General features: G+C 37.2%; 3 protein-coding genes across 5 annotated transcripts; all 3 read right to left on the reverse strand.

Annotated features, from left to right (window-relative positions):
- Positions 1-11,084: 11,084 nt before the first annotated feature.
- Positions 11,085-14,676, reverse strand: LOC120067254 (F-box protein At5g07670-like). The gene is made up of 2 exons (XM_039018783.2): positions 13,224-14,676; positions 11,085-11,697 (listed from the first exon to the last, which is right to left on the reverse strand). Exons 1-2 carry the CDS (start codon positions 14,291-14,293, stop codon positions 11,439-11,441), a joined length of 1,329 nt encoding a protein of 442 aa, XP_038874711.1. The 5' UTR covers positions 14,294-14,676; the 3' UTR covers positions 11,085-11,438.
- A 729-nt stretch (positions 14,677-15,405) lies between these two features.
- Positions 15,406-18,484, reverse strand: LOC120071667 (F-box protein At5g51380-like). The gene is made up of 2 exons (XM_039024045.2): positions 16,915-18,484; positions 15,406-16,127 (listed from the first exon to the last, which is right to left on the reverse strand). Exons 1-2 carry the CDS (start codon positions 18,171-18,173, stop codon positions 15,806-15,808), a joined length of 1,581 nt encoding a protein of 526 aa, XP_038879973.1. The 5' UTR covers positions 18,174-18,484; the 3' UTR covers positions 15,406-15,805.
- Positions 18,485-23,747: 5,263 nt separating this feature from the next.
- LOC120083235 (structural maintenance of chromosomes protein 6B-like) lies at positions 23,748-58,246 on the reverse strand. Of its 3 annotated transcripts, none has more exons than XR_016530405.1 (29): positions 58,173-58,246; positions 57,879-58,026; positions 57,509-57,614; positions 56,820-56,953; positions 55,881-55,936; positions 55,310-55,396; positions 54,922-55,242; positions 54,578-54,697; positions 53,866-54,000; positions 53,281-53,357; positions 53,125-53,200; positions 32,382-32,456; positions 32,086-32,190; positions 31,463-31,632; positions 31,265-31,367; positions 31,018-31,130; positions 29,310-29,514; positions 27,633-27,764; positions 27,333-27,447; positions 27,119-27,204; positions 26,937-27,032; positions 26,696-26,832; positions 26,508-26,610; positions 25,247-25,326; positions 25,059-25,137; positions 24,837-24,894; positions 24,465-24,562; positions 24,226-24,358; positions 23,748-24,083 (listed from the first exon to the last, which is right to left on the reverse strand). XR_016530405.1 is itself a non-coding variant. In XM_039038913.2 (29 exons), the coding sequence occupies exons 2-29, from the start codon at positions 57,994-57,996 to the stop codon at positions 24,032-24,034; spliced, it is 3,132 nt and encodes a 1,043-aa protein (XP_038894841.1). In that variant the 5' UTR covers positions 57,997-58,026; positions 58,173-58,246; the 3' UTR covers positions 23,748-24,031. The 3 variants fall into 3 exon arrangements, 2 of the variants coding, with proteins under 2 accessions (XP_038894841.1, XP_038894833.1); XM_039038913.2 differs by having other exon boundaries at positions 24,226-24,320; XM_039038905.2 differs by having other exon boundaries at positions 24,226-24,320; positions 57,879-58,222.
- Positions 58,247-72,089: the final 13,843 nt, after the last annotated feature.

Genomic DNA, 72,089 nt, shown 5'->3' on the forward strand with positions numbered 1-72,089 from the left:
AAATTTTCCAAACTCAATTTCCATATTTTTCTTTTTCAATTCTCCATTCCTTCTTCACCATTCCACACTAACTTTCTCATCAACCTACTTATTATACAAATTTCATTACAATTTTACCAATTAAAGCTCAACTTAAATTATTCAAGGAAAATCTACTTAACACTTAGAAATTTCCTTCCCCTTAACTTAGGATTTAACTTTCACTTAGTTAATTCCTTTTATCACTTACTTAAGTAAGGAAAATAGAAATCCGGGTTTCACATATATCTTGTAGTTTGTAAAAATAAATTATATATTTAATAAAATAAGAGGTGTTTTATTAACATCCAGACTGCATTAATTCAATCCAATAAACTAAGATCCAAGGTTATGTGATTTGAACAGTATATGGTAGACAGACAAGTGGTTCATAAGTTATAACCTAAAAGGTTTGCAGTATATAGATAAAGTTGGATGTCTTAACTTGGTAACATTGTGAATACGACCCACTTGGTAATTATTACATGAATTGTAAATGTTACAAACAATATGAGTCATATTGTTCATGTGGAGACATAAGAATGGGTGTTTCTTGTATAAAGAGTTTATACAAGACCGAACTGTAAAATGATTGGTTTCTCTTTATAACACCGTTACTTGAAGAAACCAAAATTTCACTAGGATGACCATAAGTGACTTGATCTTAATCCTGAGTGAGTTATGAACTCTTGTCTATGTTGATCTGCATAGGTAAGAGTGGCCAAGTTACCCAACTCAACAAGCCTACCATTTTGGGATTTTTCCAAGTAGGGAGTTGGGAACACACCTACACCATAAGGAATTTATTTCTTCCCAATTATAGGCAAAGTAGATAAATGGCTCCCTTAACAAGTGATTTTAGGTCTTCAACAATGAGACCCCAACCTCCCACTGGCTCGAGAGGTTTTAGTTTATAATTGGACTATAAATTGTTTGTTCATTGGAGGAATTAGTGGTACTTAAGAAGTTAGATGTAACTACAGGGGTAAAATAGTATTTTGATCCAGCTGTAGTTATGAGTAATTTGTGAAAGATCGACTCGCTATTGATTGGTTATATCTATGGACACAGAAATATATATGCAGTGCGAAGACTGCAGCTATTGGTCTTTAATGGAGTGACCGATAGTTAATGAATTGACCGATAGTTAATGAATATTGATCGATTTAATTAAAGAGTTTAATTAATTAGTCTCATATCATTGGAGCTTCTAATCTGTGGGTCCATAAGGTCCTCATGTTAGCTCCCTAAGGATAGTAATGAGAAATGATTTCGATTATTCAATTTACCTGAAGGAGTTTTATATTAATATAATTAATATATAGTGTATTCGGATACATTATAGAATTTGATTATAGATATGATCTATAATCCAAACTACATAAGAGAGATATATTTGAATGAGATTCAAATATTAAATTTATATGAATTAGATTCATATAGAATTATAGTATTAGAGAGATGTGCTTGAATGAGATTCAAATATTAGATTTATATGAATTAGATTCATAGTATTAGAGAGATGTGCTTGAATGAGATTCAAATATTAGATTTATATGAATTAGATTCATAAAGAAATGTATGCATGTAAATATATATTATTTATATGTTAATCAATTAACCATATATTAATATGATTTATTATATAGTTGTTTAATTTATATGTTAATTGATTAATTGATGGTTAATTAATTAATTAACAAATGATGGAGAATGGAGGCTAGTACAAATATGTGAATTTTGATTAATTGTATATTAAATATTATTTAATATATAGTTATTTAACTTACATGTTAATTGATGAATTAATAATTAATTAATCATTTAACAAATGATGAGAAATGGAAGAAAAAAACTTGGAGAAGGGTTTACCATCTCCTTATAAATATATCATTATAACCCATCCTAGTCAGTATGTTCATGACACCTAAGGTCTTGTTTTGAGCAGTTAGATCGTTGTTTTGAACTCTAGTTTATCCATCATCGTTGAACAGAAGCAATTTTTTTTTCTTTTAGAATTTTCTAAAATCTAGGATTTTAGATTTTATTTGTTTATAATTCGATTATATTAATTCAATATTTTATTAGGGTGCCAAATATCGGTCTACTAATGCCTTTTATATAATTGAGTGTGCAGGAGATGTATGTTTAAATTATATGATTTATATGTTACATATTATATGCTATATAGGTTTTAAATCATAGCTTAAGATAAACATGTTTCATGCATCCTTTTAATATAAATGTTATATTATGGTTGCATGATTAATTAAGCATGTTCATGCATCATACTACGATATAATTGTTATATAGTATGATAGCATGTGAATTGATTTCATTGATGATAATGTCATTGCTGTTTAATGAAAATGAAGATGTATGTTTATTTTAATGGATGATAACTATAGATGTTATTTTATTAGATGAAAATAAACTTTACATTGAGCATGACATTACTTAGATAAATATAATGGTTATATTTGATCGATGTTATTGGATACAAATTATAGGTTTTGATAACTCCATTATTTTATAATGATTATGAGTTTAATGAAATAGATTAAGATCTATAATCAAGGGTTGTATGCAAACATAGGTTCAAATTAATTTTAAATGATTTAGAATTAATTGATCTAAACTTATGTTAAAGGTATTTCTAATATGATTAGAAATAGGTTAATCTTTTAATTTGTTTTAATAGGATTAAAATAAATTCCATAAAAGATAAAATTTATAAAATAATTGGCTATAAGGGACCTCTATCCAAGGAACATTATGTCTAGACTTAGGTATTTAAGCTAACGAAAACAGAAAACCCATACCTCGGAACCGACCTAGGAGGTGAATTAGTCAAATATTTTATAAGCATATAATAGATGATTTTGTTTATTAAAGAGTTTAGTAAAACAAATCACATATTGTTAAAATATTCAATATAAACATTATATTAAGCAAATTAATAAGAACTTAGTTAAATTAAATAGCCGGAATTTTCTGAGTTAATAAACTCAATTTGGAGAAAAAAGATGTATATGATATATTATTTTTCTACTCATGTTCTCCCTAAAAGTTCACAAGGTGAGATTCATGTTCGGTCTCATGGTGCCCTAGGCACACCATACCTTAGGAAGATATTCGCATGGGTCAATATCAAGGTGAATGGAAAAAGTGTTTATAGTAAGTGGGAGAAGAACGTGTGACAACATATCCTGCGATCTCCTTCATTGGTTTGAAATATTTTTTCCATATTCAGCCTTGTGGCGCCTTGGGAATGTCCCCTTTAGGAAGGTGTTTGCATGAGAAAAGGACATAACAAACCTCAGAAATGGATAAGATTGTATAATCAATTGCACCATTTACGTTCTACCCTGAGGCAAACTGGTTGAAGGGGGATTATGGGGTTGAAAATGAAGGGTTACACTGACAAGAAAATATTAAGGTAGTTAATGATTTCTAGACCAAAATAATGATAATTAAATATTATAGGAATAAGAGTTATTCTAGTGTAATATTTGATTGAGAATGTCTCAATTCAGTGAATGAGTAACTGTTTGCCTCAAGGTGGCATTTATTCTAAATTACTAAAGTATCATTACAAAATAGAATGATGTTGGGGTTCATTACTTCTTTTTCTAAACTGATTGGATTAACACAAATTTTTGCATATCTAATATAGATAATTTTATTTTGAATCAAGATCAATAATCAGGACTAGCTTGGTTATTTCTTTGCTTGGCGCCGATAAATTAACCGGGAAAAAGTAACATGGAAAAATATGATTAACACCGTCTTCGTCATCGACGACCTCAAATTTGTCGTAACGAAGGAATGTCCTCCAGTTCCTGGACCCATTGCTTCACGAAATGTTCGTGAAGCCTATGACAAATGGACTAAGGCTAACGATAAGGCCAGGGTCTATATTTGGGCAAGCTTGACTGACATCTTGGCTAAAAAGCATGAGCCCATGATCACCGCATGCGAGCTCATAGAGTCATTGCATGAGATGTTCAGCCAACCAGCAACACATCTCAAGCATGATGCTCTAAAATTCATATTCAACCCTCAAATGAATGGGGGATCATTTGTTAAGGAACATTTCTTTAACATGATGGTCCACTTCAATATCACTGAGATGAACGGGCTGTCACAGACGAGTCTAACCAAGTAAGCTTTATTTTGTAAACTCTTTCGAAGAGTTATCTTCAGTTCCACAACAATGCTATCATGAACAAGATTGAATATAATCTTACCACCCTTTTTAACGAGCTACGGACTTATGAGTCCTTGATAAAAGTCAAAGACAACACGGAAAGGCAAATGTTGCCAGTTCCTCGTAAAATTTCCACAGGAGTTCTACTCTTGGACTAAGTCCGCACCTTCTTCCACTGGCTCTAAGAAATGGAAGAAGAAGAAAGGTGGTAAGGGAAAGAATAAAGTTATCCCACATGTTGCTACCCACAAGGACAAAAAGGTCAAGGCTGCAAAGGGAACCTGTTTTTATTGCGACCAAGATGGGCACTAGAAATGTAACTACCCAAAGTATTTGAAAAAAAAAAAAGAAGGAAAAATAAGGTAAATACGATTTACTGGTTCTAGAAATGTATTTAGTGAAAAATGATAATAATGCTTAGATACTTGATTCAGGAGCCACTAATCATGTTTGTACTTCTTTATAAGAAACTAGTTCCTGGAAGCAGCTAGAGGTTGGAGAGATGACCCTACAAGGTCGGAATAGGGTAGGTCGTCTCAACGGTTGCAGTTGGGAGCTTGAAGTTATTTTTCAATTCAAAGTTTATATTGTTAGACAATTTTTATTATGTTCCTAATTTTAAGAGGAACTTAATTTCAATTTCGTGTTTATTAGAACATTCCTATAATATATCCTTTATTCGTGATCATTTGTCTAAAAAAAATGGTGTTGATATATGTTCTGCAAGAAACAAAAGTAATTTATATGTACTAAGATCGTTGGTATCTAAAATACTCCATAATGTTGAAATGTTCAACACTGCAACCACATAAAACAAAAGAAGAAAGGTTTTTCCAGAAAAAAATGCTTATCTTTGGTATCTAAGACTAGGTCATATTAATCTCAATAGGATTGAGAGGTTGGTTAAGAATGGACTGTTAAACGAGTTAGAAGAAAATTCTTTACCAGCATGTGAATCCTGTCTAGAAGAAAAAATGACAAAACAACCTTTTTCTGGAAAAGGTTATAAAGTCAAAGAATCCTTGAAGCTTATACATTCAGACCTTTGTAGTCCAATGAGTGTTAAAGCAAGAGGAGGATTTGAATACTTCGTCACTTTTACTAGCGGTTATTCTAGATATGGGTATATTTACCTGATGCAACATAAGTTTGATACACTTGAAAAGTTCAAGGAGTATAACGCTGAAGTTGAGAATTTATTAGGCAAAAAGATAAAAAAATAATAAAAAAAACACTTCAATTAGATTGACATGGAGAGTGCATGGATATAGGATTCCAGAACTATCTGATAGAACGTGGAATCACATTTCAATTCTCAGCACCTAGTAGACCTCAACCAAATAGTGTATCAGAAAGGAGAAACATAACCCTGTTGGACATGGTTTGATCTATGATGAGTTATACTTCTTTACCTATCTCATTCTGAGATTATGTAGTGGAGACTGCAGCATACATTTTGAACCATATTCTGTTAAAAAGTGTTTCTAAAGTGCCTTTTGAATTATGGAGAAGTCGTAAAATTAGTTTACGACATCTCAGAATTTGGGGATGTCCAGTACATGTGCTTGTGGAAAACCCGAAGAAATTGGAACCACGTTCAAAATTATGCCTTTTTGTAGCCTACTCCAAAGAAACGAGAGGTGGTCACTTTTATGCTCTAAAAGAGAATAAAATGTTTATATCGACAAATGTGACATTCCTAGAGGAATACCACATTAAAGAACATAGAACAAGAAGTAAAATCGTATTAAATGAACTTACTAAAGAAATTACTGAAACTTCAACAAGAGTTATTGAAAAGGGGGGAACTCCAACTAGGGTTGTTGATATTGCTTCATTCAGCCAAGCACATCTTATTCAAGAGTTGAAGGAGTCTCGACATATATAGAGGATTGTAACGCAACCTACTCGTTGTTTGGGTTTGACAGAAACTCAAGATGTCATACAAGATGATGATGTTGAAGATCCACTGACCTACAAACAGGCAATGGGTGATGTGGACAAGGATGAGTGGATTCAAAGCCATAAATCAAAAAATTGAGTATATACTTCAATTTTATCTGGCAACTTGTAGATAAACCTAATGGGGTTAAACCTATAGGTTGCAAGTGAATCTATAAGAGAAAATGAGGTGTAAATCTTTAAGGCAAGATTAGTAGCAAAGGGTTATACCCAGGTTGAAGGAATGGACTATGATGAAACTTTCTCGCCTGTTGCCACGTTAAAATCTATCTGAATTCTCTTGTCCATTGTCACATATTATGACTATGAGATATGATAAATGGATGTCAAAACTATCTTTCTGAATGGTCATCTTGATGAGATAATCTACGTGTCTCAGTCAGAAGGATTCATTGAACAAGGTCAAGAGCAAAAGGTTTGCAAGCTAAATCAGTCCATTTATAGATTGAAAAAAACATCTCAATCTTGGAATATGAGGTTTGACGTTGTGGTTAAATCCTATGGCTTTGATCAAAATGTTGATGAACCTTGTGTTTACAAGAAGATCATCAACAATTCAGTAGCTTTCTTAGTGTTGTATGTGGATGACATCCTACTCATTGGGAATGATATAGGTTTTCTAACCAAAATTAAGAAATGGCTAGTTGCTCAATTCCAAATGAAAGATTTAGGTGAAGCACAGTTTGTTTTTGGGATCCAAATCATTAGAGATCATAAGAACAAGTCACTAGCACTGTCTCAAGCATTGCAGATTGACAAAATGCTTGTTAGGTATTCGATGCAGAATTCCAGCAAAGGTTTATTATCTTTTAGGCATGGAATTATATTGTCTAAGGAACGATGTTCTAAAACACCTCAAGAAGTTGAGAAAATGAAACAGATTTCCAATGCATCTGCAACAGGTAGCTTTATGTATATCATGCTATGTATAGGCTCGACATTTGCCATGCAATGGGAGTGGTCAGCAGGTATCAATCCAATATCGAATTTCTGATCTTTTGACAACACTAAACCGACATGTGTACAATATCGAATTCCTGTGGCCAACTACTACTACCGGGGATCCTAACTTGAGTTTATATTGGTGACTACCAAATTCATAACTATAACCCTCATCATCCAACTTGCCAATAGAGATGAAATTCATCTTTATCCTAGGCACAAACCTAACATCTTGTAGTACTAATTTTTCTTCAACTACGTCTTCAAATTAATATTCCTAATCTCAACGGTCTTGGAAACTCTACCTTTCTCCATCCTCACTAGACCACGATGTCCTAATGTGAAAGATATGAATAGACTCTTATGTGAAGCGATATGTATAGAAGCTATACTATTGATTGTCCATTTAGATGAGTGGCTACTATTTTGTGTGTTGCTCTTAACATAGGCATAGGCATCACTAATTATTTCTTTGTCAATTTCAACCAGATTTACTGTTTCTTCTTCAGTTTCAACCAAATTTACCTCTTATTTTCTTTTATGATCTTCTTCTAGTTTCCTACACTAAATTTTTAAGTGATCTTTCTTACGACAGTAAAAATACTTTATCTCTTATTCCTATTCTTCAACATTTTCTTACTGTTACTCGACCCATCATTTTCAAAGTCTATCTTGTCTTTATCTTTAATCACTATTAAAGCTGAACCTACAGTAGATTCTTTAATACTGTCTTTCTTATAAATTTCTTCAAATATAGCTAAACCACAAATTCTTAAAAACCTTAAAGTGTTATCCCTAATTAAATTAGACGCTGCAGTTTTCATGGTTTCCCAACTATCAAGTAAAGACATTGATAACTTAATAGCATACATCTCATCGATAAATTCTATTTTAACAGATTTTAACTGATTAATTAAAGTGGTAGCCTCATTATTATAGGAATTAACAGAAGTATCTTCAGTCATTTGCATGTTAAAATATTTCTTAAGGATATAAGCCTTACTATTGACAGATGGCTTCTTATACCTAGTTGTAAGCGCTTCCATCAGCTTCACTATATTAGTCCCATTGGCTATAAGACTAGCAACATTCATTGAAAGACACATCCTAATGATTACAATTGATTTTTCATTCAGGTTCTCTCAATCTTCAACTGACATCCCTTTCGGTCTCTCCTTCAATATTTTATGCAATTTCTTATAAGTAAGAATTCCTTATTTTGCATCTTCCAATATCTAAAATCTTTTCCAACAAATTTCATGATTCTAAAATCTGGCTTTGATGATCCCATGATTTCTAAACCAAAAGCTCTGATACCACTTGTTTGGAATTTATACTTGATATAAATATAAATGGAGAATAAACAATTTATATCTAAACTCCTACTTCACAGGTTAGAGCCAGAAAGATTAACAATCATAAAATAACAAATAAGAAGAAGAAGAAGGAAAAAAAAAAAAAAAAAAAAAAAAAAAAAAAGAGCACGACACCAAAAAAATATATTGATTCGCTCCAAAACTCGAGGCTACCTCCAGTCTTTTGTAACTGCAGGTTCTACTATAATGAAGATTGCACAAGGTTCCAAACTCGTGCTACAAGTGTAATCGGAACATTTTAGATTAAGTTTCTTTTCCAAGGCCTAAGCATAATGATGTTTCTTCTTCTTTAAATTGCAATGGATATACCTTGTTGAGAGGGACAAAATACAATGTTTGTGCAAGTTGTCAACTTATAAATTTCATGTTAGTATGTGATTTTTCCTAACAAATTAAGTGACAATCAATTCAAATGTAGAGATCCTTTGCTTAACGAAGCTTCCATGAGTTAGCCATTTATATAAAAATTCTCTTTGGAGTCCTTGTATAATTAGCTTGTATATGCCTCTGATGCAAAGGGAGAGTTGGTGTCATCTCAATTATGTAGAACTTTTACTCCTCAATTAAAGAGGCTATCAAATTTGATGTATTTGTTCATTCACGAATGCCATGGTAATTAAGCTTCGAGTTCTCTAATTTTTTTAATAGCACTATATCTTAGACTTTTTGTGAGTAGTTATTTTGTTGGGTGCTTAACTCCATTTAATTTAGTTAATTTTGTTTAAGATATACGATGTCCAACTTGAAGGAGTCACTTGAACTCGTTTCAAACTTAAAGACTTGGTGATGAAGTAGTTTGATCAATTTGATTAGTAGTTTATTTTCATTTTCTTAATATTTTGTACAAATATTTTTGTACACATTTGATTATACATTTTGTATAAATATTTTTGTACAAATTTGATTATGCATTTTTGTAAATATTTTTATACAAATATTGGATAATATTTTATTAGTTTACCTTGAAACTTTAATTACTTTATTAATTTTTTTTACTACCATTTTTGTTATCAATGTTAAAAGACAAGGTTTTAGATACTCATGATCAAATTTTAATGTATAGTTTTAAATGGCTGCTAACATCAATAAATAAGTACTTAAATCATAAAAGTGTTAAAGATGTAAGTTTGAACTATTGCAATATATATAGTATTAAGAATTCTTGTAATTGGTAAAAGAAAAATTATACATAGGAATTAATACGTGTTCTAAAATGCTTGATAAAATTGATGCAAAAGATCTTCTAAAAATGTTGCAATTGCTTGCAGCGTTTTTGATATAGTCGCAATATGCAACTTCAACCTTTGTTATAAACCATCCTAAATGTTGCTATAAACCAAAAAAAATATTGTTGCTATAGATTTGGATGTTGCAACGGTTTATAAATATGATTCCAACTATTTCAAAAACTGCTGCAACCACACAACCTTTGCCAGCAGTTATGAGATTGTTGCTATAGATGTTGCAGCGGTTTTCAGCCGTTACAATAGGCCAAAAAAAAAAAACGATACTACTTTCTTGTAGGGTCGTTTGATAATTTTCAAAAACCAAAAATAAAAAATGAAATCTTTACCAAATAATACCTTAATTCTCTATCTTTTGTTTTTTTTCCGAAAATTTTGTTTTTTCTTAGTTTTTTTACCATGGTCTTCATCTTTTTTAGTCCTAACTAAACATTTGAATTCTTAATCAATTTCAAAAAATAAAAATAAATTTTAAAAAAGTGCTCTATTTTAGTTTTTAAGAACTTGACTTGATTTTTAAAAACATTCCTAAAATTTGGATAACAAAATAAAGAAATCATAGATAGTGATAGTCTTTATAAATTTTATTTTAAAAAATCAAACGATTATCGAATACCAAAATGAGGCCCGAAAACCTAAAATAGATGTTTTAAAATTCTAGTAATTATCAGAAGTCTTTTAATGCCTAAAAAACTACTTGATAAATGATATTATTCCAATAAGATGCAATTAACATTTTCCTGGCATCCAATTTATGTACAATAGATAGATATAAGGTGAGCTACTACATTTATATGTCAATTGAATTATATTCACTTCTGCGAATAATGTTCATAATTCTCTAGATATTTCCTATCACTTCCAACGATGCAAACACTAGACATATTGTCAATAAGTTCTTAACAAGTTCTCATTGTTCCAACTATCCCTTAATAATTGACCAAAAATGATAACTTAGAATGAAGTAAATACTTCTTTCCTTTTTAGTTCAACTAACATATGGCATTTGAGAGATTTAAACTTCCAACCTCTTTATCAATAGTTTATGAGCCATGCATAAACGAAATCATTTTAGATATGCTTTGGTTGTATTGATGCACAGTTCTTTTAAAGTAATTCTAAACTCATGTAACAAGATGTACCCAGACCAGACCACCTACATTGGATAGTAGGTAGCAACACAATGAGGTTCATAGTTAATTGTGCAAATCATAGTCTAGAATAAGCAAAACTTCTTTAGTTACTCTTAGCAATTGCTGCATCATAGAACAATTTCCAAGAAATAAAACAAAATGTCAAAGTTTATCTAACACCTACGTAGACCAAGGTCTCTTTTCAAAGGATCGATCATTGAATTTGTGCATTTCCTACTAAAAGAACAATTCTTTACAATTCAACTATTCCCAAGTACAATAATTAGCATATAGCATTGCTAAATCACATAATAATGTAGCTAAACTAAACTACTATTCTCTAGGAAAATTAAAGTTCTAGCAAATAGGTGAACTGGGTCAGGTTAGTTTCTAAGTGATACTGGAAACTAAAATGTGCTTTCTTTTATTGAACATCTACTCTAACCACCTAGCTTCATTATAAACCACTACGCTAAGTATGTTTGAGCTAACAATCGACAGTTGCAACATGGAGATTCTAAGCACACCATGCAGCAGTTCATTCCCGTGTTTGTTAGAAAAACCTCCCACCTTTCTTTCCCATACAAGTCCCGACCAGACTCGATGAGAGAAGCGATTTGGTATCTGGCCTCCATTTCAAATTCTTAAGGACGGAGAAGACTTCAGAAAGAGCAGGAGAGATGCAGCTATCTTTTATATTCTTACATGATACTACTTCGAGGCTTTGAAGCTCCTTCCACTGAAGAACTACTGACTCTAACCCTTCAGTCGTTAACAACGAACATCCTTCAAGGAAAAGCAACTTCACCCTCCTGTGCAAAGAGAATATAATCACAAATCAGGTACTAATCAGATAGCTTTAGTCAAAATGCTCGAGTCCAATTGAACTACCAGAGTCATCATTCATCAGGATATATTTACTTCAAGAAATTTTTAGCACATTCTTGGCATGTTCAACTTTAAGGGTTGTAAATGTGGTCTGATGGGACAAAAGCCACTTTCCAGTTTAATGAAAGAGAAGCCACTCGAGTGGCCAACCAAAACTAGGTCCACCAGGTAATAATTCCCTCCTTGTGGGCATCCGACAATAGGGCTTTGTGTAACTATGATATTAGTTTGATTTTGTTAGATTGGAGTCCCTTTTTTAGTTTGCTAGAGTTTGCCTTTTATTTTGTTGGACTAGTTTTTTTTGCATGCCCGTATACGTTCTTTCATTTCTATCAATGAAAGCTCGATTTCTTACCAAAATAATAATAATAATAATGGATGTTGTCCATTTGCTGAAAACAAATATTTCTGCACAAAACATAAATTTTACTCCCGTGCTGTAACACTTTACCGTGTGTTGGCCTAGTAGTAAATCAATGGCATGAGTTTGGTAAAGGACTAAGAGGGAATGGGTTCAATTCATAGCGGCTATCAACCTCAGATTTAATGTCTTACGAGTTTCCTTGACACCCAAATGTTGTAGAGCCAAGTAGGTTATCCCATGAGATTAGTCGAAGTGAGTGCATACTAGCCCGGACACTCAAAGATATTAAAAAAACACTTTACCATGTTCGTTTGGTGCATGAGATTGTCAGAAATGATGGATAGCCAAGGTCTAAAAGGTTAAGAGGTCATCCAAATTCAGAACCCAGACTATATGTCCATGAAAAAAATTCTATTTCTACTCCCTGGTTACATTTTGGTGACCTCTAAAACGAACAAAAAAGAATATTATTCTCTTCTTATGGACCCAAGAGTTCAGAACTTGACAGAAAAAACACCATGATAAATGAACGACAAAAGAAAGTAGCCATACATTGGAATGAGATAGTCACATAACAACACCCATTCAACAACAAAATTATTGCTCATCATAGTTCATGAAATCTTATGTGATCAGTCTTAGAACCATCTATCTGTAAGAGGCTCCTATGTCCCCTCAAAGCATATCAATTATTGAACTCTCAAATGATTTGGTGCTCTGCTCATTCAGGAATGCACTGAAAATGGCCAAGATGGGCTATGAAAGTATTTAAACTTCAACCAAAGAAACACAAAATAAAATGATAACAAGAAAGCATATCAAGAACAGTACAAAATTAACAGAGCAACAGCTAGCAACCTCTTCTTAGCATGCATCATACACCAATAACAAACAGTTGTACAACCTAGAACAGATGTTGTTCAAGTAAGGTCAGTACACCAATAACAAAATTAAAGGTTCCTATTAGCCTTTCACATCAATTGTACAATGAATGTCATCCCACAATGCAACATCTACTATTTACTTAAATTGGTTAACAGTATTTACAGTTAAACTAAATGCTCAGGGACATAAAGGATCCCTTACCAGCAGTTATTTGCAAAGCTGAAGATGCCATCATCCAGTCCCCAGCAGTCCCGGATCAAAATCTCCCTTGCGGCCCCACATGTCATAAATAAAGCCCTTACACTTACTTTATCCCGCAATTGAGAATTCTGCAAATGCAGCCGTTCAAGAGCGGGACAGGAGCTCAAATATTCATCAGGACCAGGATTTGCATCAATCCTCTTACATGACATTATCTTCAAAGTCTTCAAATTGTCACAATATGAAAGCCCAGCCAGCCAGCCATCATCCATCCTATGATCACAAAGTGTCAATTCCTCCAACATTTGGCAGCACTGTCCAATGGCTTTAATCCCATCAAAACTCCCTTCACACCCACTAAGCTCAAGCTTCACCAATCTTCTACAACCTCGAGCTACAATAGTCAGCCCAATATCTGTCACCAATGAAGTAAAGAACCCATCAACATTCCCAACTAACTTCAGTATTTGAAGATTCTCAAAAGCAGCAATTCCTTGGAGAATGCAGTCACTGCACTTATGCAGTTCAAGTTCTTGTAAAAGCTCACATTCCTTAGCCACATTCAATAACCCCAATTCACTACCACCAACAAGACCCAATTTCCGCAAATTTGGGCAACCACTAGCCAAAACCTTCAACCCTCTATCAATCAACACACTCTCCAGTACAATCTTCTCACCAACATTCGAACAGAGCAAAAACCAAGGATCAATATGCATCGAAAAAACCCCATGACTCAACAAAATACTCGAATTCCTAGACGAAACCCAACACCCAGAAACCAAATCCACTTGATTAAGATTAGGAAACCTTAAAACCAACCTACCCGAAAGAAGAAAGTCGAAATCCGTAACCCTGAGAGACCGTACAAGACGACCCTGTAAGTGAAGCCAACGCTTGCAAACAAGGAAGTTGGAGTTTCGTTGGCAATCAGGCAATTTGGAGAGAACACGAAGAAGAAGCTCGTCTGAAAGCAACAAAGTGAAGTCAATCAAATTAGAAACTGGGGATTTGGGTTTAGAATCAGGGGAAGAAATGGGAGAATCGCTGGACAAAGAATGGAGTCGCATTGAGACAATGACATGCTCAAGGAAGTCTCCTGTTTCTTGAACCAGACCTCCAATATTCCTTCTTCTTCTTGTTGTTGTTGAAGCTAGGGTTTGGTTGTGGCGAAGAATTGAAGAAAGGGAAGAGGATAAAGAAGCAAGAACTTGATTTCTCAGCCTCAAAATGACGGTGGAACAGAACAAGCAGTAATTTTCAGGAATAAAAAAGACATCTTTCTCTATGGGTTTTGGAATTGGATTGTGACATTTTTGGAAATACAAATTTAGGGATTATATTATTAACCAAAATGATAAGATTGAATGATGCCTTTCTTTTGGTGGAAGGGAAAAAATTGGGGTTATAACTTGGAACTAGAAGTGGGTTTAGGGTTTTTTTTTTTTTTTTTAATCTAAATTTGATTTGGTTAAAATTGAATTAGTTAAAAAATGATTGGCATCATCATAATTGAATGTACCATATTTGTTATCACAACTGATCAAATCCACTTAAATCACTGAGTTGATATGAATGAACATTTATAGTTCAACAACTTTTGGGTGAGAAATTAACTTTTTAAATATTAAAAAGAGAATTTTTAAATAATATATTAAATCCATTTTATAATTATGAAAATCACAAGAATAAATAATCAGCCATAATATTTTGTATGTCTTTGTCATTTGTCATATTTAAAGTTAGGAGGCTTATAGTATATCGTAAATAATTTAATATGAATACGTTTTTGTTTTGCTTACTAAAAAATTTTCTTTAGACAATTTCACGAGCATTACAAGTGTTCATTTTACTAGTAAATATAGACGAAAGAAATTGCATAAATTTGAGAATGTATTGTTTTATTTATACATTTATAACTTGAATATACCATTAGTACTTTCCCTGCCTTAACTTTCGGGTAGTGAATCTAAAATAAATGAGTATAAAGAAAGAATTTATTAACAGAAAATAACTTGAGTCATTTTTTCCTTTCTAAAAAAATTAGTATTGTACTGAATGTTGAATTCAAAATACAACATGAAAACAGTCAATTTAAACGTACCTCAAGGCATCAATTATCATTCCGACAATCAATGATTCGATCCCTCAAAGTTTGATGAAAGCATTTATGATCAAAATATAACATTCAGAAACTGTAGTAATCTACAGCGATGCCAGTATTTCTATTAAGCTTAACAATGGAGGAAATGATGGTATTCCTTTACAAAGTGTCCACTTGTACTAAGAATAGCAATTACTTAACCAAACTATACTAGTACAATTCTAATATACACTATTTCCAAGGAGTAGATAACTAAACTTGCTCAATACACATATCAATTTCCAATTAAAATGAGCAAATTCACCAACGCTGAGGTTGATATTCTGCACTAACATCCCTGGCATCTTAATCTTCCCTCTGCAAAGCATAAAGATGAAAATCTAGTTATATGTTGTCAACATGTCAACATCTAGTTATCGACGATCAAGAAGACGATTACAGTACGACAATGTCTTCAGAGCAATTCGTTCGAGGGTTTTCATGTCTGTCGTGCACTTGTGTGGTCATAAACACCGGGTAGAACTTTTATGTCCCATGTCTTTTTGAAAAATCTACCACCCTTCTTTCCCATGTGAGTGCCAATGAGGCTTGAAGGGAGCAGAGATTTGGAATCTGGCCTCCATTTCAAATCCTTGAATGTTGAAAACAAGGAAGAAAGTGCAGGAGAAATGCTGCTCTCTTTTATGTTTTTACACGATACGACTCGAAGACTTTGAAGCTCGTTCCATTGAAGAATTACAGACTCTAAACCCTCTGTTGTTAGCAGTGAACATCCTTCGAGAGAAAGGAACTTCACCCTCCTGTTAGAAAAGTAACCACAAATTAGACACAGATTGAAACAGGATGAACAGATCTTAATTTCTTCAAGTTCGAGTGGGTCAAGTTTTACTTTAATACCGGAACTTTAACCATTGATCTATACAAATGGATCCCTAAGAACAAGGACCGACCTAGAAAGAACCCAACCACGAAAAAATTATTCAAAAGAATTCAATAATCTGTATGTTCTTAATAAGTAATAACCATTTTATATTATATAAATTCGAAAAAAATTTCTCTCTACATCTAATGCCTAATGGTAAAAAACTGCTGGACACGTTGTGACGACCTCACCAAGACTGTAAGTGGTTCTGCAAAAATTCAGGAACCTAGACCAGCAAAAATCTGACACCGTTCTACTTCTAAAAGCCAAAAGGATTAAATAGTTAGCCATGGAGATTTTGATTGTCACATTCCAATCAAAAACCACATGTTTTATGCAAAAGTAAATTTCTTGTGTCTCTAACATTTTTTTTTCCTTTTTTATATTGTAGACTTTGTCCTTTCAATTATCTTCCCAAGCCTAGACCGTAACGACTTCTACAGCCTCCATTGAAGCCTATATCTATTAGTGCACTCAATGTGATGGCCCTTGCGTTGTATTAAAATAATCTACACAGGGTAAGAAATTATCTGGAAATAATATAAACCACCAAAGAGAACTCTGCTTAGCATATCAGTAATTTGAACAGTGAACTCCATTTAAAGCCACAGAATCTTTGGAATAGTTAAGTAAGTTATGATAGTTAAAAAGGAGAAATTATTTACCAGCAGTGACTTGCAAAGCTAAATATGCCATCAACCAATCCCCAGCAATCACTGATGAAGATCTCCCTCGCAGCCCCACAAGTAATAAACAATGCTCTAGCACTCTTTCTATCTCGTAGTTGACAATTCTGCAAATGTAACCGCTCAAGAGCAGGACAGGGACTCAAATATTCATCGGGTCCAGGATTCGGATCAATCTTTCTACATGACATGATTCTCAGAGTCTTTAAATTCTCACAAAACGAAAGCCCGGCCAACCATCCATTGTCCATCCTATGATCACAGAGTGTGAGTTCCTCTAACATTTGACAACACTGTCCGATAGCCTTAATGCCATCAAAACTTCCCTCACAACCATTAAGCTCAAGCTTCACCAATCTTTTACAACCTTGAGCTAATATAGTCAACCCAATATCAGTAACCACTGAGCTATAAAGACCATCAACATTTCCAACTAACTTCAGTATTTGCAAATTCTCACAAGCTGCAATTCCTCTCAACAGATTATCATTACACTTGTGCAATTCAAGTTCTTGCAAAGTAACACATTCCTCAGCCACACTCAATAATCCCAACTCACTCCCACCAATAAATGCTAATTTGCGCAAATTTGGACATCCACTAGCCAATGTCTTCAACCCTCTATCAATCACCATATTATCAAGTATAATTTCCTCACCAACACCGGGAATAGGCAAAAACCAGGAATCAACATGCATTGAAAAAATCCTATTACTCAACAAGATACCAGAATTTCTAGAAGACATCAACGACCCAGATACCAAATCCACACGGTTAAGATTAGGAAACCTCGAAATCAACCTACCCGATAAGAGAAAGTTCAAATCCATGACTCCGAGCGACCGTACAAGACGGCCCTGTAGATTCAGCCACCGTTTGCAGACGAGGAATGTGGAGTTCCGCTGAGAATCCGGTAGCTTCGAGAGGATCCTGAGAAGAAGCTCATCGGAGAGAAGCAGCGTACGATCGATTTTGCAGAAATTAGCGAGCAGGGGTTTGGTCTTGGAGTTGGGGGTAGGAATGTGAGAGTCTTTAGACAAGGATTGAAGTTGCATAGCAACAATAACATGTTCAAGCGACTTGGTATTCTTCAGCCACACATCAGACCAACGCGGTGTCCTCTTCTTCTTCACCGGCGAGCTAGGGTTGGTTTGAGGGCTTGGAACAGAGGAAATGGAGCTTCTTCGTCTTTCAGCTTCAAACAACACCGACTGAGGTCGTTGATTTGCATATCCCATGGTGGTATTACTCTCTTTTCTTTGACGTTATGTTCTTCAAGGTTTAGTCGTGTTCTACCGCATGGATTCACCAATCAGAGCTCGAAATCTGCAGGATTTGAGTTGATGAATTGATTAGACCCTTCACATTCTCATTACAGAACGGATTTTTGGGGTGTTTTGCTTCGAACTTTCTTCTTCTTCACTCTAATTTGAATCGCTCTCTCTTTCACTCTGAGCTTTTTGGTTGTCTCTGTAGCCAACGGGCAAAGGGAGTTTGTAGGGTCCTCCAATTCCAATTTTTGAACATTTTTCTTTATCATTTAAAGTTTGCTTCTTTTTGTTCTTATTTTCCATTTTTGTATTATTTTTTTTTTCCTATTTTACCTTTGGGATTGCGTTGGTAATATCTTACCATTTTAAACACTTCTAATTTATCTATGCTAAGTTGGATTGGATTATTTTTTAGGTATGTACATACATCACTTTTGATTATTTTACCTAAGTAAATGAAAATCAATGGGACGAAATTAATTGAAATGAAATATTATCTTCTCATTTTATTTTCAAAATTTCGTCTAGAATTAAGATCGAAAAAATATGGAGTGTGTTTACTTTTATATCTGTATGTGTTTTCTTTACTTTTTTCTAATTCAACAGCATACGAAATAAAATTATTCAAATTTTTTACTTTTTACAGAGTTTTATGTCTTAATCGGTTGATGTTAGCATATAAGATATTTTCTTAAAAGATCATGTGGCAAAATACAAAAGAGGGGAGACTTAATTAGTCTCTATGATAAATGGTTTCTTTTCAAATATTAAAACAAGCATTGGAGAGTTTATTGGTCTTTTTTATATTATTATTTTTGTACTTGGTCTACTATTAATGTTCGATTTAGATTTTTTTCAAAATATCACAATAAATTATGTGATTTTTTTAGTACAAAAAATGAGAGAAACAAAAGCAACAACTTCAAACACCCACTAAAGGTGGTAACAGAGTCGGGGTGGGGTGGGGATGGGGGGCATCCATGTTCCCGTGGCGATTTTTAATCATGTCCCCACCTCATTCCCTATTTTGGGGAGGTGGGGTCGGGGTTAGGGTCGAGTAATCCCCATTCGGGGATTCGGGTCCTCGCAGAGAAAAATCTCTGTTTTTATTTTGTTATTTTATTATTTTTATTATTTAAAATTAACTAAATTTAATATTTATATTGAAATGGTAAACTATATAGTTATTTAAATTAAACATGGCATGTTTTTCTTATTATAAATTAATAAAAATTAAATTTATTATATTAAATTTTTTAAATTAAAAAAAGAAAAAATAAACTGAAAACATACTGTTTCAGTAATATATTATTATTTTTATTGTTGTTGTTATATATATATATATATTAACAATTAAAAAAATTAGGGGACAGGGATCGGGTTTGGGTTCGGGGACCCAACTTAAATCCCCAGTTTAACCTTCGTCTCCGGTCAAACCGAAGATTCATTGCCTCAATCGAGTCGGGGACCCGCAAGAACCCGATCCACGGGAAATTTTGTCATCCCTAATACCTACCAATATGGGTGTTTCTCAATCTAAACGACAATGGTATTCGCCATCTCACATAATTAGATAAGTTGTTTGCAACTATATTCCAACTTCTATTCTTAAATGTAGAGAATGATATGAACAAAAGTTTGTAATAGAATATTTTTCAAAACAAAAAAGGAGAGGTAAAGTTCTTAATATGAAAAACTGGATCATGACACGTGGAGCATTACAAATGGAGAGCTTATAACAAAATTTACAGAGAGGAGAAAGGAAATAACTATATAATAAAGGCCGAAGAAAATACATTTTATCACTTCTAGGCAATCTAATACAAGTTGTCGTTGATGATAAGTTCCAATTTTATCAACAAATTGGGAGAAGTTTGTTGTTAAATTGGTCTCTTTCCTTTAAAAGTTTCCAAAGGGTCAATGTGTTTCAACTTATAGCGAGTGAAAACCTACCTCGAACATTGTCGTAATTCCAACTAGAAGAGCAACTGCTTCGTTAAGTTTCATCAATTCAAACAATATTTAAACATATTACACTACATTTTACCATCTAAGTTTTGACTATCCTATTAAATTTGGCAACATCTGAACATAGGAATGCGATGAATTAAGTTTAAAGAGTCGCCACATATTCGTGATGTGTGAAAATAAATGGATATTTGAATTAAGTAATAAGAAATTGAGTAAAAAGAGATGAGTTTAGGTCAATACACTTCATTGGCGGGTTTATGATTTGTAAAAATAGGTTTATAGATAAAGATATGGATTTTATAAGTATTGATTTATGTAACTTTTTTGGACACAAATTGGGGTGAAAAGATTTAAACCACATACCTATTTATCATTAATACATGTAAATGCCAATTGAACTAAGTTGATTTGACTTGATTTAAGTAACTTGAATATTAAGTATGAGATAAACAAATTTGTAGTTTGAGATTTACAAATTATTTCAAATATAATAATAATGATAATAATAGTAATAAATTTGCATAAGTGGATCAATTAAGAAGTTTTACTTTAAAAATGGGTAAAGAAAGAATGTGAAACCCCAAAACTAGACAAAGAGAAGTACCTAACATGAAATTAGACCACGAAGTTGGGGTGTTTTAGGGTTGTTTTTAACATTATTTTTCTCATGCATTTTTTTATATATCTATATATACATTTTTTAAACTAGAAAACATTTCATTCTCTCTTATTTTTAAGATAAAATTGAGGTCTCAATTTTATGAAAATGTCAATGAAAATATCGATAAAACGTTGATGCCACTCAATATATATTTCTAGAAAAACATAAAATAAACATATTATGCTTATAATTAAGTAAAAATGATTTTTTTTAAAAAAATATTTATTTTAAATGATAAAACTACTAGAAATGTTTACAAATAATAGCAAAATATCATAGACTATTATCTGTATCTATCTATCACATATAGATTGTGAAATTTTGCTATATTTGTAAATATTTTTGTCCATTTTTCTATATTTAAAAACCGCCCTTTTTTAGTACAACAATTATAAAGTGAATGATTGATCCTCTAACCTTTAGGGACGATGGTCATACCAATACCACTTAATCAAGTCCACTTTAGCAATTAAGTTAAAATTATTATTATTTATATTATATTCATATTAATGACATTTTGTTAATTTATTATATGTTTTAGTGATTTTTCTATGATATAATAGGAATGTCAATTCCAATTCAATGTCGATATTCGATTTATTAACATATAAAAATATCTATGAAAGATGTCCATATGTCAACAAAATTTAGTATCACGTTTCTTTCAAATAAAGAAAAAATTATATCACATTGTAAGGTCATATAGTCAACATAAAAAAAGATGATAGTCTAAGGGCTCGTGAAAGTAGGAATGAAAAATTAAATGATAACTAATAAGTAATAAATAAATAAGTAAATATTACTATTTTTTTTATTTATACCTGAGAACCAAAGTTTAGATCTAGATTCAATTATATATAGTTGAAAATGAAGAAAGATAATTTTAAGCAAAATAATGTCTTTTAAGTTTTGGATCTAATTTTATTTGATGATTAGGTTTCAAAATGTTACAGTTTTATTTAAATTTGAGTTTGATTTCAACTTGGTTTCTATATTTCAAAATTTTACGATTTTACCTTTGAGATTTGAGTTTTGATTCAATTTAGTCATATGTTTCAAAATCCACAATTTTAACTTTAATTTTTCCAATAAATACTCACATTTTAAAATGAATTAAAATTTTAAATTTAGTTTGAATAGTAAAACTTAATTAATTAATATTTATTTTAATTTCCTTAAAATTAATTAATTGTCATGAACACTAAAATTGGAAAAGTGAATATTTTGAAAAACTGAGATTCAAAGTGTAAATTTTAAAATTTATTGACCAAATAAAATAAAAATTAAATTTTAAAAGTAAAATTGTAACATTTGAAGCTTAAGACTATATTAAAAGTTAAAATAAAACTCAAAACGATGTGAGTTTAGGTTTTGTTTTGTAATGAGGAGTAAAGTGTCACATTACCGTTAATTAGCCGTTAAATCCAAATATTATTTTCAACCATTTGGGACCCAAAATTTGAAGTCTTGGATCACATCATTGAGAGTGAAAGGGAACAGAAAGTCAAAATAAATTTCCGTTGACAAGTCATCGAATATCAAATAATGAATTGGTTTGTATTTGTAAATATTAGATTTAAGCAAATAGTTTCTAAAAAAAGAATTCTATGACACTTTTTTTTTTTTTTTTTTAAATCTTTCAAAAGTGAATGAGTTCAAATTGGTGGCCCTAGGAGTGTACATGAATTGGATTGAGGATATTTTTTATCTACATGACTAATAACTAAAATCTCAAAATTCATTTATTAAATTCTAGATATCTCACATCGATGATATTTATTACAAACTTTAAAAAGGACAAACATTATAATAATTTTAAAAAAAGAAATATTAAAAGTTTACAAATTCATTGATCCAAAGTAGTCAAAATTTACATAGAGAAATACGTACGTGTATATATATATATTCATATATATATATATATATATATTATTTTATATGTATGTATAACCAACCCGAGACCCAACCCAACTTGACAAAATTAAAAAAGAAAAAATTAACTCAACCCAATCCAACCCAACCCAAGAACAAAACTAACTCAACCCAATCTTACATTTCAAAAACCAAAGACTAAATAATTACCAAACGAGACATAAGTTTTTTATAAATTCAACACTCATGTTCCAAGAAAAAAAATAAAGTTTGCATAATTTAGACCTCGTTTGGTAACCATTTAGTTTTTTTTATTTTTTTAGTTTTTGAAAATTAAACCTATAAACACCAATTTCAATTCTAAATTTCTTGTTTTATTATCTACCTTCTACCGATATTTTCAAAAACCAAGCCAAGTATTAAAAACTAAAAAAAGTAGTTTTTAAAAACCTTTTTTTCTTTTGGAGTTTGCCTTAGATTCGACTCTTTTACGTAGCATAGATGGAAATCATTGCAAAAATTGAGAGGATATAAGCTTAATTTTCAAAAACAAAAAATGAAAAATCAAATGGTTATCAAAGGAGGCCTCACTGATTGACTCTTGTTTTTCGAAATAAGATTCAGTTATATATATATATATATATATATAATTATTTTTTTTTAAAAAAAAAAAAAAAAAAAAAAAAACTAACCAACAGTGAAATGAGGTGCCATAAGCAGAGCAATTTGTACGAGTTTGCATGTAGCTATTTATACTCCATACCAAAATAATCTCCCTCTCTCTCTCCCTCTCTCCCTCCCTCCCTCAAGATATTATTTACAAGTTTAGTCCCTCATCTTACATATTTGTGTCTAACAAGTTCTTATAAGAACAAGTAAAGAAAACAAATTTGAACATTTTTTAAGTTTAAGGACCAATTAGCAAAAACTTAGAAGTTTAGGAACTAAACTTGCAATTTAACTTTGTTTTTTTCATTCCAAACAAAGATAAACCGTAAAAGAAACAACAAGAACAAATAGAAACATTAATCTCAAAGTTTCCCGAAATAGCTACTTCTATTATAACCATGTTGAGTACATCATACATTAAGCCTATACAAAAAGAGCGTTTCTTTGCCTTTCACCTATTAATTGTCCTTCTCTACTTTCTCATAGATATGACCGTTAATTCTACAATTGGTTTGAATATGGAGAATATACATAAAAGATGGTAAATTATCCAGAAGGATGAATAAGTTGAAAATATATTGGAACAAAAAAAGATGGGAATCATACAGAAATCGTTGAACAGATTGAGCTCTCACCAGCAAGAACATCATGATCAAGGAGCTGCCATTTGCTGCTTCTTGATTCGTTCTCCTTGTTTTACCATGCTGTAGTTAGATCCCCAAACGTAAAGTGTCTCAATACTTATGCATAGTTTTAAGAGAAGTGAGAAATTTGTGCATATGCAGTTAAAGATCACATCATTAACTATACTAAGTGAAACTCAAAAGATTTAATCTCTGTAATTACCCAATATCATGCGGCGTTATAAATATCCATTGGGAGCCTTGTGCCAATGCAAAATCCACAAGAGTGTCCAAGCTAATTTTCCGACTTACAGCGTCCTGTGAACTTATTGGGAAGCTTGTGAAAAGACTCAACTCTTTTATGTTTCAAATATAAGTTTTAGACAACATTCTCTGTGGCCATCCATATCAGAAATATAATTGAAATATAAAAAGGATGACAAGAATGAGACAGTAGCTCACCATAAACACATCAAATTCATCCATTGCTCGAAATGGGGCTTCAGTCATATCGTGTAACGCCAAAGCAAAGCATAGTGTTGAAAATGATCGTTCTCCACCTAATATCGTTCAGTTTCATTATTTCGCAACCATCATCTTTCAATGTAAGCTATATATACATAGATTAATAGACATCTCAAAAAAAATTCCACATTCAACAAAGTTGAGGGAGGCACGTAAACAGGTTAATGCATAAACCATTAGAGGTATTAACAATCTGAAAGTAGAAACCGAAAATCATTAGGCAAAGCATTAAGTAACTATAGCTAAGATGTTCCATACAGAAAAACCAAACCAAATGGATATTATGCTGTCAATTTATGAAAAAGAAACCTGAAAGTCCACGGGTATCACGAACAGAACTGCTGGATGCATCTTGGGGCATCTTCACCTGTTGAGTATTGAAGAAATGCATATTTCAATAACATAAATCAATATGAAGTTTCTAGATTGGAAACCATTAAAGTGGGGGGGAAAAGACCCCAAAAAAAAAATCCACAACAATTGGTGGAAAAGATGTCTTTTCATTCCATGAAATCCATTAAGTGGGCTTACCTCAACTGAGAGGGTCTTTTCCTCGTAATTAACTTTTATATGTCCGCTGATCCCTTTTTTTCTTAAATGGCCATTAAATCTGAACAAATGTATCATAGTCAAGTAAAGTCCAACAAACTTTAACTAATATCATCAAATGTTAAAGACAACAAACTGAAGATCTTTGAGAGTGCAAAAGAAATTCATACTGCCAAGTCAATTGGCGCTTCAAAAGACTAGCATTCCTTTCAAACTTGTTCCACCGTTGCTCAAGAGCTTTCTGGCAAGCCTGTAATTTAATTCAAGAGTAGGTTACAAGTAAGAATACTTTCTTGGAGACTACAGAGTACATAAATAGGGTTTAGGGGCTCATCCTGTCTTAAACAGAATAAAATGCAATTTGACAGTACGCTATTAAATATTAACAGCTAATGCAACTAGTTTCATTTTCTGACATCATTTCATTTAAAACAATAATGATTCCTTAAAAAAAGTTCGCATTTAGATACAACTAGATTTGTGCTATTTGTCAACCCACTATAAGTCCCATTTCATCCGTTAGCTTTGTGATTAAACTGAAAATGAAGTTTTTGTAGTGGTCTTACTAAAACGGATTTTTCTCATAATGGGAGCGGAGCTTACAATTACATATCCTACAGAATGCAATGTAATCAATGACAGAAAAACTTCAACTATAATTCTCTTCTTTTGGATAGTTTAGTGCCTTTTTTCCTTAAAAAAAAAAAACCAAAAACAAAACAAAACAAAATAAAAAAACTGGTATAGTTCTATTTGATTCCGTAGTTTCTCTCTTTCTTATTCATCGTTTCAAGGAGAAAGCTGAAGTTTAATGGTTTGATTTCATTACGAGCATTTTATGGGGTACATGGTCAGAAAGGAATCGCAGATTTTCCTTTTGTAGAAATCGATAGGGACTTCTTCACTTTCGGGGGCAAAGTAGAAAATTGTGTAGATACAAACTCCATTAAATACACTCTACTTGCTTTAAATATTTCATCGAACTCTAATCTAAACCACTTCTGTTCGATAGAACGTATTCAAAGACATTTGCCAGCCTCCTGTGAACCACAAAGAAAACCAAGGAGGAGAGAATCCTCAGGCTCACTCTCACAACAAAACTCAGTCATCAGAACTCAATCATCAACAAGCTGATTGCCACAATATCAACATTTTAGGCAGCCACTAAGCCATTGAAAAAAAAAGGTGGGCATCTAAATGCAAAAAGGTCAGATTTATAGTGTGTGCGCATTTTATTCCTAGTTTTGAAACTAATCGACAATCAAGAGAAGAATGCAAGATTTCTAGAACCACAAAACTTAAGGTAATGCAAAATAGGAATATGTGTGTGCACGAGAACATAAATAAGATGTCAAAGAATAAAGTATAAAATTCATAGGCAGATAGAACATCCATGAAAGTCAAAGGAGAGAAAAAAATCAACTAACTCACATCCAACTTCTCTCTAAAACTTTTATAAGTCTGTTGTTTTCTTATAATTGTACGCTCCTTTTTCTCATACATCATCCTCAGGTCTTCAAGAGATTCAGAACATCTGGGAGGGACTAAAAGGTTAGTATATCTTGATCATAATTGAGGCTTGGCATTTTCAAAATAAAGTAATGAGTTAATGTCAAAACCGTCTGGTCTCGTTATTAAGTCTCTGATTTAGCCTTGTTAATTGTGCACTGAGTTGTTCAGGTGTGCTCCCATCCCAATCACCTAAAGCCTCAATTTCACTCTCAGGACATATTATTGAAGCCTTACTGTAGCTCTCCTGCAATTGTGATGTCATCATGTCATTGCATGAACAAAAAGTTGATCATGCTATGCTGTAGACTAATAGGTAGTGTACATGTCGTAGTATAAGATCATAATTACCTTACGATGGCGCTCAAACTCCTCATATTGTCTCTCTGCCTCTTTAATATCAAAAAGGACCTTGTTAGTCATAATACCTTCATAATGATCCTTCTCCTGTGACATTTTTATATTCTTATACATTAATTAACTAATAATGAGCAGCAAAATTTTCAATGAACTATCCGTAGAGCAGGAATAACCTTTTCTGCAGAATGCAGTTCTCGTTCAATCTGCAACATATCTCTCTCAGCTTCTTCAAATGCATCAATTTCTCCTTTTGCTGACTCTATATATATATATATATATATATATATATATTGGTGGAGAGAGAAGAGGAGCGATCACTTAATAAGAAAAAAAGATAAAGAAAGATACTTATGAAGAATCTGAATGTCAAAATCACTGCCTGCGTACCACAGAGATTCTCAAATGATACTTTAAGATCTTTTGCCTTTGCTTCCGCTTCTTTCATCCTAACTTGAAACTTTTCCAGAAGCAACTTATTCTCTTGTATCTCCTCTTCAATTTTCTGGTAATCATTCCCAAGAATACAATGATATTAAAAGAATTATGCAATTAAGATGATTTTTTTTTCTTGCATCTCCTCGTGAATTATGTAATTAAGAAAAAACATCCACATACTTTGACAGGTGTGATGGTAAATTTGTTTGCACATATGTTACGTAAAACACAAATGCTACAAGCAGATCTTACAGAAATTTCTTGATGAAGCTCATCCACATTTGATGAAGGCAATGAACTAGCCTCAGCAACTTGAGACTTCCGTAAATCTTGCAGCTCCAAATTTTTGGACATAAAAAACCGTTCCGCACTCCGACACTTCCTCTTCAAAAAAAAAAAATAATAACAAAGAATCAGATGATGGCATGATAAAAAAATATTTTGCAAAAAAAAGCTACAGAAACACAAGGACATCTCCTAGTTGGATGTGTTTTTGTTACGAAATTTTGGGGGCTACATTCGTCACTCTTTTGGCTGGACCAAGGCCATACCAAAAGGACCCACAACAGCTACTGTTTAATACACTCAAAATCCATCCCCCTACTAATTTCGTAACAAAGGCCCTTTTGGAGAATTTTATTCATGCTACTTGCTGGATCCTTTGGCAAGGTATTTTCCAAGATAAGGTACAGTGAATTCATTTGCGGTACACCTAATCTAATTCATTGAACATTTGCCAAAATTTAAAAGGATGCAACTACTAAATCCATTAGAAATAATAATTCCAAGACAAGTCCTTAGAACTCAAGGACACAGTTGTACAACCTATAGAACAAATCCTATTCAAGTAAGGTCGTAATTTCAAGACAAATCTCCAAACCACAACCCCGAATAAAAGAAAAGATTAGCTCAAACTATTGATAATTTGCAATTCAAGATCGTAAGGAAATAAACTTCAACCAAATGGATACAAGAAAATAAGAGGATGAAGCATCTCAAAAAGAAGACCGACAATTTCATTATGCTACTGAAATGACCGTCTTCCATCAACAAAGAAAAGAAAGGAAGAAAGAAAATTGTAAGAACTTTGTCGTTCAGAAGATGGAAGAACAAGTAAAACCTTAGGGAATTACTTTCTGTCGAAAATAGCATATTGCCCTAGGGGTTTTTTAGTAATTTCTTATACCCTAGGACTTCCCATTATCTATTTATTTGGCCTGTTCTCTTGTACTTTGTGTATCAAACCAATAATAAAAAATAAGACTCAATCGTGGGTTTTTCACATAAACTGTGTGTTCGTTTTTCGTTTTCTCTTTTCATCACTTTCAATGATGTTCATGAGAATTTCTCACAGAAAAGATCCAAATCCACCATTTACTTGAAACCCAATTTTACTTTCACTAATTAATTTAATTAAGGAATTACTTCCAAGAAAAATCTCCACTACTATTTTCCACTAGAGGATCTGTTTCTTCTGCAAAGACTACCAACACCAAAGCCTTTGTTTACAAATGGGAAAGATACCACCTCTCAAGAAATGATATGCAGCACTCTCATCTGCCTCCAAAGAAAATCTTCCATCAACTTTGCAGTGTAATGACCTACTTTGGAATTTTTAACTGTCTCTAGTCTACAGTAGTGTTGGCTATGGTTTGCCTTATTTTTATCAATAAGTCAACCAAAGCTAACCTTTATCGGTTAAATTCTTTCCTGTAATTGAGAATTTCATGACTTGGATCTGGACACACAGAATCAAGCAACAATAAATGCAATCCATGATGTAGAAAGTGACTGCACTTCGGTTATTCCATCTAAAAAACAAATCACAGTGAACCTCCCATCCAACCAAACAGGAAAAATAGATAACCAAGGACCAAAGTACACAAAATAATGATTACAATAATACATGTCATTGGCAAACCAGAATACCTTCGCATTGCTTAGGTTGTCTTCAAGATCCCGGAGTTGTTCTTCTGAAAGTCTCTTCCTCTTCCTACATTGTTCAGCTTCTTGCTTTACATTCAATGCATCTTTTTCAAGACTTTTAATTTGGTCTTCAAAGGAACTACAAAGTCTGCCACTTCTGGGTCTTCTAACTGGGGGAAGAATTGTCTGAACAGAACCTCGAGAAAACCTATAAAGAAATGATGATGAATTCTTTTAGATCAATAATTACCGCATGACAAACAAAAACACATTTAACAATAATCACTTTTTACATGGATTCATGTAAGTCTGCAGAAATCTCCATCCGCAAAAAGTCAAAATTTAACTAACTACAGTTCCTTGAGACCCAACTCCTTTTCTTGTCCCTAACATTCAGGAAACGATAGGGAAAATTTTGTCCTGATTTCATCTGCTGAAAAAGATTCTTGATTGAGGTCCTTCTTGTAAGGATTCAGCTGTCAGAAGAGATTCTCCTCCTTTTTGGAGCTGGAAGATGATGCATATCGTATAACTCCATACCATAGAGGGAAAAAAATATTCTTAAGCCAAATGCTGTAGGATGACAGTTAAGACTTAAGCCTAACAAATGTATATTCTTATTCTTGCATTTTTGTCTATGACGATCACTTAAAGTTAAGGTTCTTTTTCATTTTTAATACCCATCTCCTCGATGGTTCATTATAAAGGTAAACAAAAAGAAAATGGTATTTTTTTTTATTGGTATTGATATAATTAAATTTACCTTAACCCATCAGCTTAAGCTTTTGGGTTAATCGGTGATTTAACAATGATACCAAAGTAGGAGGTCCTGAAATTAATACTTTTGTTACAATAAAGAGAATTTACTATCCCCAATTTTTTAACCTCCAGTCAATTGCATTAGTAAATGCTTATCTTCATCTTAAACTGGAATTGTACCCCTCATTTGAAAATTAATTATTTGCCGTCTCTTTTCTATGAAGTTTTTAACTGACTTCTTGTCAAGTGTATGGTTTCTAGAAGCAAATTTTGGAATAAACCAATGAGAAAATATCATATATAACAAAAATGAACAATAATCCATTCCTTAAGTCTCAGGGTGTATGTTGAGAATTCCACATTGTAAAAATCAAGGGACCTCACACTCATTATAAGATAGACAGGCTACTCTTCTCATTGTCATTTGGTTTTGAGATGGAACCCCATGTTATCTAATATGGTATCAGAGCCCGTAATGCCCAAACGAGTATTCGGTCCAAGAAAGAAAAATTATGATTCGATCAAGAATGGTGAACCCAAAAGATGCACCATCTTGAGGGGGTGCGGTGAGAATCCCACATGGGAAAAATCAAGGGACCTTGCACTCCTTATAAGATAGATGAGCTACTTCTCTCATTGCCAATTGATTTTGAGATGGAACCCCATGTTATCTAATGGCATGAGAGTTTTTGCAAAACTGAAATATAACTATTAGCTCAAGTTCATAAAGTTCTTCAAATGAAAATCAATTAATTTATGGTAAGAACAAACAAACCTGTGAGTGAACTTCGAACTCTTATAACATTATTATGCTTTATGTAATCACTTTCTAAACACTAGGAATTCATAGTTTTGTATACAAAACACACTATCCATTATCAAACGTGCTCCCAGAAGTGAAAATGATAGAAGAAGCAGGAAAAAATTATTAGAATTTAATATTTCAGCTTACATTTTGTATCCATCTAATGTAAAGACCTCCTTGAGGTTTGAGATACGTTGGTCAAATGCTACTGATTTACCCACATCATAATCTTTAACAAGCACTTGCCTCTCAGCATCACCCTAGGAAGCAAGAGTCATGGTTATAGAATAGAGCAACACATAATTTCTCAATTATCAACAACCTGAGGGGGTGCACAAAAGGAGGTAGCCTAAATGAATAAGCAAAAGAAAAAAACTTAAAACACGAGAATTACCTTATCTATCAAAACATTGATGACAGTATGGTTTTCAGAATGAACGACTGAAAGGGTTGTCGGGTGCTTTGTTTGAGGAAGCATGTGAGCTGGAATATTTAACCTACAAGAAGAAGTGAGAGCATGGGAAAGGATAAACTTAATGGTCAAACCAAAGATCATTAGGGAGCAGGGAAGAAAAAGAATTCCTCCACCTACACTGGTCTTGAAAAGTCATAGATGATAATTGGGAGTTGCCTATAATTAGCTTCATTTGCACATCTTCTCAAAAGAAGAGAATCTTGGTGATCAGTCACAATGAAAGCATTGAGCAACCTCCCAATGGCACTTTCAACAGCAGGAGCCCACATGTCACCATTGACCAAATTCTACAGAAAATAATCAAATCATCAATAAACAGTAGTAAGCTGCTGCCACCAGAAAGAACAATCTCACAGAGATAAAGGACCTCAGTAACACACCAATTCTGAAACGCATATTGATTAGCAAAGAAGCCAATCCATGTGGCCATGACTGAAAGAAATACACATTAATTTGTATCTTTCAGGAGAAAGCCCAACTTCTTCAAACAAGAAAAACGTTTACAATGATATTACAAAGTTTTCAATGACTCCCCTGACTTCATAAATCAATAATCCCACCTCTTTAGTTTGCATTTTCCCTCACAGATGTCATAAGGTAACAAACAAAAAATCCTCCCTGCATGTCATCTAGATGAACATTTCCTCCAAACATTCCTTTCTTTAATAATAAATTAGCTAGGTGATGGCGTAAAGAAACAAAAGATACCAATAATTTAGTTTCTGATTTCTGCTACTAACCAGATGGGAACCAATTGGACCAATGGGAGGTTTCTTGAATCTTTTATGTTGTCTCTCAATTGCACGTAATAATTGAATGACTCTATCACCTCCAAAAGCTGTGACCTGTCCAAAACATAAGTTATGCCGTTATCATCATTGGAGGCAATAGGTTAAAGTAAGAGAGCATCTGCTGCTTATATATGCAAGGAATTTAAGCTACATAAGCAAATAAAGATATGAACATGCATATTCTAAAATTGAAAACCATCCCCAGTTTGACGGGTATCTAAAATCGTAACCCAGTTTTTCCTCACCTTGTTGGTTTGATGCTGCCTTAGCTCTCGAATTGAGTGAGAAAATTCATAATGCTTTTTCTCATAACTTTCAATCTGCAAAAAACCACCATCATTTAAAAGTACATATTAAACAATCGTATTAGAAAAAATGATCCATCATAGTTTAATATGTTCTAACATAGAAAGCAAAGGGACAGCAGAACCATGAAAATATTGTTGAAATACGTCAAATTAGCCCTAAGGGCATTTTTGTCTTTTTACTATATTTGCTAAATTAGGGTTTCACATTATTCTATTTATATCTAAGGTTGGGTCTATTGTAAACAAGACATAAAAATAATAAGTTCTTTTCTACCGTGGTTTTTCTTCCCTGAATTAGGGTGGTTTTCCACGTAAACTCCTTGTGTTGTCTTCTTTCCCTATTTCAATATGGTATCAGAGCAAGGTGATGAAACCCTAGCCCCGGTAGAAGAAACTCAGTCATCAAACTTGATAGGTGAAGGTACGCTGAATAATGAGGCTATGATTCAAGCAGCGGTTGACCGCTATCTCCGAACCATCATCCCAGGTGGCTCAACCGAACAGATCCAGCTGGCGAGCCGAACAGCAGGTGGTGGGATTGCTCCAGCTGGCGCGCCGATTAGCTTCCAGTCTCAGCCGTTCCAACTGAACACCATCGATCGGATCCTTCCAGCCGAACAGCAGGTGGTGGTGGAAGGTCATGCCTTCCAGCCGGCGCACGCGATCGGGTCACAACCAATCGGACCCTCAGCTTCGCACACAACCGTCTCAGCCTCGCACGTTCTCCAGCCGGCGCATGCGATCGATCTACAGCCGGTAGGTATCTCGGCGTCGCACAGAATCGCATCTACACCAGACGGTCATGGGCTTGCTCCAGCTGCCGGGTCGGGTCAGATCGGAGCGATTTCTTCCGCTTCGCAGCAGATTGCCGAGCCGTTCGTCTGTTACCCACCATCACAGCCGTCTGGGAGCAGCGCCGGTCACGGGTTGCAGAACTTTGCCGCTGGTGGACTTCCGGCAGTAGCTTCTTCACAGTATCATGGTGGACAGCCTCTTCCTCATGTATATCCAGTTCAGCCCCAGTTTCGAATGGGTGAGTCCATTGAAGAAAATCCCATGGTATTTAGACAGAAAAATTCCAGATCTGAATCTCATGGGGAACTCCAACAACAATTAGCTAGTCTTCAGCAACAGATGGTCGCCCTGGGAGCCCGATTGAATGGCCATGATTCTTCCCCGATGTATTCAGAAAATCCGGTATCAATGTTTCCTACTCCAACTTCTAATCTTTTATCTGGAACAATTGGAAATTCTGCAAGAATGATCACAGGAGAGAAGTTGAATGGGCAAAATTACTTCTCTTGGTCCCAAACCATTAAAATGGTTCTTGAGGGACGCCATAAGTTTGGATATTTAACTGGAGAGATACCACGACCGAATCTTGGGGATCCTCAAGAACGTGTCTGGAAGGCAGAGGATTCTTTGCTCCGCTCAATGTTAATTAGTAGTATGGAACCACAAATCGGGAAACCCTTACTCTATTCAGCCACTGCCCGAGATATTTGGGATGCAGTCCGAAGGTTATATTCGAGGCGTCAGAACGCATCCCGCCTGTATACTCTACGTAAACAGGTTCACGAATGCAAACAAGGGAGCATGGATGTAACGTCATACTTCAGCAAGATGTCATTGTTATGGCAAGAAATGGATCTATGTCGGGAGATCATCTGGACCTGCCCACAAGATGGAATTCAATACTCCAAGATAGAAGAGGTTGAGCGTGTGTATGATTTTCTTGCCGGGCTACACCCCAAATTTGATACAGTTCGCAGTAGAATACTAGGGCAGAAACCAATTCCGTCTCTCATGGAGGTATGTTCAGAAGTTAGATTGGAAGAAGATAGATCGAGTGCAATGAATGGGCCAAGTGTTACCACTATAGAGTCAGCTGCCTTCGGGGTGAAGTCCGCTGGAGCTGATAGTGACAAGCAGAATAGTAAAACACCCCCAGTTTGTGAGCATTGTAAAAAACAGTGGCACACGAAGGATCAGTGCTGGAAATTGCATGGTCGCCCTCCAAATGGTAAACGTCGCCCTCCGAATGACAAGTCGAAATCTAGACGTGCTCTAGTGGGTGAATCAGTTGAGGGGGCTGCACAACCTCAGACACAGCTTCCAGTGACTAATCCTGGTGATTCAGGTACCGTAGGAATCGGAACAGTTGCTCAATCAGGTAACCCTCAATCCCTTAGTTTCCTTGCTGAGGGGAATGAGTTGTGGATTCTAGATTCAGGAGCAACCGATCACTTGACTGGCTCATCCGACCGGTTTCTCTCATACTATCCAAGTGCTGGAAATGAGAGGATTCGAATTACGGATGGGTCCTTCGCTCCTGTTGCTGGAAAAGGCAGACTGTCACCATTTCAGGGATTAACTCTGCAAAATGTCTTACATGTGCCCAAAATTTCTTACAATTTATTATCAATAAGCAAAATAACAAAAGATTTGAACTGTAGAGTTGTCTTCTCACCAGATACTGCTTTGTTTCAGGACTTGAGCTCGGGGAGGACGATTGGCACTGCCCGATATGACAGAGGCCTATATTTCCTTTCTACAGATGCTTCCTCCAAAAGCTTGTTTAGGACTAGTCTTTTATCTTCGTTTGCTATATCTGAAACAAATTATTTATTGTGGCATTTTCGTCTTGGACATCCTAGTTTTCAATATATGCGGTATTTGTTTCCTCATTTATTCCATAATGTGAATGTTTCTTCATTATCTTGTGATGTCTGTATACGTGCTAAACAACCTCGCGTGTCATTTGTTTCTCAGCCCTATAAGCCTACCTAGCCTTTCCACCTGGTTCACAGTGATGTTTGGGGTCCCTCGAGCATCGCTACCCTGTCTGGTAAACGGTGGTTTGTAACTTTCATTGATGATCATACCCGACTTACATGGGTATATCTCCTTGCTGATAAGTCCGAGGTTTTATCTACCTTCAAACAGTTCTATACCACTGTATTAACACAGTTCAACACAAAGATTGTCATTCTTCGGAGTGACAATGGCCGTGAGTTTGTCAATCACACCTTCCAGGAATTCCTAGCGTCAAAGGGGATCATCCATCAAAACTCGTGTGCATATACTCCTCAACAAAATGGGGTGGCTGAACGGAAAAATCACCACCTCATTGAAGTTGCTCGTTCCTTGATGATTCCAGCGTCTCTCCCTTCGTACCTGTGGGGAGATGCAGTTCTTACGGCAGCTCATCTCATTAATAGAATGCCTTCACGAGTTCTAAAGTTTCAAACTCCTCTTGAGTGCTTCAAAGAGTCCTATCAGTCTACCCGTCTTATTCCTGAGGTTCCTCTTCGTGTGTTTGGGTGTACAGCCTTTGTTCATACTCATGGTCCACATCGGACTAAGTTTGCTCCACGAGCTAAAACATGTGTGTTTGTCGGGTATCCCCTTCATCAGCGAGGCTATAAATGCTTTCATCCATCTTCCAGAAAATATTTTGTCACTATGGATGTCATGTTCCTTGAAGACAAACCGTTCTTTCCCGTTAGTCATCTTCAGGGGGAGACCACGAATGAAGAGACTAACAATTCCACGTACTCCATACCCATTAGCCTCAACCTTGAGCCTAGTTCGAATATTCCTGAACCTGAGCTTAGTCCCAATATTCCTGGACCTAGTCTACCTAGTCTTGAACCTAATTCTGCTCCTGTTGTTCCCGTGTCGGTTCTTCCTACTAAACAAGTGCCCTAGATAACATATTATAGGAGGAATCTCAGAAAGGAAATTCAGGAAACCTCTGGTGTTCCATCGGAAAGTGTCCAAGCGTCAGAACCAGCACAAGTTCAAGATCCCATTGTTTCAAAGGAGAGTCTTGAAGAAAAGTCTGGGAACATAGAAAATGACGAAATGAGCTTAGAGAAGGTTGAAATGTCAGGAAGGGATGAGATGCTGAAAGATCCTCAAGAGGATGCAGAATTGTTTCAAAAGTCCGATACTGAAGAGAGACAGACGAAAACTGACAACTATGATACCACTCTGGATATGCCAATTGCTCTGAGAAAGGGAACCAGGTCATGTACAAAATACCCTTTGCATAGCTTTCTGACCTATAGTAACTTATCTCCTGTTTTTAAGGCTTTTACTACTCAGTTAGATGCTCTAACAATACCTACCAGTGTACATGCGGCCATGGAAGTTCCCGAATGGAAAGCCGCAGTAATGGAGGAAATGAGAGCTCCTGAGGCAAATAAGACTTGGGAGTTAGTAGCTCTCCCTAGAGGTCACAAAACAGTTGGTTGCAAATGGGTGTTCACAGTGAAGTATAAGTCTGACGAAACACTTGAGAGGTATAAAGCCAGGTTAGTTGCTAAAGGATTCACTCAGACGTATGGGATTGATTATTCAGAAACTTTTTCCCCAGTGGCTAAGTTAAACACGATTCGTGTTCTTCTGTCTGTCGCCGTGAATCAAGATTGGCCCCTACATCAACTAGATGTAAAGAACGCATTCCTAAATGGTGAGTTGGAAGAGGAAGTTTATATGAGTCCACCTCCAGGTTTTGAAGCTAAGTTTGGGAATCATGTTTGCAAACTCAGGAAGTCTTTATATGGGTTGAAGCAGTCTCCTAGAGCGTGGTTTGACAGGTTCACCGTGTTTGTTAAGTCCCAAGGGTTTGTTCAGGGGCATTCTGATCATACCTTGTTTACCAAAAAATCACCCTTAGGAAAGATTGCTGTGTTGGTAGTGTATGTTGATGACATCATCCTATCAGGGGATGATACTGCAGAAATTGCTAAGCTAAAACAAAGGATGGCAAGTGAATTTGAAATTAAGGATCTTGGTAGTTTAAGGTATTTTCTAGGGATGGAAGTGGCAAGATCAAAAGCAGGAATATCTGTTTCTCAGCGGAAGTACACTATGGACTTGTTAAAAGAAACAGGAATGACCGGATGCAAACCTATTGACACTCCTATTGAGGTCAATAGCAAACTGAAAAATGTTTCGGAAGGAGTTCCTGTGAATAAGGAGAGGTATCAACGCCTAGTAGGAAAACTGATTTACTTGTCTCATACTAGACCCGACATCTCCTATGCTGTGAGTGTAGTAAGTCAGTTCATGCAGAGTCCATATGAGGAGCACATGGAAGCTGTGACTCGAATTTTGAGATATTTAAAGTCCACCCCTGGGAAGGGCTTGGTATTCAGGAAACATGACACACGAAGCATCGAGGCATATACTGACTCAGATTGGGCCGGATCTGTGACTGATAGAAGGTCAACCTCAGGGTACTGTACCTTTGTATGGGGAAATTTGGTAACTTGGCGGAGTAAAAAACAGGGTGTAGTGGCCAGAAGTAGTGCTGAGGCAGAGTATAGAGCTATGAATCTGGGAGTGTGTGAAGAAATCTGGTTGCAGAAGGTTTTATCTGATCTTCACGAGAGTAGTCCTGGGCCTATGAAGCTGTATTGTGATAATAAGGCTGCCATCAGTATTGCAAATAATCCCGTACAACATGATAGAACCAAACATGTTGAAATTGATAGGCACTTTATTAAAGAAAAGTTAGACCGCAGAGCTATTTGTATTCCCTATGTACCTTCAGTCCAACAGATTGCCGATGTTTTTACGAAAGGGTTATCGAGACAGACGTTTGAAGCTTGTATTAGCAAGTTGGGTCTTGCCGATATCTATGCCCCAACTTGAGGGGGAGTGTTGAAATACGTTAAATTAGCCCTAAGGGCATTTTTGTCTTTTTACTATATTTGCTAAATTAGGGTTTCACATTATTCTATTTATATCTAAGGTTGGATCTATTGTAAACAAGACATAAAAATAATAAGTTCTTTTCTACCGTGGTTTTTCTTCCCTGAATTAGGGTTTTCCACGTAAACTCCTTGTGTTGTCTTCTTTCCCTATTTCAATAAATATCACTCACTTATTCTCGCATTTTAAGAGAGGTGGTCAAGTCCAAAAGCAACAAGGCAAGATAATAGTACATACACTTGGAAACAAGATGCTAAGGTAAATAAAAAAGAGAAATAAAACCAAAGAGACTATAACAACATAACAATTTGAGCAAGGAGATCAGGAGCTATGAGCAGATAAGATAACTCATGCAAATATTTCAGATGACTAATACATGAAACTTTTGTTATAATTGGTATGGACCTTGTAAAGTAGCAATTTTCCATCCCACAGTTCAGTAGAGAAAAAGAAGATTGAAATGTTTGAGACAGTTTTTTTTTTTATATATATAAGAATAACAACTTTCATTTTGAAAAAATGAAAGAAAATAAGGGCAACAAAAACACCCCGCCCATAAAAGCAACTCCCTACATGAAGAGAGTCCAACTTTGCAAAATCACCTATAGGATAATTACAAAAGGTCTTCGAAACCGAAGCCCACAAAGAAATATGAAAGCGAACTAGAGACCTAACCTCGCTAGGGTCTTTATCTACTCCCCTAAAAGTCCTACTATTTTGCTCCCTCCATAAAACCCACACAATCGCACACACCCCTGCAAGCCACAGAAAAGGACTCTTCTCCCCCCTAGGAGAAACTCCTCGATCATAGCAACAACTCCCCTCTGACGAGCAAACGAAAAGCCAAACTCCTAGAAGAAACAATCCCAAACTGAGCTAGCAAACTCATAATGCCAAAGAATATGATCCAGATCTTCCTTCGCCTTCCAACAAAGGATGAGAACGGCAATAAGCAATGACCTAGAGAGACGATCCATCATGTTCACACGGTCATGTAACACTTGTCAGGTGAAGAATCTCACTTTTCTAAGAATCTTAATCCTCCAAATGACCAAAAAGACCAAAACGACCAAGGGAGAATGGGCCACAAGACTCTAAAAAAAGGACTTACACGGAAAGCCCTTCCAAAGGATTGAGTCTCTGAACCCTCACATCCCTTCTCTCATGCCTAAAAGAGTGATTCTTCAAGCAAAGAAAGAAGAGAAGCAGCATCCATCGTCTCCCCATCAGAAAAATTATGACTAAACCCGAAAGAGAAGGAGCATGAATTCCCTGACCACACAAGAAAGCCAGCAGCAAAGTGGTTTTTAAAAACCGACAAATAGTAGAGTCACAAAGAGGCATCTCGCTCACCCATTGATCCTCCCAGAAATAAGTATCCTTCCCCTCCCCCACCATGCACTGAACTAACACTCCACAAAAGGCAAGAACTCTTTCGAGATATCCTTGCAAGTTCCATAAGTTTTCGATGAAAACCTTTTAGACCCCTTGGACAACCACTCAAAAGGATGGGGTCATATTTGCTTACAATAATCTTATGCCATAGAGAGTTGGACTCGAAATAGAAGCGTCACAATCACCTAGTGTGTAAAGCCTTGTTACGAAACCTAAGATTTCCAGATTTCCAATCTCAAGACTCCATTTTTCAATAGGCTTCTCAATGACCTCCCACCTAATCAAATCGAGCCCTTTCCTTTTCCTTCCTCAACCACTTCCCAAAGGAAATCGTGCATCAACTTCTCCATACTCTTACACACCCTACAAGGGGATTTGAAAAGGGAGAAAAAATAAATAGGAAGGCTAGACAAAATAGATATAATCAAAGTAAGTCTTCCAGCCTAAGAAAAATACCCTTTTTTCCAAGACGCTAATCTCTTCCTAACCTCATCCACCACCGAATCCCAAAAAGCAATCGCCTTGGGATTACTCCTGAGAGGTAGGCCAAGATTGGATGAGGGAAGCATCCCAACCTCACACCCTACCAACTCCGACCATCCCAACCTCACACCCTAACAACTTCGACCATCTCTTAAGCTTCTCCTCCTCATAGTTGATCCCCATGATGCTATACTTCCCCCTGTTGATTTTCAAACCTTATTTCTTTAAAAACTATTGAAATAGAAGAGAAAGAAAACGACACAAGGAGTTTACGTAGAAACCCCTAATTCAGGGAAGAAAAACCACGATAGAAAAGGACTTATTATTTTTAAATGTCATACTACAATAGACCCCAACCTCAGATATAAATAGAATGAGATGAAACCCTAATTTAGCAAATATAGTATAAATTACAAAAATGCCCTTAGGGCTAATTCAACGTATTTCAACACTCCCCCTCAAGTTGGGGCGTAGATATCGGCAACACCCAACTTGCTAATACAAGCTTCAAACGTCTGTCTCGATAACCCTTTCGTAAGAACATCTGCAACCTGTTGGACTGAAGGTACATAGGGAATACAGATAGCTCCGTTGTCTAACTTTTCTTTAATAAGTGTCTGTCAATTTCCACATGTTTGGTTCTATCATGTTGCACGGGATTATTCGCAATACTGATGGCAGCCTTATTATCACAATACAGCTTCATGGGCCCCAGACTACTCTCGTGAAGATCAGATAAAACTTTCTGCATCCAGATTTCTTCACACACTCCCAGACTCATAGCTCTATACTCTGCCTCAGCACTACTTCTGGCCACTACGCCCTGTTTTTTACTCCGCCAAGTTACCAAATTTCCCCATACGAAGGTACAGTACCCTGAGGTTGACTTTCTATCAGTCACAGATCCGGCCCAATCTGAGTCAGGATATGCCTCGATGCTCCGTGTGTCATGTTTTCTGAACACCAAGCCCTTCCCAGGGTTGGACTTCAGGTATCTCAAAATTCGAGTCACAGCTTCCATGTGCTCCTCATATGGACTCTGCATGAACTGACTTACCACACTCACAGCATAGGAGATGTCGGGCCTAATATGAGATTAGTAAATCAGTTTTCCTACCAAGCGTTGATACCGCTCCTTATTCACAGGAACTCCTTCCGAAATGCTTTTCAATTTGCTATTGACCTCAATAGGAGTGTCAATGGGTTTGCATCCAATCATTCCTGTTTCCTTCAACAAGTCCAGAGTATACTTCTGCTGAGATACAGATATTCCTGCTTTTGATCTTGCCACTTCCATCCCGAGAAAATACCTCAAACTACCAAGATCCTTGATTTCAAATTCACCTGCCATCCTTTGTTTTAGCTTAGCAATTTATGTCGTGTCATCTCCTGATAGGATGATGTCATCAACATACACTACCAATACAGCAATCTTTCCTAAGGGTATTTTTTGGTAAACAAGGTATGATCAGAATGCCCCTGAACAAACCCTTGGGACTTAACAAACACGGTGAACCTGTCAAACCATGCCCTAGGGGACTGCTTCAACCCATATAAAGACTTCCTGAGTTTGCAAACATGATTCCCAAACTTAGCTTCGAAACCTGGAGGTGGACTTATGTAAACTTCCTCTTCTAACTCACCATTTAGGAAGGCATTTTTTACATATAGTTGATGTAGGGGTCGATCTTTATTTACGGCGACAGATAGAAGAACACGAATCGTGTTTAACTTAGCCACTAGGGAAAAAGTTTCTGAATAATCAATCCCATACGTCTGAGTGAACCCTTTCGCAACTAATCTGGCCTTATATCTCTCGAGTGTTCCGTTAGACTTATACTTCACTGTGAACACCCATTTGCAACCAACTGTTTTGTGACCTCTAGGGAGAGCTACTAACTCCCAAGTCTTATTTGCATCGAGAGCTCTGCTTTCCACTCGGGAACTTCCATGGCCGAATGTACACTGGTAGGTATTGCTAGAGCATCCAGCTGAGTAGTGAAAGCCTTAAAACCAGGAGATAAGTTACTATACGTCAAAAAACTATGCAAACGGTACTTTGTACATGACCTAGTTCCCTTTCTCAGAGCAATTGGCATATCCAAAGTGGTATCATAGTTGTCAGTTTTCGTCTGTCTCTCTTCAGTATCAGACTTCTGAGACAATTCTGCATCTTCTTGAGGATCTTTCAGCACCTCATTATCTCCTGAAGTTTCAACCTTCTCTGAGCTCGTCTCATCATTTTCTATGTTCCCAGACTTCTCTTCAAGAATCTCCTCTGAAACAACAGGATCTTGAACCTGAGCTGGTTCCGATGCTTGGACACTTTCCAATGGAACACCAGGGGTTTCCTGAATTTCCTTTCTAAGATTCTTCCTATAGTACGTTATCCAGGGCACTTGTCTAGTAGGAAGGACCGACACGGGAACAGCAGGAGCAGAGTTAGGCTCAAGACTAGGTAGACTGGGTCCAGAAATATTAGGACTAGGCTCAAGATTGAAGCTAATAGGTACGGAGTACGTGGAACTGTTAGTCTCTTCATTCGTGGTCTCCCCCTGAAGATGATTAACGGGAAAGAACGGTTTATCTTCAAGGAACGTGACATCCATAGTGACAAAATATTTTCTGGAAGATGGGTGAAAGCATTTATAGCCTCGCTAGTGAAGAGGATACCCGAAAAACACACATTTTTGAGCTCGTGGAGCAAACTTAGTTCGGTGTGGACCATGAGTATGAAGAAAGGTTGTACACCCAAACACACGAAGAGGAACCTCAGGAATAAGACGGATAGACTAATAGGACTCTTTGAAGCACTCAAGAGGAGTTTGAAACTTTAGAACTCGTGAAGGCATTCTATTAATGAGATGAGCTGCAGTAAGAACTGCATCTCCCCACAGGTACGAAGGGAGAGACGCTGGAATCATCAAGGAACGAGCAACTTCAATGAGGTGGTGATTTTTCCATTTAGCCACCCCATTTTGTTGAGGAGTATATGCACACGAGTTTTGATGGATGATCCCCTTTGACGCTAGGAATTCCTGGAAGGTGTGATTGACAAACTCACGACCATTGTCACTCCGAAGAATGGCAATCTTTGTGTTGAACTGTGTTAATATAGTGGTATAGAACTGTTTGAAGGTAGATAGGACTTCGGACTTATCAGCAAGGAGATATACCCATGTAAGTCGGGTATGGTCATCAATGAAAGTTACAAACCACCGTTTACCAGACAAGGTAGAGATGCTTGAGGGACCCCAAACATCACTGTGGTCCAAGTGAAAAGGCTGGGTAAGTTTATAGGGTTGAGAAACAAACGACACATGAGGTTGTTTAGCACGTATACAGACATCACAAGATAATGAAGAAACATTCACATTATAGAATAAATGAGGAAATAAATATCGCATATATTGAAAACTAGGATGTCCAAGACGAAAATGCCACAATAAATAATTTGTTTCAGACATAGTAAACGAAGATAAAAGACTAGTCCTAAACAAGCTTCTGGAGGAAGCATCTTCAGAAAGGAAATATAGGCCTCTGTCATATCGGCAGTGCCAATCGTCTTCCCCGAGCTCAAGTCCTGAAACAAAGCAGTATCTGGGGAGAAGACAACTCTACAGTTCAAATCTTTTGTTATTCTACTTATTGATAATAAGTTGTAAGAAATTTTGGGCATATGTAAGAAATTTTGGGCATATGTAAGACATTTTGCAGAGTTAATCCCTGAAATGGTGACAGTCTGCCTTTTCCAACAACAAGAGCGAAGGACCCATCCGCAATTCGAATCCTCTCATTTCCAGCGCTTGGATAGTATGAGAGAAATCGGTCGGATGGGCCAGTCAAGTGATCGGTCGCTTCTGAATCTAGAATCCATAACTCATTCCCTTCAACAAGGAAACTAAAAGATTGAGGGTTACATGATTGAGCAACTGTTCCGATCCCTATGGTACCTGAATGACCAGGGTTGGTCACTGGAGGCTGTGTCTGAGGTTGTGCAGCCCCCTCAACTGATTCACCCACTAGAGCACGTCCAGATTTTGACTTGTCATTCGGAGGGCGACCATGCAATTTCCAGTACTGATCTTTCGTGTGCCATTGTTTTTTGCAATGCTCACATAATGGGGGTGTTTTACTATTCTGCTTGTCACCATCAGCTCCAGCGGACTTCACCCCGAAGGCAGCTGACTCTACAGTGGTAACACCCGGCCCATTCATTGCACTCGATCTATCTTCTTCCAATCTAACCTCTGAACAGACCTCCATGAGAGACGGTATTGGTTTCTGCCCAGTATTCGACTCCGAACTGTATCAAATTTGGGGTGCAACCCTGCAAGAAAATCATACACACGCTCAACCTCTTCTATCTTGGAGTATTAAATTCCATCTTGCGGGCAGTTCCAGATGATCTCCCGACATAGATCCATTTCTTGCCATAACAATGACATCTTGCTGAAGTATGACGTTACATCCATGCTCCCTTGTTTGCATTTGTGAACCTGTTTACGTAGAGTATACAGGCGGGATGCGTTCTGACGCCTCGAATATAACCTTCAGACTGCATCCTAAATATCTCGGGCAGTGGCTGAATAGAGTAAAGGTTTCCCAATTTGTGGTTCCATACTACTGATTAACATTGAGCAGAGTAAAGAATCATCTGCCTTCCAGACACGCTCTTGAGGATCTCTAGGATTCGGTCGTGGTATCTCTCCAGTCAAATATCCAAACTTATGGCGTCCCTCAAGGACCATTTTAATTGTTTGGGACCAAGAGAAGTAATTTTGCCCATTCAACTTCTCTCCCGTGATCATTCCTACAGAATTTCCTATAGTTCCAGATAAAAAATTAGTAGTAGGAAGAGTAGGAAACATTGATACCGGATTTTCTGAATACATCGGGGAAGAATCACGGCCATTCAATCTGGCTCCAAGGGCGGCCATCTATTGCTGAAGACTAACCAATTGTTGTTGGAGTTCCCCCTGAGATTCAGATCTGAAATTTTTCTATGTAAAAGTCATGGGATTTTCTTCAACGGAATCACCCATTCGAAACTGAGGTTGAACCGGGTACACATGAGGAAGAAGCTATCTGTAACGGTCATGCTTGTCCAGGGCCTGTTGCCCATGGCCGCATGCCCAATCCAACCCCCTTATAGCTTACTTTCATATCCTGTATTGTATTAGTTTAGTTAGCTTGCTTTATTTACATTTTCGTTGTAAGTGACCACTCGCCCTTTTGCATATGCAAGGGCGCTAGTTGGCTTTTTGTTCAGAATGCACTATATGGGGATAAGACTAACCATCATTTCCTCATACCCGGAGTAGTACTCTATAAAGCCGTTGTTGTTGCTTATTGCTTTCTAGTCTACTACAATCTTTCTTTCTTTATTCACACTCACAAATCTTCTTACGAAAACCTTTTCTCCAAACCCGTTTTCTAAAACCGTTTTCCCTAAAACGGGGGTGGAGGTTGCAAGAGGCACTCGGTGTGCCATCGGCAGTCCGTAATCGAGTTGGCTGGCTTGTTCGTGAGCGGGAACAAGTGCCGCACAATCGCTAAGAGAAGCTTCCGAAAGAGCGATTGTGACAGTTGGTATCAGAGCCAGGTTGGCTTATAGAGGGAAGATCAGTGATCATGTCGGCGACGAAGAATCTGAACAAGTCCCATGTGGACAGATTGGTAGAGATGGAAGAACAAATGCTCTACCTGAGAGAGGTCCCAGATAATGTTCGTTTTCTTGAGACTCGGCTACAAGAAGTTGCCGAGAAAGCCGATGGAATTGATGCGGTGGTAGGCCGCCTAGACGGATTACCCGTCAGAGAATTGATGATGAGGGTAGAGACCCTCGAGACCAAGACAGTACGGTCCGGCAGCTTTGAACGAGGCGATAGCTCCTCGGGCTCTGTTGCCCACATAGAGGAGCGTGTCGAAGAGCTGGACAGCTCCCAAAAAGCAATACTTCAGATGGTAACCGATTTATCTGAAGACTTTCGATCGGCCCTGGATGTCGTCAGAGCCGAGATAGCGGATGTGAGTGCTAGGGTGAATCTCACCATCCGAGCGGTAGGGAACCAAGCCCCACCTGGGGGAGCAATGGCAGTGAGCCGAATAAAAATCCCAGAACCGAAACCCTTCTGTGGGGTGCGAGAAGCGAAAGCCCTGGAAAATTTTATCTTCGACCTTGAGCAATACTTCAAGGCGACGAACACAGTGACTGAAGAGTCGAAAGTCACAATAGCAACGATGCATCTAGTTGAAGATGCGAAACTGTGGTGGAGATCACGATTTACAGACATACAGGAAGGACGCTGCACTATTGACACTTGGGATAGATTGAAACAAGAACTTCGTTCGCAGTTCTTCCCTGAAAATGTCGAGATCTTGGCTCGAAGAAAACTCCGAGAGCTAAAGCAAACAGGTAACATCAGGGACTATGTAAAACAGTTTGCAGGACTCATGTTGGACATACGAGATATGTCTGAAAAAGACAAGGTCTTTTGCTTTGTGGAAGGGCTGAAACCGTGGGCAAAATCAAAACTATATGAACAGAGAGTACAGGATCTCCCCTCTGCTTATGCGGCAGCTGAACGGCTGTACGACCTTAGCACTGACTCACAAGATGTGAGGAAACAATCAACTTCCTCCAATGGGGGAAACAGAAACAGCCGTTCCAGTCCTCCCAGACCTGGGGGAGGAGACAAGAACACAGGGGGGGACCGCAAATCATCCCAACCGAGATCAGGAAACAACTGGCGGGGGCCGCCACAACAGCATAACAATTACAATCGCCCCCTGTCTTGTTTCATATGTAGAGGGCCACACAGGGCGGGCGAATGTCCAAATCGAACTGCGTTCAATGCTTTTCAAGCCACATTGGCCTCTACCTCTGAAGACAAGGCTGAACTGGAAGAGACGGTAACCGAGCCAGCGGCAGAAATTGAGAATCCAAGGATGGGGGCATTGAAATTCCTATCTGCACTTCAGAAGAATATGGGAAAGGCGACGGAGCCACTAGAGAAAGGTCTCATGTATGTAGACGCTTGGGTCAACCAAGGATCGGCCAAAACCACTATGATTGACTCTGGGGCTACCCATAACTTCATGGCTGAAAGGGAAGCTCGCCGTCTGAACTTGAATTGGGAAAGAGATGCAGGGAAGATGAAAGCTGTGAATTCCGCAGCCCTACCAATTACGGGGATAGCGAAGAGAACTCCGGTGAAGTTAGGAGACTGGAAGGGCTTCGTTGACTTCGTAATTGTCAAGATGGATGATTTCGACGTGGTACTGGGGATGGAATTTCTGCTTGAACATAAAGTCATACCAATGCCCCTCGCCAAATGCTTAGTCATTACCGGATCTACACCGACCGTAGTCCAAGCCAGTATCAAGCAGCCAAATGGGGTGAGAATGATCTCAGCCCTCCAATTGAAGAGGGGCCTGGCCCACGACGAACCCACGTTCATGGTCATCCCGATAGAATCAGTTGAGTCCACTGAAGAGGAGATCCCCCAAGACGTTCTATTTGTCTTGGAAGAGTACCGGGACGTCATGCCGAAAAGCCTGCCCAAGTCCTTGCCCCCACGAAGGGGGATTGACCATGAGATTGAGTTGTTGCCAGGGGCAAAGCCGCCTGCCAAGAATGCATATCGGATGGCCCCGCCAGAATTGGCTGAGCTTCGGAATCAGTTAGACGAGTTGTTAGAGGCAGGATTTATTAGACCGGCAAAGGCTCCTTATGGAGCCCCAGTACTGTTCCAGAAGAAGAAGGATGGGAGCCTCCGGTTGTGCATCGACTATCGGGCCTTGAATAAACTCACAGTCCGCAACAAATATCCCCTTCCTATCATCACTGACTTATTTGATCAGCTTCACGGTGCTAAGTATTTCTCGAAGCTGGACCTACGGTCTGGATATTATCAGGTTCGAATTGCTGAAGGAGACGAACCTAAGACGACCTGTGTCACGAGATATGGAGCCTTCGAATTCCTCGTGATGCCCTTTGGCCTCACCAATGCCCCAGCAACGTTCTGTACCCTAATGAACCAAGTGTTTCACGAATACCTTGACAAATTCGTCGTAGTGTATCTTGATGACATTGTGGTCTATAGTGCCTCGCTAGAGAACCATCGGCATCACCTCCAACTAGTCTTTGAAAAGCTGAGGAGAAATCAGTTGTATGTAAAGAGAGAGAAGTGCTCCTTTGCCCAAGAGCGCATAAATTTCCTCGGCCACGTGATTGAGTGTGGTCGGATTGGTATGGAAGAGGGCAAGGTGGCCGCAATTAGAGACTGGAGGGTACCATCATCCGTGACCGAATTATGATCCTTCCTCGGACTAGCCAACTACTATAGGCGGTTCGTAGAAGGATTCTCGAGAAGAACAGGGCCATTAACCGAACTGTTGAAGAAGGATAGCCAATGGAGCTGGACTCCTGAATGTCAAGCCGCCTTTGAGGGCTTGAAGAAAGTGATGATTGAGGGGCCGGTCCTCGGAATTGCCGACGTGACCAAGCCATTTGAAGTAGAGACTGATGCTTCTGACTTCGCGTTGGGCGGTGTTCTCCTCCAAGACGGACACCCCATCGCGTATGAGAGTAGAAAACTAAATGATGCCGAACGGAGGTATGCCGCCTCCGAGAAAGAGATGTTAGCAGTAGTTCACTGCTTGAGGGCCTAGAGACAGTATCTCTTGGGGGCCAAGTTCGTGGTCAAGACCGACAACAACTCCATTTGCCACTTCTTCAACCAACCGAAGTTGTCGTCGAAACAGGCACGGTGGCAGGAATGTCTAGCGGAGTTCGACTTCCAATTCGAACATAGACCGGGGAAAAGCAACCAAGCGGCTGATGCTCTTAGCCGAAAGAGCGAACATGCGGCCCTGTGCATGTTCGCCCGCCTACAAGCAAGTACGTTGAGTGCAACAGTACGAGAAACTGTCAAAACTCACTTGACAAATGACACAGTGGCGCAGGCCATCTTACAGTTGGCCAGAGAGGGGAAGACACGCCAGTTCTGGGTGGAAGATGATCTACTATACACCAAAGGCAATCGCCTCTACATCCCCAGATCCGGGGAGTTACGAAGGTCGCTGATGAAGGAGTGTCACGACACACTGTGGGCAGGACATAATGGTTGGCAGAGGACTTATGCCCTTCTGAAGCAAGGCTACTATTGGCCAAGTCTTCGAGACGATGTCATGCAATTTACCAAGACTTGCCTTGTCTGCCAACAAGATAAGGTTGAAAGGGCGAAATTAGCGGGTCTGCTGGAACCCCTACCTGTGCCCTCTAGACCGTGGGAGAGTGTGTCTCTCGACTTCATCACCCATTTGCCCAAGGTGGGAGAGTTTGAATCGATCCTTGTTATCATCGACCGGTTCTCGAAATATGCCACGTTCGTCCCAACGCCGAAAATGTGCACAGCCGTGATGACTACTCAGCTGTTCTTCAAACACATCGTGAAATTATGGGGTGTCCCCATGAGCATTGTTAGCAATCGGGACGGAAGATTCACTGGAACATTCTGGACAGAATTGTTCAGAATATTGGGATCATCACTGAATATCTCCTCTAGCTATCATCCCCAAACCGACGGTCAGACGGAACGCTTCAACAGTATGCTCGAGGAATATCTGCGTCACTTTATCGACGCTAGGCAGAAGAACTGGGTCCAGTTGTTAGATGTGGCTCAGTTCAGCTTCAATAGCCAATAGAGTTCCGCGACCGGAAAAACGCCCTTCGAAGTGGTGTGCGGCAGACAGCCACTCATGCCACACTTGGTGGACCACCCTTATGCAGGCAAAAGTCCTCAGGCACATAACTTCACTAAAGAGTGGAGCAAAACCTCTGAGATCGCTCGCGCCTACCTAGAAAAAGCATCGAAGAGGATGAAGAAGTGGGCTGATAAGAAGTGGAGGGCCCTTGAGTTTCAAGCTGGGGACAAGGTCCTGATCAAGCTACGACCGGAACAGTTTCGTTTCCGAGGCCAGAGAGACCAACGGCTAGTAAGGAAATATGAAGGTCCAGTGGAGGTAATTGAGAAGGTCGGGAGAACCTCATACAGGGTTCAGTTACCCTCATGGATGAAGATTCATCCTGTCATCCATGTGAGTATCCTGAAGCCCTATCATCCCGATCCCGAGGATGAACAGCGAAACATGCTAAGGCGCCCACCGGTCACGATGAAGAGTTCTGCTGAGAAAGAAGTTGCACAAATCCTAGATAAACGTACGCGCCGTATTGGAAGACCCAGACGAGAACTGACAGAGTTCTTAGTGAAATGGAAGGATCTCCCCGACGAAGAGATCAGTTGGGAGCGGGCCGAAGACTTGAAGAATGCAGCTCCAACCATTGCAGGTTTTGAACAAGGTCGGTTGACGGGGACGTCAACCAATTAAGTGGGGGAGAATGTAACGGTCATGCTTGTCCAGGGCCTGTTGCCCATGGCCGCATGCCCAATCCAACCCCCTTCTAGCTTACTTTCATATCCTGTATTGTATTAGTTTAGTTAGCTTGCTTTATTTACATTTTCGTTGTAAGTGACCACTCGCCCTTTTGCATATGCAAGGGCGCCAGTTGGCTTTTTGTTCAGAATGCACTATATGGGGATAAGACTAACCATCATTTCCTCATACCCGGAGTAGTACTCTATAAAGCCGTTGTTGTTGCTTATTGCTTTCTAGTCTACTACAATCTTTCTTTCTTTATTCACACTCACAAATCTTCTTACGAAAACCTTTTCTCTAAACCCGTTTTCTAAAACCGTTTTCCCTAAAACGGGGGTGGAGGTTGCAAGAGGCACTCAGTGTGCCATTGGCAGTCCGTAATCGAGTTGGCTGGCTTGTTCGTGAGCGGGAACAAGTGCCGCACAATTGCTAAGAGAAGCTTCCGAAAGAGCGATTGTGACACTATCCACCATGGTACTGTGAAGGAGCTACTGCCAGAAGTCCACCGATGGCAGAATGCGGCCACCCATGACCGGTGTTGCTCCCAGACGGCTGCGACGGAGGGTAACGGACAGAAGGCTCGGCGATTGGCTGCGAGGTTGAAGCAATCGCGCCGATCTGACCCGACCCGGCAAACCCACGACCGTCTGGAGCAGATCCGGTCTTGTGCGAAGTCGAGGGACCGATCGGCTGCGAGGGACAGACTGCATGTGCCAGAAAAGGAACGCTTGCACGCGAAGCCGAGGGGCCTTCATCGATCGGCTGGAACGGCTGAGTCTGGAAGCTAATCGGCGCGCCGATTGGAGCAAGCCCACCACCAGCTGTTCGACTCGCCGGCTGGATCTGTTCGGCTCGCCGGCTGGATCTGTTCGGCTGCGCCACCTGGGATGATGGTTCGGAGATAGCGGTCGACTGCTGCTTGAATCACAGCCTCATTGGTCAGTGTACCTTCACCTATCAAGTTTGATGACTGAGTTTCTTCTATCAGGGCTAGGGTTTCATCACCTTGCTCTGATACCATATTGAAATAGAAGAGAAAGAAAACGACACAAAGAGTTTACGTGGAAAACCCTAATTCAGGGAAGAAAAACCACGATAGAAAAGGACTTATTATTTTTAAATGTCATACTACAATAGACCCCAACCTCAGATATAAATAGAATGAGATGAAATCCTAATTTAGCAAATATAGTATAAATTACAAAAATGCCCTTAGGGCTAATTCAACATATTTCAACAAAAACAACTAGAATGTGATTTGAAGCTAAAAACAAGTTCTCATTACCAGAGCAAAAGAAAAGCGTGTCATCTACAAATTGAAGATGCGAAAGAGTCGCTCTTTCCTCTCCCACCTCAAAGGGGATGAAAATACTTTCGTCAACACACTTCTGCACCAAACTACTCATAATATCCACCAAAAGAAGGAAAAGGAAAGAAGATCACCTTGCCTAAGGCCTCTCGTGGCTACCACTTTACCTCTAGGACTGTCATTTATCATAAAAGAGAAAGTCGCATGTTAGGTACTTAAGCACCTTGAAGAACCACATCCCAACAGCTAGCTTTTGGGATGTGGTTCTTCAAGGTGCTTAAGTTCCTAACAATTGTATCAGAGCCGGTTGTCGATATTCCGAAGTGGAACAGGCGGAAGGTTCTGACCGGGTGTGATCGAGTGAAGTACCGTCAAAGTAGCCGTCGGGACGTCAGCTTTCTGGGGATGGGGTATTGTTAGGAACCAAGGTAGTATAGGATGTCTTTGTCCCACGTTGATTAGAATGGGATGACTAATGTGGTACTTAAGTGACTTGGCTCTCCCACCCCAACAGCTAGCTTTTGGGGTGTGGTTCTCCAAGGTGCTTAAGTACCTAACATCACATTTCTCAGACAACCCCACATCCACATTCTTCATTTGTAATCGAAGCCCTTCTTTTCCATCACTTTGAGTCCCAATCCACATAATCATAGGCCTTCTCGAAGTCAATCTTAAATAACACTCTCTTTCTTTCTTTCCTTTTTTTTTTTTTTTTTTTGCCTATACTCCTCCATAGCTTCATTAGCCACAAGAGCTTGGTCCAAAATCTGTCTCCCACCTATAAAAGCACCTTGTGTTTCAGAGATTGTCAACGGAAGCATCCTTCTCAAGCAATTAGCCAACACTTTTGCAATAATCTTATACACGCTTGTAATTAAGCTGATCGGTCTAAAATCCTTCACCCTTGTCACAGCCACTTGGAAGCATGCTTTGGACAGTTGGAAGCACGTTGATCACAGCCACTTGTTAAAGTCACCCCATTTTCAACCAGACTCCCAACTTCTAAGAAACAATAATATCGTTGATCGCATTATGTGTTCCAATAAATAGTTTCAGTTTGACCTATCACCTATCAACATTTGCGAGTAAATAAGTTGTTAGAATTTATAAATTAATTAAAATTTGTAAAAGAGAAAAGTTCGTCCCCATTCATGCATGCAGAAAGGTGATGACATCTCATTATGTGAAGTGTCACACGGTATCAATCACAAGTACTGCAGGACAAGAACAAGACAACCAAAGAGAGGATTCTTTTCCATTCTTCAACGACGCAATAACTTGCCACAAAATATCCAGTAGGTTGCCATGCAAGGATCCTCGTCTTACCTCTTCAGCAATCTTTTTTATTTCATTTCTCCCACTGTATAGACTCTCCATTAAGGCATTCTCCTCCTCTTTTAACCTGTTGATTCAATAAGATGCGATGCAATCTTTTTTTGGAGGAAAAGAAAAAAGAAATTACGAAGCAAATAAATAAATAACCTCATTACTGTTGACTTAGCAGCTTCAGTCTCCGATTCAAGTTCCTTCAACTTTTCCTCAATTTCAGATTCTTCAGCCTACAGATAATTAACAATCAAAGGGATATTGGAAGGGAGAGCATTAAAGTCCATGAGAAAATATATGTAATCTACATCACATGCGATCGAGAGACATAATCAAATCTCAAATGATTATTTGCCGTGAATATTATAGATAGAACTTCTACCGCATCAAACAAGTTTTAAGTAACTGCGAGAAGACGCCTTATTGCCAAATGAACAAAAACATGGATATATCATTGTATGGATCCTACATATGAAATCTGCAACGGCTTGGAGATATAACTATGGTAAAAGCATAATGTTGGAAGGTAATGAGTGCAACTACCTATATAAAGTTGTAGACTGATCATACGTATATTAGTCACAGACTTGCATCCATGCATACATACATACAAATATAGCTTAAATGTGCAACTACCAATACAGATTGTTCCAGAGACATAAACATATAAATAGATCAATACATAACATATAAAATCAAGACAGCCTAGCCATCTCTACAAAATCCAAGAGAAAGGGAAACCTGTGTATTTCTAATGTGCTGCTCATGAATATCTTGAACTTGTTGCTCAAGCAGCCTAACACGCTTTACCATCTTTTGGATGTAGTTTACTTTACGGCCATGCTCCTCTTCAAGTCCGAGCTTCTCTCTTGTTGCCTAAAAATTTTGTTTGCATTGGAATATTTAAAGGAAAACGTGAAAGGATAGAGATTACTTTGAAGCCTGATAGGAAGTTCTCATAAGATAGATGCATTTAAAAATATATATATAATAATAATAATACAATAAAAGATTAAAAATGAGAATAGCTCAATAGTCTACATTCTATGCATCTAATCCTTCCCCTGAGGTGTTCAAATCTTCAACCCACACTTTTTGTAATTGAGAAAAAGAAGAAAATAGAATAAAACCAATAGTTACCACACAGCAGAGCAAAGAGTAACTAATATAATATTTTTCCAACCAAACAGATATCATAGCACTGTTCATTTGTTTAATGTCGTAGGCTTCCAAATTATAGATTCTGTGATAAGTACTTTCAGAAATAAAATACAGTTTAATAGGAATTTCATCACAAATTATTCAATCTTCCAAGTGTAGATTCTGTGATATGTATTTTAAGAAATAAAATACGGTTTAATAGGGATTTCATCACAAATGATTGGGCAATAAAATATGTTTTTGTTGACAAATTGAGTGACTGAGGAACGAGTTGGAATCTAACTCATATTACCAAGGAAAGAGTTTCCTGCAGTTCATCCTTCATTCTTCTCACTTCTGAAGTTCTCTCCATCATGCTTGCAATTTGAGTCTTTTTCTCAATAAAGCGTTCTCTTAATTTTTCTGCCAGACCCTACAGCACCATTCAGAAGTTGAATACAAGACATAAGATTAAGTACCAACTGTCCCTGATATGAAAGAAAATGAATAGATAGAGTCCAAGGGATACTCTACAGCTCCAAAAAGGAGAGATAACACAGGTTAACATAGTATATTAGCAAACGTCCCACTTTTAAGTTCAACATGAGTGCGTGGAAAGAATGATGCATAGAATAACCAATATTGTACATTACTCACCAGTTGATGATCAATTTTTGCTCGACAAATAGGAATGCGATCTTGGAGCTTTCCTATTTTTGCACTTTGCTCCTGAAGCTGCTTGTCTACATCATATACCCATGACCAAGCAAGCTTTTTCTTTAATTGCTGGACTTGTTGAGAGATTTCTTCCACATGCTCCATGTTTTTAATTTTTCCTCGCAGCTCATTTAGTTCCTTTTCTACAGGTCGTATGGTAGATTCCAAGTCACCAACAAGTGCATTCGCAGATCTCAATTGATCAAAAATGTTTTTCAGCAGATCGTCCACTTGCTGAAGAAGAGTTGCCTTGAAGAAGAACTGAACGATAGAGTGTCAATAGAGAACTATAACACCATCAGATTGTAAAGAAAACAGTTCGCATTACCTTAAATTTGTCTTTGTCATTCCCAGAATGCAGGAACTCTCTACTTTTGTCCTGACTCATTATTACACATGGATTCTCAACATCTATCTATACAAAAGAAAACATATCGTTTTGTTAACTTCTGGAGATGAAAGATGATAACACTTCATATCCCCTATGAGTTCTAGGCACAAGGATGTACCATCTATGATATAAATTGATAATTAACATGATCCCTTAAATTTTGCAAAAACCAGCTCCACTTAAGATGTAATACAGCATCAAAGCTCAAAAGAGTTCTTTAGCTCATTTAAAAGTTTAGGACACCCCAAACAAGATAATACAATTTAAAGAGTTGCAGGCGGCACCAACTTCTAAAGCATCACATATGATTTATTGAAGCAAACTTACATTTAGGTTTCAAAATTGAAGACAGGTGAAGAATAAACACTCACATACCTTGCCCTTGTTACTCCATCTCAAAAAAAAAAAAAAAAAAAAAAAAACCTAGAGAACATAATATGGTCTAACTGTAAAAAAAAAGCAAAAATAGAAAAGCAAACAGTTTACAATATACAAGGCAACAACTCACATTAAAATGTTCTACTAGCTCTCGTAGTTCATCCCTCCGACTGGCAACCTTTTTTCCTGTAAGATACCATAGATGTAAAGAAAAAAATGATAGCTATCAACCCCATAAATTTATACAGTGCTGCATGCTCTACTCTCTAGTCCATCCAACTCGAAATATATTCACAAGAACATTAATAAAAAATGCAGTATGACATTAATGGATAATTAGTCATAAGATAATATCTGAGAAGACCAGTGCAAAAGTAAAACATAATCATAGCAGTACACTGACAAGAAAAACTGAAAAGCTTAAGCTAGGACTTGGGTGAATCCTTGTTCTTCTTCTTTCTTCTTCTTTCTTTTTTTTTTTTTTTTGAGAAAAGAAACAATAGGACTCAGGTGAGAATCGCGTGACAGATATTGCAGAATGTAGAAGTTCCTTGTAATCATTTCTCACCACAGAAAATTCGTTGAGATACAGAAATGGTTGCAACCACCTCTCCATTACACTACTGGCCTACTACCGCATGCCTAGGATGAGGTCCAATGGCAAATTGATATTTTATATGTCAACTTCCGATTCTGATTTTCTTATACATATGCAGATTTCAATTTACCATTGAACCACATCCTAAGCTGCAATAGTTTCTTGTAGCCCAAGTATGAGGTAAGTATTACTCATTTCCCACCCTTTGTACTAACAACCTTGATCTTATTAAAACAAACTCACAAATATGACTAATATACCATGAAATAATAGACCTGTCACGGCCTATCGTACTTTTTGACAAAAATGTATTTGCCTACATGATCAAAGTATTCCCCATTTCCAACTTTATTCAGTCAATTGATAAGTAGAATTTGAAGGCAAAAGGTTGAACTTACTAGTTGAAAAAATTAACCTACTTTCGACAAACAACATATGAATAGAAGACAAGATTTGAAAAATGTTTCTAACCATGAGAATCCTTCAAAACAATGGCACTGGTGGCTTCCGATATCCTTCTTTCTATGATTATAGCATCACCATATATTCCATGCTTGAAAGCATCCTCCCCATTATTTTGCAATACAACATGAATGACAGCATGACTGTTAAGATCCAAAAATGTATATGAATTGGAGACTTAAAAAGGATATTATACATGTTTTATACAACTTGTGAGAATTCCTAGGTGAATGCAGTGGACTTAAAGCCTAATTCAAAATATTTGTATAACCTATTCAGCAAAAATGGGGACATACACGTGCATATAAAAACAATGATTGAAAAATAAAAAGGGAAGTTGAAAAATGATTGGGTTGAAGAAAGTAAAGGGACTTCAATTATTGTGTTCAAACCCTATGGTGGCCACCTATCTATTATACAATCTTAAGAGTGTCAACCAACTAAATCTTGGGGTTGGAAATTACCCTGCCGAGTTGCACAAAAGCTCGACAAATTGCTTGTACTTCTGTGTATGTATATAAAAAAACAAATGGTTCATCTAGACCTCTAAGAACTCAAGAACACAGTTGTACAATCTATAGAACGGATCCTATTCAAGTGAGGTCGTAATAGTCCAGCTAGACCTCGATAGCTCAAGACAGTAAGAAGTCTGGCAGATGCATTAACCATACAATAGAAACCAACACAAATGAACAAACCTGCAACCAGTTTTAATAAAATCCTTCAACGTCGCTGCCCTTTGGGTTCCTTTAGCTCGGCAGCCGAATGCAACACATAAAGCAGTCAGTATAGCACTCTTACCACCTGCAAACACCAAATTTTCTGACATTAAACTTCTGATATAAATCATAACATTGGAAAAATAAATTTTCTTCCTTTGGCAACGAAATACAACACCAATGGATAATCCAAATAATGGGGTTTTTTTTGTTTTCCATCCCTAGCAGAAGAACTCCTCCAGTTACAAATTCCTTCTATAGCCCATTTGTTCGCATCACATCAAACAAATCCCTTAAAGCACAGATGCGTATAAACAGATAAAGAAGGGTGTAGTCAAAGTCTACTTACTTCCGTTCTGCCCAGTAATGAAATTGAGCCACTCGCCAAATTCAATATACAAGTTGCTGTGACACATGAAGTTCTCTAAGCGGATACTTTTGACGATGCCTGCTCGGGAATCAGCCATGGTGAGGCTTATTTAGGGGTTCTGCGAACCCTTGAGGAATGGGAAAGGGAAAATATGAGTATTGGTGAAGAAGAATGAAAAAAATTTGAGTGAGAAGTAAGGAAAATGAGAAAGCTTAATCTGAAGCTCAACGAGAATGAAGCTTTGTGGCGAGAACGAGAAGCTCTTTGTCTTACCCTCTTCTGTTCTCTACTGAGGACTTCTATTGCCAGTGGCGCGCGGACTCGTTGAAAACCAAAAGAAAAACGTTAATAATATTAATAATAATAATAATTAATTATATTTACTTCAATGCTTAGTTCAACCGTTAAATGGGAAATTTGTACGGATGATCCATTTTTTAGCTCAAAATGTCAAATAATTCATTTTTAAAAAATAATGACAATTGACCTTCTGCTGACATCGTCGTCATATCAAATTACGTAAATTTCCCTCACAAATGTCTCACGTTATGAGTCTCTCTCTCGTTTGAAATTCTCTAATTTAATGCGATTGCTCGTCAGTGTACAAATGATTTGAAAATTTTCACGACTGAAGTCTCAAATCAGTAATAACTAAGCACAATACAATGGTGATTTCTTTAAACTCTAAACTCCATTTCAACAGTGATTACTTCTCTGGTTTTCGACGGTGTTTTGTTGAACGGAGATTTCTAAGACGAGGCTTTTTCAGAACAGACAGGTATTTCATAACGGTGTTTCATTATTTTGAGTACATTTCAGTACTTTTGTTGTGTTATTTCTGGAAAGGTAGGAATTGATCATTACGAAATTTTGTATTGGAAGAGAGAGAGCAAGAGATAGAACGAGAGTGAGAGAGATCAAGAGTAAGAGAGAGAGCGAGATTAAGAGAAAGCAATAGTACACTTCAATTGCTAGTACAACTTAGTGACAAATGTTCTCTTGCTTTGTAGGATGACAAGAAAGTATCTACTTATTTGATATAGAGGTGATTAGGATGAGAATGAAAGTTCGTATATTGGGGGGAAAGTTGACAGGAATCATTGTGGCTGTTACATTGAAGTAGGAACAACGTAAATCTAACATTTACAGGGTTACAAATGTTAGTTATTCAGAGTTTGATCTTATGATGAGAGTTAAATATAAGCTTGAATATGAAGCCCCTCCACAATATATAAGGAATAATGATGATATTCGCTTCCTTCTTTTTCGAGAAGAGCTTAGTAGACTTCAGTTATCTGTAACGCTAAAATCGAATCAGGACGAAAATGTTAGAATGGGGTTTAGAAATATGTGTTAAGATGATACAATTGTGGACAGAAAATACGAGGAATCATATTAGTTTCGTTGGGAAGAGGATGATATTGCATTGTCTACCAATACTGTACATCAACATTATCATTAGACAATGACTGCACTAATCCAGTAGGATTAAATTCAATGAATTATGGTGATACAGAACTGGGCGGTACTTCAGTTGTTGGTAATGAGAGATCATCTAGACTTGATTATATGGATTGTGGTCATCCAAAGCAACGTTGTGGTCCTTCAATGGATGTTAATGAGCAACCAATGGGATTGAATGAAATGGATCATGATCATAGAGACGTGTGTTATTCTACAACAGCTTCAGTGGTTCCATCATATGTGTCTTCAAGTCATAGGGGATAGCTGATTATATCTGGTACCTCTTCATCTGGGACAGAGGACGTTGAAATTGGTCAACTATTTTTGAGTGAAAATGTCTTGAAAATGTGATTATCTATTTTGTCCATAACAAGAAAAAAAAAAAGAATTAGGGTCAAGAAGTCAACCAAATCTTTGTTCACCGTCAAATGTATTGGGGAGATTTGTAAGTGAAGCCTTCGTGCAGTGAAAATGGAAAGGTCTGATATATTCAAGATCATAAAGTACTGCAGTTCACACCCATGTTCTATCGGAATTTTCAATCACAAACACAGACAAGCAAGGTTGAAGAAAGAGTTGACTTTCTTGTTGACATCTGTCTGTCATCTATTGTCCGTCATCAAAAGCTGGAAAATCAATTTTAGGTTAATTAAGGTGTTCTCAAGCATAATTAGGGATCCAATTGGTATTGTTATGATGCCTTAAACCTTGAATTTGAAGAAATTGGGATCTTAAGTCAACTATGAAGTTGATTAAGGGGTTAATTTGAAGTAAGCCCTAATTAGGGCTAATGAGAAAAATTGAGGAAAATTGGAATAGAATTAGTTCTTATTGAAGATTAATTTTAAGGTCTTGAGTTAATTTTAGAGTAATTGAGTGACCAAATTACAAAACAAACTCTACCTTAGATCAAATTAGGGATTTGAAAAAAGTTTAAGTGAAATTGGTTATACTTGAAGATTAATTTTCAAATAATTGGATTATAGTCATATGAAAGATAATTAGAGGATTATCAATATAATTTCAGGATAAACGGGAGATGGAGAAACTAAAATTATGAGGAGGAGCCGATTAACAGTGAGTGGTTTACTTTCGAATGTTTTGATATAGAAACTAATTATATACTATAGTATGTTATGATTTATGAAATGTGATGGCATGATCTGTTTTACTTGATTGATATTTCAAAAATGTTTAAATCGTGATTTCTAAACTCTCGATGGTTTTATACGATTTTGATTTATCAAAACGTAGTTCAAACTACTAATTCTTGTACCCGAGAGATGGTTATTTTCCCGTGCTACTTGAATGTGTTTCAGTAGCAACCTCAGGCGATCAGGGGGCTACCAGGGTCAGACATGGCCAGAGTATACCGAGAAGTCCAGAGGAACCTGTGCCGTAGCGCCACTCAGGCTATCAGGGGGCTACCACCGGGGTCAGATGTGGCCAGAATATACCGAGGAGTCCAGAGTAACCTGGGCCTATGGTGTGTATTTATGCTTAGCCTTGAGGCAGCTCTGTGTGCAGGTATGACCTTGTGATTTGGTTTACACTGCGGGAGGGATTCTTTGTCCAGAGTAACCCGCCGTTGTAAACAAGTATTTGGGTACAGAGTTGGTGTGATTTTCTGATAACGACTGAATGCTTTATAATGTGTTTATGAGAGTTGATCATGCCACTTTTTTTACTAGCATGTGTTTGAGATACTGTTCAATCTTTTATACTTTGTTCAATGGTTTACTGAATGATTTGATAAACTCTATTGATGATTTAGGAAGCGATAGCTTATGTTTATATTAAACTACCACTCACTGGACTTTAGCTCATGCTTTCCATGTTTTATGTTTATCCCCACCCCCAGGTAGCGACAAGTTCCTGGTGCTTGCTGAGCCGTCAAATGCCATTAGCGTTATTAAACATCTGTTGTATTGTTTGTGCATGCATTTGAGAATATTTTAGAACAACTAGAACTTGTGAGTTACATGTCATGGGAGGTTTTGTTCAAAATAATCCTTATTGTTGGTCTGTAAATCTCTTTAAACAGTATTGTGATTTAAACTGAATCAAATTCCTAAACTCTGTCGATGAACATAGATTATTTTTGAAAATAGGTTGTTAGTCAGTTGATTAAAGATAAATTTATAGGAATAAGACGTATTTATAAACCTTGTCATATCATTGAGGATATAAGGTGAAATTATGGTGTGAACATAAGTTATGATAAAATGTGGCGTGTAAGGGAAGCCACATATGATCTCACTAAAGGTATTCCATAACACTCATACTCCATACTACATGCTTATGGAGAAGCGTTAAAAATAGAGAATTTGGGTACAATGTTTGAGATCAAGCTTGAAGATGATGTGCATTTCAAGTATATGTTTATGGAATTAGGGCCTTGTATTAGAGGTTTCGACTTGTGATAATTGTAAATGGGCTGCACTTGAAAGGAAAGTACAAAGGGACCATGTTGGTTGCAGTTTCTATGGATGAGAACAATCAATTATACCTACTAGCATATGCAATAGTGGACAATGAAACTGATTGATCATGGAAATGGTTTATGTCGAACTTGAGATGCAGTATCGAAAACCCCGATAATCTGGTGTTTGTGTCTGATCAATGGTATCTATCAGCAATGCTATTCGTGCCTTTTTTTCCCATGAAATTTCATGGATCGTACACATGACACGTAGAACAGAATCTTATTACAAACTTTAAGGATAGTACGGTTGTTGGGATATTTAAAGATGCAGCAAGGGCATTTCGCATGACAGAGTTCCAGACAGAATGGGACGAACTCCGTAGTTTTTGAGGCGGTGTTGTCACGAAATATCTAGAAGACATCGGCCTTCAAAGGTGGGCACAGGTTTACCAAATAGAACGAAGATATGACAACAAGACGTCCAACAGTGAATAGTGTTTCAATTTGTTAACTAAAGAGTATCGGCTATTGCCCATAGTATGCTTAATTGAACATGTTGGAAGAATATTCCAATCGTGGTTCTACGAACGGAGGAATTACTGGGCATCTCGAACGACATTGCACTCTGACTACTGTGAAACCCGATTGGCAAGTGAGGCCGATATGGGTAGACGATATCGGATTGAGCCTATTGATTGTTATCGAGTCACGTGTGAGATAAACGATTGAACGGTATTGTGAATCTTCACACGAAGGAATGCATGTGTAAGGAATTCGACTCACTTAGTATCCCGTGTTCGCATGCAATTGTGGCCATCAAGGAACAAAACATACCTATTCAAAGTCTTTGCAGTCGATTTTATACAGTAGACTCTCTAATGACTGCGTATGCGGAGCCTATAAATCAACTTGAGCACATATCTGAATGGAAGAGAGTTTCTAGATATGTAGAAAAGACTATCATTCCTTCAAAGTTTGTGGCACAAGTCGGGTGATAGAGAGTGAGAAGAATACCATCCAAAGGAGAATTTCGCAAACAAATGAAATGTGGTCGGTGTGGGAATTATAGGCATAACCGCTAAAACTGTAGCGAACCGCTCACAATCATGCGACATATTGAAAATGACAGAAACCGTGACTCAAATACCTCTCATCTAGTTTAGTTTATAACTAATTTTATCTTATAACAGTCTATGGGTATGTGTTATAAATACCATTGATCAGGCCTCAAAGAAGAGTTTTTCATACTTTATATTTTTTCTGTACACAAAAGCAAGTTGTAAGCAATCTTCAAGTGAGAAAGAAAGTGAATATTTTTTAAAATCGCAAGAACACAATCTTGTTATCAAATCATATCGATTTCAGAGTATCGAGTTGAATCGTGTATCGATTTTCTTCTATCGAGTAGCATCGAGTCAGAAGTTTTTCATCTTCGAGTTACTTCGAGTAATGATTAATATCAAGCAAAAAATAGAAACTCGTCAAGTATAGAAGAAAATTTTCATCGAGTATCGAGCAGAAACTTATCGAGTATTTAGCATTGAGGATTTAACAGAACATTACACAACCATTTTTTTTTTCATAATCTCGCTCTCTCAATCTCCATAAGTGTTGCTCTCCCTAAAAGTCTCACTCTCTAAATATCATTCTCTCTCAAAATCTCGCTCTCTCTTGAAGTCTCGCTCTCTCAATCTCGCTTTCTCAATATTTGAACTTTGAACCTTGAACTTTGATATAATGCTTTATATACCATTGTTATAATGAAAAGAGTAATAGCTCAATTGTACATATTTTGATAAAATGTATAATATTGAATTTTGAACTTTGATAAAATTGTTTTGTACATGTTTTACATACATAAAAACTACATATTCTACATACATAAAAAAAAATACAATAAAAAATACATGTTTTATATAGATAAAAAATACGGAGTGTTTGCCCACAATTGACATGCTAACTGCATCCTATGTTCACTCATTTTTTTTCCTGAGTGATTACAGAAGGATCAGCACTAGTCACCAAATGTTCTAGTAATTTTATTGCAAAGATGCCACGATCAAGCAAACTGTGTTGTATGTCGGTATTCATAGGTCGGGTGAATTTCCAACGGGATGTGAATAGGTTTAGCTTTGAACGATCCACGTCACAGTAGTGAAGAAGGGATGGTACTGTGACAATCAATGGCTCCAACCAAGTACCCAACTTTGTCACTGGTGTGTATGACGGAAGTGAATCGAACACGAATATATGACCTATGTTAATGTCCATTGTAAAGACCATTTAGTGCTCGCTGTTATTCATTTTTGTATACATGAAATCCGTATCTGCCCATTTGACATCGAATTTACTGGTGACGTAGTCCTTGTATGTATCTTCATCCTCCCATACTAGGGCAAACTCTAGTCTCGTCTTATACTTTATTTGTTTAAATACCCCGCTATGAGCATTAAGGCGACTCTGCCAAATAAAATGAGAAGTTAAGCAACAAAATATACCATAGTAAAATGACTCTGCACAACAAAATATATCAAAATATACCGTTACTCCAATTGGCAAGATGGTGAATTTGTGCATACATAGGTTAGGTTGGTTATAAATTTTTTCTTTCATAAAATGAAATGAACTATTTATGGTTTGCACAAAAAATTACTATGCCAGTCAAAGTACAAGATATCCAACTGTAAAGAAGTCAAGACTAGGAAACTTACATCGCACTCTGTTGGGATTGGTGTCCTAATTCTCCTATTGGTCTCGTAGTTTGTAAACATTTTGTATGATTTTCCGTTAGTTGTCTCTTTTAATTTGACCGATTACATACATTGGAAAGAGTCTTTTAAAACATATTTCGTGGTAAATGACCTCGAGTTTGTCATGGTTAAGGAGTGTCCTCAAGTCCCGACCCTTGATACACCGCGAAATGTTCGTAATACATATGAGGTGTGGATGAAGGCTAATTTGATGGCAGGACTTCACATTTTGACTAGCATACCTGATGCATTGGCCAAAAGGGTCGAGAACATGGTCATTGCACGTAAGATCATGGAATCGTTGCAAGAATTGTTTGAACGTTAGTTCTCACTTTTTGAGCAAAAATGGATGGATGACAAAGAAACCAATAGTGTCAATTCCCAAGATAACCTTCAATCTTTCTTGAATGTCAAGGGACTAAAAGTGAAAACAATTGCTGCTGACTCAGATGAAGTTCATCAACGAGAATTGTTCTTTGAAATGGAATTTAAGCTTATTTAGGTTCTGATACTAATCCCACTACTCTTCAGAAGAGGACGAATTCTAAAGACAGTAAGTGTGCTTTATTTGTCATGGAGACGTGTTTGGTAGATAATGATGATTATGCCTAGATACTTGATTCAGGTGCTACTAGCCATGTAAGTTCTTCCTACCAACGATTTAGTTCCTAGAAAACGTTGGAAGATGGAGAGTTGACTCGTCGAGTTGGTACTAGGGAGGTTGTTTTAGTTGTTGCTGTAGGTAGACCGAAGTTATTTTTGGACAAGAAACGTTATATGTTACTCGATAATGTTTTTGTAGTTCCTCATATCAAGAGGAACATAATCTTAGTTTCTTGTTTGATTTAACAAGGTTATACTGTCTCTTTTTTTTATTTTTTAGATAAAGTGTTTATTTTCAAGAATGGTATGAATATTGGTTTTGATTCAATGGAAAATAACTTGTATGTACTAAGGCTATTGGTCATAAAAGCCTTGTTTAATACTGAAATGTTCAAAACAGTGACAACTGCAAAAAGACCAAATGTTTCTCCTAAGAAAAACATCCATCTTTGATATCTAGGTTAGGTCACATCAACCTCAATAGGACTGAGAAGTTGGTGAAATGTGAACTTTTAAAAGGTTTAGAAGAAAACTTCTTTTCGGTATGTGAATCATGCCTTGAAGGCAAGATGACCAAACGACCTTTTACAAGAAAACATTATAGAGCAAAGGAAACCTTGGAGCTTATACATTCATACCTCTGTGGTCCGATGAGTGTTAGAGCTCGAGGTGGGTATGAATATTTTATCTTTTTCTTAGATGATTATTCAATATACGAGTAATTACACTTAATGCAACATAAGTCTGATGCCCTTGAAAAGTTCAAGGAGTATAAGGCTGAAGTTGAAAACTTGTTAGGTAAGAAAATGAAAACATTATGATCTGATTGTGGTTGAGAGTATATGGACCTATAATTCCAAAACTATATGATAGAACATAGAATCATGTCCTAACTCTTGGTCCCAGGTACACTTCAACAGAATGGTGTATCAGAAATGAGAAATAAAACCCTGTTTGACATGGTTTGGTCTATGATGCGTTGTGCTCATCTTCCAGACTCGTTTTGGAGATTTGCAGTGGAAACTACATGTTACATTTTCAACAATATTCCCTCAAAAAGTGTTTCTGAAACACCTTTTGAGTTGTGGATGGTAAAGGTAGTTTACGCCACTTCAGGATTTGAAGATGTTCGACCCACGTGCTTGTGGCTAACCCTGAAAAGTTGGAACCGCGTTCAAAGTTTGCCTCTTTGTAGGCTACCCCAAGGAAACGAGGGTGGATACTTCTATGATCCGAGTGAGATAAGGTGTTTATGTCGATAAATGCTATCTTCTTGGAAGAAGACCACATCAGGGATTATAAGCCACAACGTAAGCTTGTTTTAAATGAGATTTATAATGAGACTACTGAAAGTCCAACAAGAGTTGTTAAACAGACTGATAAATCAACAAGAGTTGTTAATGTCAATCATCTCAATAGTTGAGACTGCCTTGACGTAGTGGGAGGGTTGCGAACCCACCAAAACGCTATATGGGTTTGACTGAAGCCCAAAACATCATGTTTGATGATGGAGTTGAGGATCCATTGTCTTATAAGCAAGCAATGGAGGATGTTGACAAAGATAAGTGGATTAAAGCCACGAATCAGGAAATAAAGTTTATGTCCTTCAATTCTGTCTGGGAACTTGTGGATCATCCTAATGGGGTAAAATCTATAGGGTGTAAGTGGATCTACAAGAGAAAACGAGGTGTAGATGGAAAAGTGCAGACCTTTAAGACTCGTGGCAAAGAGTTATACCTAGGTCGAGGGAATAGACTATGAAGAAACTTTCTCACCTGTTGTCATGTTGAAGTCTATCATGATCCTCCTCTCCATAGCCACATTTTATGATTATGAGATATGGCAAATGGATGTCAAGACTACCTTTCTGAATGGTAATCTTGAAGAGACCATCTACATGGCTCAACCAGAAGGATTCATTGTTCCAGATCAATAGCAAAAGGTTTGCAAGCTTAATAGGTCCATTTATGGGCTGAAACAAGCATCTAGATCGTAGAACATTAGATTTGATAGTGCGATCAAATCGTTTGGCTTTGATCAAAATGTTGATGAGCCTTATGTTTACAAAAAAATCATCAACAACTCAATAGTTTTCCTGGTGCTATATGTGGATGATATCCTACTCATTGGGAATGATGTAGGTTTTCTGACTGACATTAAAAAGTGGCTAGCCGCCTAATTCCAAATGAAAGATTTGGAAGAGGCGCAATATGTTATAGGGATCCCGATCATTCGAGATCATAAGAACAAGAGGTTGGCCTTATCTCAGGCATCGTACATTGACAAGATGTTGATTAGGTACTCGATGCAGAATTCCAAGAGGGGTTTATTACCTTACAGGATACACAGACTCTGACTTTCAGACTGATAGAGATTCTCGAAAATCAACATCAGGGTCAATGTTCACTCTGAATGAAGGGGTTGTAGTTTAGCCAAGCATCCAGCAAGGATGCATCGCAGACTCCACTATGGAAGTCGAATACGTAGCCACTTGTGAAGCAACTAAAAAGGTTGTTTGGCTTAGGAAATTCCTTACAGATTTAGAAGTTGTTCCAAATATGTCTTTGCCGATCACACTTTATTGTGATAACAACGGGATTGTGGTAAATTCAAAGGAACCTCGGAGTCATCGAAGAGGCAAGAATATTGAACGAAAGTATCATTTGATCAGGGAGATTGTGCATCACGATGATGTGATAGTCACGAATATCGCTTTGGAGCACAACGTTGTTGATTCGTTTACAAAGGCTCTCACGGCTAAAGTGTTCGAGGGTCATCTAGAGAGTCTGGGTCTACGAGACATGTGACACCTTGTCTAGGGCAAGTGGAAGATGATACTGGGGTATAGAGTATGCCCTAGTTTATTGTATATTGTATTATTTTTATGTATTGTACATTAGTCTCTCGAGGTATTAGGACAAGTGGGAGATTGTTGGGACTGGTGTCCTAATTCTCCCGGTGGTCTCGTAGTTTGTAAACATTTTGTATAAATTGTTATTGATAAAATAAATATTATTTTATTTGCATTTACTCATATCCAATAAACTAAGATTCGTGGTTATTTTATGTAACTTAAGCATGTATGTGAGACATACAAGTAGATCATGCCTTAAGTAATAACTTAAATGGTCTGTAGTATAAGGATAAAGGAGGGATATCTTATCCTGGTGACACTACAAATACTACCCACTTTGTAGATATTTACAAGTGTTGTAAAGTGCTATAAATGGTCTGATCCTGACCATTCATGTGGAGACATGCGGGCGGGGATGTCCTATACAAAGAATTTGTATAAAATCGGACCACGAAATGATTAGTCTCTTTATATAACGTCGTTGATAATTGAGACTTACATTTCCCTAAAATGACCATAAGTGACATGACCGTAATTCTAAGTGAGTTGGGAACTTCTACCTATGAGAGAGGTCCTTTGATTAGTATGAGTGAGAGTGGCCAGATTGCCAACTCAACAAGGCTACCTTTCTGGGGAGTCGTCTGACTAGAGAGCTGGGAACTCAGCTACCCAAGACGGAATTTACTCCTTCCTCGAAGTAAGAGTAAGTAGATAAATTGTTCCCCTAAGGGCTGATTACGGGTCTTAAACATAATGGTCATATCCCCTCTTTAGACGAGAAGACTTAGTCATAGTAGGACTATGACTTATTGTTCATTAGAGAAATCAGTGGTACTAAAGGAGTTAGATGTAACTACATGGGCAAAAAGGTAAATTGGTCCAGTTGTACTTACGAGCAATTTGTGAAGGGTTATCGCACTATCGATTGGTCATATGGACACAAAAATATATCTGTAGTGAGAAGAATGCAGTTGTCGGTCTTTAGTGGAGTAACCAACAGTTAACGGAAGGTGGATCTCGTGACTAAAGAGTTTAGTCAGTTATTCACGTACCGTTGGAGCTTCAAGCTACAGGTTCATGAGGTCCCCTTGGTAGCTCAATGGGTTCGAGTTGAGAATCAGATTTTTGGTTAGTTTGAAGTGTTCAAATTAACAAAATAAAATTCAATTATATGTGATATAATTGATATGATGTATTAGATACATTAATTTGAGGAATTAATATAAATATGATTTATATTAAGTACTATAAAATAGAAAAATAACTATGGTTTGTATGTTTTATATGATGAAATATTAAAACTATAGGTTATAAATATAATACGATAAGTTGGTTATCATGTTTATTTATAATATATTAATTATATGATAATTAATTATTTTTCTCTAATAACCGATTTTAGTGGGAGGTTATTGGTAGTTTTATGGTAACCATGAGCTAAAAGAAAAACGGTTTTCCAAAATTTAGTAGATGATTCATTCGAAAAATTCTCACGGAAAAAAGCTATCAAGTAAAAAGAGTTTTTACTAAGTGATAGTGTTGACAACATACACGATTGAGCTAAGAGTTCACTACACAATAGTTGCTTTTTTTATCATTGCTACACGATCGAGTAGCAAAGTCTATACGGTAGGCTTCATCTTCTAAACGATCAAGTACATCGTCTATACGATAGACAGTGTTCATATCTCCCACTTACTTGATCGTATACCTCCTATCTTCCTCAATCCAATATCATACAGAGCCTACAACTCCTAGATTCTCACACCGAGAATACCAAGGTAACACTTATGGTAGTGTTCCTGCTCAATTCGAGGATCGAGTTGGACTCGATTAGGTCCGAGGTGCATTCAGACGTTCAAGGAGGTCGTGTTCTATTTGTTGCGTTCGAGTGCTGTTCTGAACGCATAGGAAATTGATCGAGGGATACTTGAAGAATAGTTCTTCGAAGGTACGTATACTCTATCCCTTAAATCCTCTTGTAGCATGTTGTAATTTCAGTTTGTGCATAATATGTAGGTTTCCGTTTAAGACTGTAATTGTCGTGTTCATTCTAAATGGAATCTGGAACGATCCACTTCCACTGCTCATGGAGATCCCTGTTTAGATTTCCTTCACATTCAACCCACGAACTCGGTTCAATCAATTCCTTAAAAAATTGCTTCGATAGTGGCTTAGAGGAATTCTCTCGAACCTCATCGGTATTCTCCTATGTGATCCAGCCCATCATTTCTGTAAAAATATTAAGTGGAATGTCATGTGCTACGTTTTACTTGACAATCGCTCTAAATAGTGACGTAGGCACACCCGGGAAAGGATACTTAACCTTTTCAAAAGGAAGATGTACCCTAGAATCCACACTTTTCTTTTTTACTTGAGCTGGAGGTGTATATTTATCAATACCTTTCCTTTTACGAGTAGTTCTTCAAGATTCCTACATGAACAAATAACAAAAAATTACTTAGCAAGAAATATAAAATATGAACAAAGATTACTGATCAATAAATTACTCACCAATGTAACTCCTTCGGCGGTCGCAACAATACCAGAAGTGTCGACTTCGGGGACATCAGACATGTCGACCTCTGTATGTGGCATAGTGAGTAAGTCAGCCATGTCGGGCTCTGTATATGGGACGTTGGCCTCTATAGGTTGGACGTTAGTGGGTAATGTTGTGGTATCGGGCTCTAGAGGGAGGATGTGGGTAGGTAAAGTAGTGGTATTTTGAGGCTCTATAGGGGGGATAGAAGTATCAGAGGCGACATCAGGGGTATCGGTATCTCAGAATGGGATGAGAGATATCGTGGCATCGTCACCTGTATGTGGCATGGGTGACCTTGTCGTTTCCTCAATCACTGTGGAACCATTTAATTAGTAAACTAAAATGATAAGTTCACGAACACGTAAAATCTAAACATGTAAAGACATAAAATGATAGTAAATGCAAACCTTGTACATAAACTACAACGGTGACAGGATGGTCGAAACTTGTTCTTTTATGTCTATCATGTTTTCCTCGATTTTGGATACACAACTGTCTAAACTCAATGTACGGCCATCCAACCTCGATGGTGAGCTGTTAATGGTCCACAAGTATGAATAAATAGAATCGTTGGGATTGGGTCCCTCCTTGCAGGCAGCACACTCAGGATACTCTTCATCCATAGATCGCTATCTATGGGAATTCACAAGATGGACATCAGGTGGGTTCAACTCATCCTCATCGCGTATGTCCCTCACCACATCATGGAACATATCATCACTAGGTGTGTATGTCCCTCTCTCCACCCTTCCACATTCAACATCCTCGTGCTCAGAATGCTCGTGCTTATCCCCTCCCTCCACCCTTCCATATTTATCATTGTTACCTCCACGATGATCATCACTATCACTTTTAGAACTACCCCCACTACTCAACCTACTACCACTTTCAGCACTATTATCATTGGCACCTAGATCGAATATAGGTTGTCAGTCCACTGGGGTATCCCGAAACTCCCTCTCAGCGTCGGTCATGACAATACCCTCTTTAACTTTTGTCTATATTAACAACCTAGTAAAATGGTTAGTGTCAATTTAACAACCAAATAAACATATTATGCATAGAGTAAACGTACATGGTTAAACTCGAATATGTCTCTCTCGAGTACTTTTAAGGACACTAAACGGGAGCATGACCATCATAATATGCGAAGCAAAGCCACCTTGCTCCTTCGCTCTGCAATGTTCCCAGCTAGGATGCTGTTAGGATCTCGTACGCCCATACCTAAATAAAATTTAACATATATTAAGAACAATAGTAATGTTAAATCAAACAACACGATTATTATGTTAAGTAAGTTTACCTGAAACGCTTGTGGAAATCCACACAAAGAGTACTTCACGACGTGATTTTTATTTCCTTTCACCTTCGTCTTGTATAAATTACTCTTATCATTCACTACAGTCTTTAGGGCATCAAGTGTCCTCTCTCAAATAATGGTACCCCAGATTAAATTGTTGTAATACTCTATGTTTTGAACATCTTTAAAACATTTAAGGTCCACTGCATTTTTTTGCTTGTTCTTTCCCATCATTGCAACCTCCGTATAGTA

The sequence above is a fragment of the Benincasa hispida genome, chromosome 1 (assembly GCF_027475165.1).
Source record: "Benincasa hispida cultivar pf3 chromosome 1, pf3_genome.v1.1, whole genome shotgun sequence".
NCBI lineage: Eukaryota > Viridiplantae > Streptophyta > Magnoliopsida > Cucurbitales > Cucurbitaceae > Benincasa > Benincasa hispida.

Bases quoted from the DNA above. Each gene is read 5' to 3' on its own strand.
- LOC120067254 (XM_039018783.2), bottom strand. From the start codon at position 14,293: ATGCGACTCCATTCTTTGTCCAGCGATTCTCCCATTTCTTCCCCTGAT. The intron at 11,698-13,223 runs GTAAGGGATCCT...CTCTTTGCACAG, and splicing joins AGCTTTGCAAATAACTGCTG to GAGGGTGAAGTTGCTTTTCC.
- LOC120071667 (XM_039024045.2), bottom strand. From the start codon at position 18,173: ATGGGATATGCAAATCAACGACCTCAGTCGGTGTTGTTTGAAGCTGAA. The intron at 16,128-16,914 runs GTAAATAATTTC...CTTTTCTAACAG, and splicing joins AGCTTTGCAAGTCACTGCTG to GAGGGTGAAGTTCCTTTCTC.
- LOC120083235 (XM_039038913.2), bottom strand. From the start codon at position 57,996: ATGGCTGATTCCCGAGCAGGCATCGTCAAAAGTATCCGCTTAGAGAAC. The intron at 55,243-55,309 runs GTAATGCGAACT...TCTATCGTTCAG, and splicing joins ATGACAAAGACAAATTTAAG to TTCTTCTTCAAGGCAACTCT. The intron at 24,321-24,464 runs GTGAGCTACTGT...ATAAGTTCACAG, and splicing joins ATGAATTTGATGTGTTTATG to GACGCTGTAAGTCGGAAAAT.